Raw genomic sequence first — 61062 nt, 5'->3', positions numbered from 1 at the left:
GAGGGTGTGACATACATTCTGAATGTGCAGCAAGATAAGGATGTAGAATATTGGGGAAATAGACTTGAGGTCGATAACAAGGAGGTGTCACGAACTCGATGTTCGACATATGAGGAGGCCGGTAAGTAAGAAAGTTGCAAGCCTACATTTCAGTCAATTTTGCTGAGAAAATAGACTCCCACTCTAAATTTTAGGAAAGTATATACAACAATGCCAACTTATCTTGCTCAATGGCATTGTCATGAGATAGAAATTTTAATTTTTCCTATATGGTTAATACAATGTATGGCTAAGTCAAGGATCCATATACTTTTGGTGCAATTGACATTGCACTTTAAATGTGTTAGAAAACCTTTTTCTGAAAGAGTTGTGAGTTTGTTAAATGCTTTGCTTGCTTTTCTGAGACTGGATTATAATTCATAGCTTGATATATTTTATAAATCTATTTTATTAGGCAATAGACTTTGATCCAAACTCCTTGCGAAATGTCCTACCTAAAGCAGTCTCATCATTGGAATGGGCAATCTCAGAGGGAAAAGGAAGAGTTTATGTGCATTATACTGCTGGACTTGGGAGAGCACCAGGGGTGGCAATAGCTTATTTGTTCTTATTCTATGACATGAATGTGAGTTCTAAACTTCCACCTATCTTTGATTCAAGAAATGATTATCAAATTTGATATTGTTAAGTGTAATGTTATGGTTGCACTAATTTTCTTGCTAGATATGAAGTTTAACTCATGTTATGGAAAAACAGTATTTTTAATCTATATGATAGATTAATTTATAGTTTCTTAAGAAGTCTTAATTATCAAGAAAAGAATGTGTTATCTTTCTTGTGACAGCTAATTGCCTTGTGTTATCTTTCATGAATGCATTGCTAATTGCCTTGTATTTACTGCAAAATAAAAAATATAAAGCAAAATTAGCAATTCTTTATGAATGCATTACTAATTGCTAATTGCTCTTAACCTTGCTTGATTTTCTGTAGCCACCATTATTTATGAATGCATTGCCAATTGTTGATTGCTCTGAACCTTGCTTGATTTTTTATAGCCGCCATTCTCTATTTCCAAACTTTCTTTGCATTACTATTGCTTCTGCAATAACAGAAACTCTGTTCAGGTGCTTCTCTATGTTCTTATCTTGTGTTTTGATATAAACCTCATTATGAAACTTTATGAGTGTAAAAGCATAAAAAAAATTCAAGTATATTTGTTATGAAGATTTAGGTGAAAATTGTGTTTTGTAATGATTGTTTGACAATTGATACTTATGTAAATTTAATAAATTTGTTCACTAAGTTGTGATTGAATTGTGATTAGTTGGCCCAAGTTTATATATTGAATTGTTAATTCTTGATAATTTGCATTCTTGATTGGCTAGTTTTGAACTCTGAGAATGTATTCTTAAGGAATTAGTTAATTTTAACTTGTAAGTTCTAAATTTTTACTCGGATGAAGATAGTGTTATGTGTTATTTTTTAATTTTAGTTTTTATTGTTTATATTTGCACGGGTACAAAATTGATGCCAATATGCTAGACTTTATATTGACTGAAATCTGCTAGAAGAGTCAAGAATTATAAATTTGATATAATACAATTTTATGTTAGGAAAAAGTTGTGTTTAGTTGAATTTGTAGAACTTATTTTATTGTAAAAGAATCATAATGACATATAAGATATTTTAATTATCTATATGATTATATATCATATAAATGTTGAGTTAGTGGGATTAGAAAATTAATTGATATATCAATTATTTAATTAAATGTTTTAAAATCAACTTTCTATTTTTGTAACTAAAAGAATAAAAAATATTACAAAACTAAGTAGTATTTTATAACAAAATATTATGACACAAAAATCTAAATTGTTACGAAATTTTGGTTTTTGTATTAAAAAAATTTGTTACAAAATACTACTTTGAATTGTAACAGTTTCATTTTTTGTTACAAAAACTTTTTGTCATGGGACATACTGCAACGGCCCTTTTTTTGTTACAAAATTCTTTTGTTTCAAAATTTCAATTTTTTGTAATAATTTTTTTTGTTACAAATATTACTTTTTCTTAGTGAAACAAGCAAATCAAACATATGCATATGATGTATGCCTACCCTATGACTGATGAGTCTCATCTGTCGATTATAAAGCCAAACCCGACATGTCCGGTATCTAACCTTGAACAGAACACCAAACATGGAGCAAGTGGGACAACGCCGCAACCCTTGTATCTTACCCGCGTACCCGGAGCAGGGGACAACTTCACCCTACCTCTTACCCAAGTGGTGTTACAGTTCTCGACCCAGAGCAAGCGGCAACAGAATTCCACCCTTGCATCTTACCCGGAATTTTGAACTCTTAACCAGAGTAAGTGTATAACACCACTGCATCTTACCCGGCAATCTCGCCTCTTACCCGGAGCAAGTGGATAACACCACCGCGTCTTACCCAGAGGCATATTACAATCAAATTCAAGTTCATTTTCATTATTATTCCAATTCATTCATAGTCATTTAATCATTAATTCATCTTCCATACATTCCCAACATCTCTACACATTCTTAACATATACCTGGAGCGAGTGGTCATTGCCACCACCTCTTACGCGGCCACATCTATCTCATTGTCATTCAATTCATTATTTCTTCAATTACAATTCATCAGTTTCATCATATTCATTAATCACTCCTTATCTCACATCACCAACACTTCCTTAAATTAGTTAAAACTTTGCAAGACTCTTCCAAATGTTTCCTCCATTTATTTCATAGGTTTATGTTCATTCTAAGGCTTAAAGCTCACTAATGGACTCTAAACAGGTGTAAAAAGGAGTTTGGGAAGCTAAAGAATTTGATTAGACTTGAAAAATATAACTTTTTCAAAACAGAAGGTTTGTGCATACGCATACCCTTTGTGTGTATGCACGGATACAAAAATTCACAAGTCGCGTACACAGCCATGTCCTGTGTACGTGAGTATCCGAAATTGCAAGGAATACTCGCGTCGCGTGCATGCCTCGCGTACGCGAGCCCTATCCTTCAAAAGCTGCAGAAAATCATATTTTTATACCGAATTTCGAACCTGCGTAACTTTTTTGTTTTAAAATATTTTTCATTTGTTCTTCGAACGGCATAAACTTCACAAACCCAATTTTCGTTTGAAAGAAGTTTGACACAATTTGGGGATCCGGAAGCCGAGCTATGACTCGCCGAAGTTGGTCAAAAATCTACTTTTACCAAAAATACTAAAACCTTTAACCTTTCCAAATTCTCAATTTAAATCATGATTTTTACACCCAAACCTGTTCCAATATACTCAATACAATTCTCTACCATTAACACAACATGTCCAAACTCAATCTTACCATTTTCCACTTCAAATTCATCTACAAATCAAACTACAATTTCAATATCAATCAAACCAACACAATCCATTGCTACTCAAGATCACACACTCACTTACTTACATGATCATTATTTTAACCATATTAATACTTATACTCATTTAACATGATACATTATCATCATCAAACACCAACATTATCAACTATATCAACTCAAACACATATTGCACTAATTAAAACCACTAAATTTGCACCAATACACAATCCAAATTTGCTTTCGTAAATCATTCAACAAATTACATTCCTTATCCTCATCAATCATCATCAAAATCATTAATCATCAATCTTTTTATTAGGATTACTAACTTTTAACATACATACATGCTTCAACCTATCTCATGGTCATCTAGCCTATATTTTCACGAGATATTATATATTATTTACGAGAAACTGAAACCATACCTTGGCTGATTCCTCCCTTAAGCTCAAAACACCGTAATTAGCACCGTTTCGCAAAAACTCATTCTTTCAAAGTCCAAAGTCCAATATCAAGTCTCCAACACCATCAATGACCACCAACATGTCCCAAAATATCCCACAACTCAATCTAATACAAATAATCCTCACTAAGGGCTTGTTTGGAGCAAATCCAATAATTTTCACAAGTTAGTTCAAGCCTATAACATCAAAGAATTAAAAATCTCAACACCCACTCATTGAATTTTTGAAATTGGGGGGAGAGGAAAAGTGAAACTAAAAATATAACCTCCTTACCAAATTGACTACTGGACTTTGTAGAGCTAAACACGGTGGTCGCATGGCTGCAAACAGTGCGGCGATCGGAGCTTCGGGTCAAAAGTTATGTTGGATTGAATTAAGAGCAAGGGTTTGTATTTCTTGGAATTGTTCTACCCTTGCCCAGCGTGTTTCAATGTGTGGGTGAAGGAGAAATGAGCTTAAGCTCATGGGTATTAGTGATTTGGGTTTGGTCTTGGGCCAATACGGGCTCGGTTCGCCTGGTTCGGCCCATTCCACCCAATCTTAAACCAAATTCTTTAAAATTAGTGTCAAAATTCATATTTTAATTAATTCTACCTCATTAAACTATAAAATTTTATTTTCTAATATTTTTAATTAATAGTTAATTTATTGGCTAATTATTCGTTAATTACGCGGGGTTTACAGCAAGCTCGTTAGTGGCGGCTCCACGGAACAGCGGCAACGACTGGCCAGTGCGCGCTGACGGCAGCGAGCTGACACAGTCTCCCTCTCTTTTCTGCCCGTGCTCGCGTCTCCCTCCATCGTGCGACACGACGGCACGGCCTAGTGATGCCCGCCAGCACCATCTTCCCTCTTCCCCTCTCCTCCCCCCACCCCCAGCCCTGGTCGCAGATCTCTTTCCCTTCTTCTTTCCTCATTTTCTTTCTTTCTTTCTTTTTAAAGGAGGCGGCTAGGGTTTCTTTGGGTAAGAAAAAAATTTGTGTGTTTTAGGGTTAGGGTTTGTATATGAAATTGGAGATTTTGGGATTAATTTGGGTTTGGGTAATTTTAATAAAATTAGGAATATAGGGTATTAATTTGAAATCTAATTTAATCCTTTAAAATCACTCTGAAAATATTATTTAATTATCAATTTGCTGATTGACTTTTAGTTAAGTATTTTAATTTTAAATTAGGGATAATATAATTATTTTTTTTTCTTATAAAAATCAAAGTATTAAATTCTAAAATCTCAATTATTTAAACTAAATCATATAAAATTCTTATTTTTTTACAACTGCTAAGCTTTATAATTTAAATATAAAAAGTTATTCAATAATTATAAAATTAAGTAAAATTTATATTTTAATTATCAAAACTTGATTTAATTATTTTCTGAAAATAAAATTTCTAATAAATAAATAAATTTGAAATCGGCTCATAATAAGATTTTTCAAAAATTCTAGGTCTTACACTGGTGAATTCACCTCACAAGCTTTCGATGCTTATTGTATGGCCAATGGTATAAGTGTTGAATATCCAGTAGCTCATATTCATACACAAAATGGGCTAGCAGAGTCACTAATTATACGACTTCAGTTGATTGCTAGAACTTTACTTATGAGAACAAATCTCCCAACCTCGGCTTGGGAGCATGCTATTTTACATGCCGCAGCACTTATTCGCTTAAGGCCAATAAGTTACCACCAATTCTCTCCTCTACAGTTAGTTTTTGGCCAGTAGCCAAATGTTTTTGATTTAAGAATATTCAGGTGTGCGATATATGTTCCAATTGTCCTGCCTTATCGCATCAAAATGGGACCCCAAAAAATTGGGGATATATGTTGGATATAATTCTTCCTCTATAGTGAGGTATCATGAGACACAAACTGGAGAGTATTTAAAGCTCGGTTTACATATTATCATTTTGATGAATCAAAATTTTCAACATTACAGGGAAGAGAATAAGCTTCTTGAAAAAGAATTTAATTGGAATGCATCATCCTTAAAGCATTTAGATCCTTGATCTGGATAATGTGAACTAGAAGTTCAAAAGTCATACATTTGCAAAGAATAGTAAATGAATTACCTTATGCGTTTTCTGATATGAAAAGGATAACTAAATCCTATATACTAGCTAAAAATGCCCCAATTCAAATTGATATCCCAGTTGGACAAATGGCCACTAAAACAAATTCATGTTAGAAGCGTGGTAGACCTGTCAGTTCTAAAGACAAAAATTCTCAATAAGAAAAAGAGGTAAATTCTATTCCTTTTGAAAAAGTTAAAGACATAGTAAAGACACCTGCAGTTGTCCAAAATTCTGATATAATTTTGACGCTAGAAAACGTTTAGGTACCTGAAAATTCTAAAAATTGTGAAATGATGAGATCTCGATAAATTATGTCTTTATAGGAGAAAAATAGAACCGAAATAAAATAATCATCAATGAAATATTTGCATATAATGTGGCATTACATATCATACATGAAAGTAAGGATCTTGAACCAAAAACAATCGAAGAATGTCGACAAAGGAATGATTGGCTAAAATGAGAAAAAGCTATGAAGGTTGAGTTAGACTCACTTGTAAAACATAAAGTCTTTGGACCTGTAGTTCGTACACTAGAAGATGTAAAACCTGTTGGATACAGATGGGTATTTGTTAGAAAACAAAATGAGAAAATAAAGTTGTACGATACAAAGCTTGACTTGTGGCACAAATTTTTTCACAAAGGCTCGGTATAGATTATGAAGAAACATATTCTCCTATAGTAGATGCAATAACATTGTGTTATCTAGTCAGTTTATCCGCATACAATAAACTACATATGCATTTAATGGATGTGGTGACAACTTATTTATACGGATCATTAGATCGTGATATCTATATGAAAATCCCTGAAGGATTAAAGATATCTAAACCATCCAATGAATATTCGCAGAGGTTATACTCAGTCAAATTGCAGAGATATTTATATAGTCTAAAGCAATCTGAACAGATATGGTATAATCGTTTTACTGAGCATCTGACTAAAAAAATTCAAAAATGATGATATCTACCCATGTATTTTTATAAAGAAATTTGCATTTGAATTCATTATAATTTCTGTGTACATTGATGATTTAAATATTATTGGAACCCCTAAAGAGATTCCAACAATTATAAAAACTCTAAAAGAAGAGTTTGAGATGAAAGATCTCGGAAATATTACATTTTATCTCAGCCTGCAAATCGAGTATACAAATAATGGGATATTTATTCATCAAACAACATACACAGAAAAGATCTTGAAGAAATTTTACATGGATAAGTCACATTCACTAAGTACCCCAATGATCGTAAGGTCTTTGGATGTGGAAAATGATCAATTCCGTCCAAGAAGAAAATGAAGATTTCTTTGGTCCTGAAGTACCATATCTCAGTATCATTGGAGCACTAATGTATCTTGCTAATAATACACGACCTAACATATCATTTGCTGTGAATTTACTAGCAAGGTATAGTTCCTCTCTAACCAGAAGACATTGGAATGGAATCAAATAAACTTTTCGGTATCTTCATGGAATACTTGATATAGGACTATTTTATCCATATGAATCCAAGTCACAATTAGTTGGCTATGCAGATGTAGAATATTTTGTTTGATCCACACAAAAGAAGATCTTAAACAGGATACATATTCACATATGGTGATAGAGCAATATCATGGAAACCCATGAAATAGACGATAGCAGCAACATCCTCCAATCATGTTGAAATGTTTGCGATACATGAAACAAGTTGCGAGTGTTTTGGCTGAGGAGTTTAATCCGATATATTCTATCATCATGTGGACTGATTGATCAGAAAATAGCTCCACCTATTCTGTTTGAAGATAATACAATATGCATTGCTCAACTTAAGGATGGATACATTAAAGGTGATAGAACAAAGCATATTTTTTCCAAATTCTTCTTCATCAATGACCTTCAAAATTAAGGAACAATTGATGTCTAACAGATCCGTTCGAGTAATAATCTGGCTGACTTATTTACAAAGTCCCAAAATCTTCCTTCAAAAGATTGATATATCAAATTGGAATGCGCCGACTTCGAGATATTAAATAATGTCAACAAGAGGGGGAGACTGTATTCTTTTGTTTTTCAGATTTTTGTTCCTATTGGATTTTTCTTGACAAGATTTTTAACGAGGCAGTAATCATCACAAAAGATATTGTACTCTTTTTTTTCACTAAAATTTTTTTCTATTGATTTTTTTTAAGTAAGATTTTAACGAGACATAATCCTAAATGAATATCTAAGAAAGAGTGTTGTGATAAGGATGAATACCCATTTAAAAACTATGACTTTTCTTCTTATATGAACCGCTAAATTTTTCAATAAGTAGAAAGCTCAAGTTCTCAAGATGGATTAATTCAACGAAGTTTAAAAATGTGAATTTGATACGTGTATAAATAAAAGGGTAAGATGTAACACCCTAACTACCAAAGCTCACACTTCCGGCTGCGCGACTCTGATAGTTCGGACATTACGACGACTTTATATTATTTAATACTAAAATATGAGCCTGTTTAAAACTTTAAATCGCAATACCGATCCAAAAATACTTTCATCCGATATCATACATCCATAAATACTATACAACTTACAAAACTCATAAAGAGTACATCCATATATATACATACATATATATAAGTAATATTACAACCATAATCCAATACAATTCCTATCCCTCTTACAGATTATATCAAGATAAAGGCGAGGGTGCAGTAAATCATAACTAAAACAATACAGAGCATCACAACAACAATTAAATAAGCTCTTCGTAACTTCTGCGCCCATATCCTGAAAGGGGAAAAATATAGGGGGGTGAGAACATCATCCTCGAAAGGGTTCTCAGTAGAGGGTTTTTGGGAATTACTGTAATAGGATACGTGAAGATAACCGCACCAGTGATTCATAATCGTCTTATGCCTCTTTTCAAAAACAACGGTTTACAATAGAAGTAAAGTCGGAAATCTTTTCTAAAAGAGGAACCATTCAATTCTCAAAAACTCAAAAGCCTTTCAAAACGGTTTATCTATACTGAAACAAAATAGGCTTTCATATTTTATTCCAAATCAGAAACATAAAACCGAAATCAACCATCGGTTCATCTCATTCCAACCACGGCCCTAGGCCCAAACAATCCAACAATCAACCAATCACCACAGTCCAACAGAGTCCCAGTAGCAAACACAAATAGAAAGTTCAAGCACAAACAAACAGTTATTACAAGTAGAACAGTTAGCAATTAATCACATAGGCAAACCAAGTATAATATGCACACCCAAGCAATGTCACATAGATGCATATGATGCATGCCTGTTCCTAGTGGCTGATGATATCATCTGTCGGTTATAGAGCCAACCCGACAAGTCCTGGTAGCTAACCATTGGACTGTCCCTCTGTCGTGCATCCCCAACTCGAGTTATACTCATCATAAACTTGATCATAATCATGATCCATATCCATCACCCTCACTGGTGAATATTTATCCATCACCATCACTGGTGAATATTTATGGGGGCGAGCTCATCCGGGCCTTTCACAGTGCCCGGCCACACTTACGACATTGGGTTAACAGAGCTTCGAGTCTCAACCTGGAGCACATGGTGGCTAGCCATTGCTACTACCCAGGGAAACCCTCATCTCCGATAGTAGAAGTGCAATATTCACATTTATCAATGATTCAGCATAAACATGCAATCAATCTCATCCATGGATCAACATCCATCTCAGCCATCCGGCTCACGGTTCATTCCTGAACCAGCCAATATTCATATCATACACAGCCATTCTGGCTCACGGTTCAATCCAGAACCAATCAATATGTATAAACATACACAGCCATTCCGGCTCTCAACAAAACAGCACTTCCACATTCAAAATCATCAAATTCATGAAATCGGCATTTAAGCCATAAATCATTTTCTCAATTCATTTCACTTTGAAATCAAGTTTCAATTCTTTTCAGCCCTGACTTTAAAGATCTCTTTTCTCAAATTATCTAAGGCTCATAAGCCACTTTTACTCAAGGTAAATTCCCCCTTTAAAACAATGCCACTCTCGGCATACTCTTTCCAAAACTTCCATAATCATGGCAAGTTAAAAGCCTCTTTGAGATATTCAAAATCACCCATCCAACAATGGAATTTTATAACAAAGGTTTCTCGGCAGGGTCCCAAGTCTTTAGGTAAGGTCAACCTATATCAATTCCTTAAAATTCATTGAAACTCTTAAAATCATGGATTCTCGATTCAAGTAAATAAAACTGAATTTATTATGAAACCGACCATACAAAATCTCAAGTTCCAACCCGGTCCAAAAATCAACTCATTTGAAAAGGAACCGGTTCATTTGAATCAAACCACTTTCAGATTTCTTTTTGGAACCCATTTTTCTAACCCTTCCAAAATGCCTCAAACTTAATTACTCAATCAAAAGTCTAGATTCCTTTGAAACCACTAAAAGCTCCTTTTTATATTGAAATCAATATTAGAGCATCATTCTTTCCTTCAGTGATTCAAATGGTAAAAATAGTTCATTTCTAAATAAGTCAAACTCAAGGCATAAAGTTCATTAAATAAATTAAGCTTGAAAATATAATTATTCTCTTAATAAATCAAATAATACAACTTCTCAAATCCAATCCTTTCTAAATAACTTTTCAAACAAGACTAGGATTTTGTAGAAATTTCGGCAGCACCTCCCCTAAAACTTGGACTTTTGCCACCCGATTCGGGTCCCAACTAAACCGATTCTCATTCCTTTTTAACAGCCCAAAACCAGAAATCAATTCAAAAGCAAACTAAATCCAACAGTCGCCTCAGTGGCATATCTCAAGAAAACTATTTCAGAAATCAACTCAATATCAATCAATTTAACTCATTTCCAAAGCTTTAAAGAATCAGTTCAGCAACAAATCATTTATCAAAACCAAATTAGTGAAAGCAAACCAGGCTGAATTCCAAAGAGTATTCTATCTTTCACATCATCAAAACAATTGACTCAATTCAAACCAATCCTCAACGGATTAAACTCAGATTTCAAATATTTAAAGAATCAACTTTAAAACATTACATTTCATAAAGCCGCACAACAATTCAGCCAAACCAACATCCATAATCATTCGAGTCAATCAAATAATACATAAGGCAATTACAATTACCAAATACACAATATCTCACATCAGTATCCATATGTAATAATTCCAATACATAAAACATAGTTTTTGGAAAGCGCCCCTACCACAAAACGCAATTCCATAATCCAAATGTCTCGTAGAGTCCTTTCCGCCTCGACCCGAAATCAACAATCAAAATCCCGGCTACCAAAACCTCAGCTCCAAACCGTTTTCTCAGCAACCACGACTCTAATCGCAATATATAATAACCGAGATTAACTCTCATAACAACAAATGCTACAACTCTTCAACGTATAATAGAGCAGTAACTAGAGGGCTTTCAGATCGAAACGCTTACCGAACCAAAGGAACGGCTGAACCGAAATAGCGGCGGTCTCCGAACCGGTTCAGCGGCAGCCCCAGGAGCCATCCTAGGCGGCAACGGTGATCAGACTCCAGCGACTGAAATCAATATGCAGTGATTGTAACGCTTCCGAAAACTCAGGAGAAACGAAATCCAATACTTAAAACCTTACCGGCAGGATTCTCCGATGACGGCAGAAACAGCCAAAGGCTTCGGCGGTGGTCCCAGAAGTCACAGAACCACTCCTGGCGGCCAGAACCCTTTTCTGACGGCGGCAGTTCCGACAGAGGCGGCGCCGGCAACGCGAACGGCGGCCGGGCACAGTGGCTGGACTCCCAGCACACCTTCAGATCTCTCTCGTCTGCTCTGCTCCGGAACTCTCTCTCTGGCTCTGCCATAGAGGACGACGACTGACACAGCGGCAAGGTTGACGGTGGCGCAGCTTTCGACGGCAGTGCTCCTCATGTGAGGCAGTCCAGCGGCGCCAAGACCTTTCTCAGCGAACCGAAGCAGCAGACACGGAGGGGGTTTCATCTCACTTCTTCCTCGCTGCTGGTAAGGACGACTACCCAGCTCCGGCGACGGCGAACTCGCAGTAGCAACGGCGGTATTCAGGTGCGACGGCGGCGCGCAAGACAGCGCCCCTCTCTGCGCGACGCCTCCCTCTAGGTCTCCCGCTCCCCTCTGGTCGCGATACGAACGGCGGCGGCACGGAGGGTTCGACGGTCCCGAGCAGCGCGGCGGCAGCGAGCTAGGCAGCTCCTTCCTCCCCTGCGCGCGCGCTCTCCCTTCTTGGTCTGTCTCTTTCTTCTCCTCTGGCTTCGCGCTCGCCGGCAGCGCCGCTGGGGATCACAAAAACAGCGGCGGCGGTGAGTAAGTAAGCGCGGGGCGGCAGCGACGGCTAGGTAGTGGTCACGGCGCAGCCCTTCCCTCTCTGCCAGATCTCCCTTCTCAAGCTCCCTCCCCCATGATTTTCTGTTTCTGTTTTCCTTCGTTGGGTTGCAGGTTTGCTGAAGGGAAGAAGAAAGGGTGGCGGCTGCTATGCTTGGAAATTAGGGTTTCATCATTTTGAAGACTATGGTTTGTGTTAGGCTAGGGGTAGTTTAGTAATTTCAAATAAAAGTAGGGAATAATATAGTAATTGAAACTCAATTAAATTCAACACTAATTATATATAGAAAGTACTATTTGTTTATCACTTTCACAAATTATTTTCAATAAAATGTCCAAATCAAATAATTAGAAATAGTATAATTAATTTCTCTATTTTCCAAAATAGCTGTATTAATATTTAAAATATTACTTATCCAATCCAAATCATATAAAATCCTTATTATTTTATAACTATCAACTTTATAATTCAAATATAGAAAATAATCCAATAATTGTGAAATTGGATAATAATCATAACTTATCTCAAATCCAATAAATCAAAACTTGCCTTAATTATCATTAATAAAATAATCCCTGAAATTAAGGCTATAAATAACTGTAGGATTTGAGACTTGATCATAATAAGACTTTTCAAATATTCTGGGTCTTACATTCTACCCACCTTATAAAAATTTTCGCCCTCGAAAATTGATACAAAATGAAAGAAATTCCATAACAGTTCACCTTTGAACACATTTAAGAAAGAAGCAAAAATATCTCAAAATATAATCATATATACGATTTTCAAATACTTTGATTGTCATAAGCATAAGGATGTAAAGGTAGGAGTGTGATTGCAAAACAAACGTTACAAGATAGGCTCAATGCACAAGGTCATATGATCTCAAAGCTTTACAAAAACTTGAGGTACCAAATAGGATGCAAATCAAGATGGGCGTTCACAAAGCAATGATGACATGGTTCAAACATGTGATAGTAAGGCAAGGCATTGAAGGTTATAAAACATGATGGGGTTAAAACGACGTGCTTAACCTCCGCACACTAATCTCATCTCAACCTCCAAGCTTCAACTTTCGTATACACATATCACGTCTTAAAGAACTAACGCATCGCGTTACTACGTCTACAAGTCGCACGTGATATCAAAACAATTCTCGAGTCTACTCAGAAGGATACAAGATTTAAAGAGGAGAGTCAAATGTCAAGGATAATACTCAAAGAGTTGAGAGAATGTATCCAGTTCCAGAATAACAAGGATGTTCAAGCAATGAAGTTTGCTAGACACAATTCAATTGACAACTTCAAAGATAACCCTTAGATCAAAGAAATTCAATAGGTCCAATAAGAAGAATCAGCACATTAATTTGAACCAAATTCAAATTGGGTCGAAGAAGTATGAGGTTTACAGAAGATAATATTTCAGACCCAAGACAAAGCTTACAGAACTCAAGAGCACGATTAAAGGTACTTCCGAATACATTTTTCATAAAGGAACCAAAACTTGCGGAAAAACCACTTCGCAGACTAAAAGAAAGGTTAAGTAATAACATCCTCCAAGAGAGTAACAAAAGCATAATCGCGGCTTTACTCCAATACAATTTCATGTTGAAGTAAATCATGTAGAGTCTTAAAAACAAAATGCACACAAGTTTCGCTAAGAGCTAAAATATTTCCTCAAATATTTTAGAAAGATAATTAGGTGCACAACTTAACCAAAAGTAATTCATAAAACTCGGAAGAGAAATCAAATGCTTGTTCAAAAATTCCCAAAACCTATATTCAAACAAGCGTGTATAACATTTATAGCGGGGACAAAAGAGGAAGTTAAACTCTCTTTAGAAAAGAAATTCTGAGGTAAAATTTTTTTTTGCTTACAATCTGGTAAGGAGACAAGTGGTGCGTTACAAACGAACAGGTTTCCATTAAACAAGGAAACTTTTCAAAACCTCATTTAAAGTAGCGGTTGCCAACTTTGAATTAACTTCGTCAAATTGAACAATGGTTTCAATCTCAATCAAGCAACAGAAAATAAATTCCGTTAAAACTTCTTACAAGAGAATTCAATACTTCTTTAAAAGATTCAAAGCAAGACTCCAAAAATGTTCTTGAAATCACCATCTCAGAAAGATATTCAAAAAGTTTAAGATGTACTAAAAAGGAGTCAAGCCATACTAGAAAGAATCTTAAATTAAAGTAGTTCAAACAAGAGCCACTAGACGTAAAACATCAAACAAGTTTTAAATTGATCCAAAAAAATACAAAAGTCATAGAAAAAGACAACTCAATCATTTGTAATTTCCCAAGGATAAAATTTTTGACTAAAAACTCTTGTAGAGGTAATGAGAGAATAAACGATGCACTAATTTGAAACGAATCAAATTGACTCATATAAGAATGAGATTCACAAGAGAGGACAAACCAAGATCAATGGTAATGTTCACAAGATGTAAAAGATTAGTTAAAAACAGAATCACGCATGACATTCATAGAGGTGAAAAGCTTAAGAAGGAGCGAGTCTGATTATAAGAAGAAAGCTATGAGTCCAATATTTTTAAAGAACAACAATATCATAAACCATGTAGTATGCTAAATCAAACTCAAATCAAAATGAATTAAGTAAAGTTTATCAAATGAAACTCAACCGGGATAAAGCGAGAAATCCCCTTTCTTTCCAGAATTTTGAAAAATACCCCAAATACATAATCAAATGAAGATGTGCATTGGAACTATAGTAAAATTACTAGAAAGTCAAATTGTATTTGAAGTAAATGCGGTTCCGCAAACCAATAAAAGTACAGGTGAGGTATTAGAAATAAATAGTTGTTAAACTGTATAAGAAATCTTCAAAGTTTCACATATAGATAAGTGTATATCTAGTCAACAGCAATTTTTATAAAAAAAGTTCTCAAAATTAGCTGTAATCACTGTCAAATAAGTTACTGCAGTGCTAAGTTAGACTGTTGAATACTAACACATAACAATGTTAAATACATCATCATTTTGGAGGATTTAGGTAAGATTAGAGTAAAATAACGTCATCTACATTTTTCTCTTTCAAATCACGCATTTGTATGGTCCCCGACCATTAATAAACGATTTTCCGCCAAAAGAAAAAATCCTTTGTTTTTCCTTGTCGCTTTATCTCCATCACCATTTCACATTAAGTCATCTTAAAGGTGCTCCATTCTCGCAGCACTACACTTTATCAGGTACAAGATTTTTTCAACAAGGGTAAACTACTAAAAGGATACCTGAAAGATTATTTTAGCACTGATAAAAAAGATTCTAAAAGACGCAAAAGACAAAATAACCTCTGAAAGATTTTAAAATTTGACAAAAATACTCAAACATAAAAGCATGACGTCACAGTAAATGAAAAACGCTGATTTGGCAATCGAAAGAGCTTCAGTGATTGTGGCAGAGAGCTTTAATGGCGTTTCTGTCGCGTCCTTTTCCTTCTTCTCTCACTTCTACCAGCAAGGCCACGACTACTTCTTCTACCACCAATCTGCCTCACAGGACAAGTATCGAGCTCCTTGACTTGCATAATATAGGTCTAGAAAGCATCTACCATATTTTCCCTGTAAGAAAATAATCATGAATCAGTACACAAAGTAGTCTCATTTACAAACTGAACTCCTAAAAACACATATCAATAATCCATCACCACTTAATCATAAAAATATGAGTATTTCTAAGAGGTTAAAGAGAAAACCCTCACAATCACTAACCCTAACCAAATCACTAAGTTTAAAATCAGAAAATTCATTATTGTGTTGAAGACCTACACACACACACACACACACACACAGAGAGAGAGAGGGGGGGTTACCTGACATTGTCGCGGTAGAGGCGATTAATGAGAATGTCACCACAGAGGTTGAGAAAGTAGATGACAGAAGCAGCCACCAGCATCTGGAATTGACGGAGATCTCAATTGAAAACAGGTGATTCTGTCGCAAATCTGCGGTTACGAGAAGGTATGAAGGTGGATCTTAGAGATGAAGAAGTGATCGCGGCCTTGGTGGTAGAAGAAGTGAAAAAGGAAGGAAAATGATGCGACGAAAATGCCATTGAAGCTCTCTACTGCCATCACTGGAACTCTTTCGGTTACTAGATTAGCGTTTTTCGTTTAGCACGTATGACGTCATGCTTTCACTTTTGCGTGTTTTTGTTAAATTTTAAAATCTTTCAGGGGTTGTTTTGTCTTTTACGTCTTTCAGAGTTCTTTTCATTAACGTCAAAATATTTCGAGTACCATTTTAGTAGTTTATCTTTCCAGCAAAATACCATTCACGTGCAAGGGTGGATCTAAAAGGGGCATGTAGTGACCTTCTCCCCCTATCTCCTAAAAAATTTTTGAAAACTTCTATTCTATTATGATTAGGCGAATTCTACTGTGTAAATGGAGAATTCTATGTAGATGACACATGTATGTTTATAATGAATGTAACGTGTTTTGCATCATAATGGAGGGAGACAAGTTCTCTACAATAATGGGCTCCACTGAAAGGTGGGCTTGTCGGAATTTTTTTTAAATAAGTAATTTAATTATTTAATTATCGAAATATATAATTTGTAGCATGTTTATCAATTTACATCGTATTGATTTATTTCGTTTATATTGTAATATAAAAATATAATATTTTAAAAAAAAATAAAAAATATAATTGGACCAAACTCTTAAAAATTGAACGTTTTAAATAATCTAGAAGATGGATGGTTTCAAATAATAGAAAAGATGGACAGTTTCAAATAATAGAAAAGATGGATGGAGAGAAGATGGGCGATTTTAAAATAATAGGAGGAGAGAGGTGATTTTAACTCACTAATTAATGGGCGACTGGACATATCACATAATTTAAAACTGCGCATTTAAAATCAATACATTATTTTCTTAGAAACCAACTCATTTAAATTAATAATAAAAAATTTTAGTGTTAATTTACTTCCTTTTTAAGTATGTTTTATTAAAAAAAATATACGTTAAAATTTAACTCCTAAATTAATTACAGAATATTTGTATATATTTATACATATAATAATTAAATTATCATAATAAAATTTAAAAAATTGTAATAAATAAATAATCTAAATTGCTTACAATAATATAATAATTTTTTAAGCAATTTAGATTACTTATTTATTACAATAATATTTAATATTTCATAAAAAATTTATTATATTATCGCAAGCAATTTAGATTATTTATTTATTATATTTTTTATTATAAAAATTTAATTATTATATGTATAAATATATATAAATATTTTATTAATTTAGGAGTTAAATTTTAACGTATATTTTTTTTAATAAAACATACTTAAAAAGGAAGTAAATTAACACTAAAATTTTTTATTATTAGTTTAAATGGGTTGGTTTCTAAAAAAATAATGTATTGATTTTAAATGGGCAGTTTCAAATTACGTGATACGTCCAATCGCTCATTAATTAGTTAGTTAAAATAGCCTCTCCCTCCTATTATTTTGAAATCGCCCATCTTCTCTCCTCTCATCTTCTCTGTTATTTGAAACTGTCTATCTTTTTATTATTTAAAACCATCTATCTTCTATATTATTTAAAACGTTCAATTTTTAAGAGTTTAGTCCAATTTAAATTCTTAATATTTTTTATTATTTTTAAATATTATATTTTTATATCTACAAATACACATATCTTGTTTACAATATAAATAAAATAAATCAATGCGATGTAAATTGATAAATACACTACAAATTATATATTTCGATAATTTAATAATTAAATTATTTATTTTTAAAAAAATTCCCGCAAGTCTATCTTTCAGTGGAGCCCACTACTACAGAGAACTTATTTCCCTCCATTATTATACAAAACACGTTACATTTATTATAAACATATACGTATCATCTACATTTATGAAATTCTCCATCTATACAGTAAAATTTGCCCATTAATTAAAAACATTTCTTAAATAAAACTTGTCTTGTAGTGATAATAAAAGCGGTTGATTTGCTTATGTTATTAGGTTTTAAATCTCCATCCATGCATTTTCATTATTATATTTTTTTATTTGGTTTAGTTTTTTTTTCTTTTCTTATATTTCTTCTAATTAATTTTTACACCTATTATCATATAAAAATACTTTAATAATTTATAATAACATTAATATCTAATTAGATTTTAAAAAATATATATATATGATAGTACATGAAAGAAAATTATTTTAAAATTTATTTATTTATCTCATAATATTAAAATTATAACATATTAAGTAAACTCATTAAATAAGTATATTTTACATATTTTATTCATTAATATATTTTAAATACATATAACAAAATTATTAGAACAACTAATGTATATTATTTTATGCCATATTTTTTTATGATAAAAAGTATAAAAACATAATTTATTCTCACATCAATACTTAACAAAGTAAATTAATTAAAAAAAATAGAAAGTAGATAATTTATATTTTTATCGGATCTAAAACTATGGAAAAAAAATTTATAAAAATTAAGATAACTTCCTTATTTGACAAGCTTGTATTACATTTTTTAAATTAAAAAAAAAACACTAATTATGATTATATATATTACCAAACATAAAATATTTATTTAATTATATAAGTTTTTTTAATTTTTATCCTCTCTACCAAATTTTTAGATCCACCCTGCTCACGCTATATATAGAGAGAGCATGATCCCTCTAAACCACATTTTTTGATGTTGTGAAAGTATTGTCTGAAATAGAGGAGGTTGAGGGTGTTGTTGGAGTTGGTAAGAATGACATAGAAATAGAAGTTGAGCATGTTGAGAAAATCACCCTCTAATAATGGCAACAACTTAACAACATTTTTAAATATCAAACTTACCTCATAATTTGGACACCCGTAAAATTATCTTCCATGATTCACTACATACCTGAATACTTAATGATTGTGCGCAAGCTATAATTGCATAACACAACATTCTTAGCATCCTTGAGTTGAGTTTTGATGTAATTCATTGCAATTGATTTGTTTTTATTTGAGCTTCTTTAACTTCTTTTTCTATCCAGCAAGTACAAGGGGCAAAAGAGTAGCAGTGAACAGAAATAAAGGAGAAGATGAAGATGAAGGTGTTAATGTCATTTTGGGACTTCAGATTTTATAATGGAGGGAGTGACTAAAATAAGTTCAATCAACCAATTTGATTCACCAAGTTTGATTATACTCATGTAGTTACCATATTGAAACTTAACAGTCCAAGTTATTGCTACAATAACAGAATCTGGATTAAAGACCAACAAAGATTCTCAAAATTCAATTTGAAAAACTTATTTAGGCATTTCTAAAAATGAGGGACTATTCTAAAACTTTTTTTTTTTAATTCCAGGACTATTTTAGGTATTACCTCGATCTACATTACACTACATAATTGGGACCACTACAAAGAAATCATGATTAATTTTATAACTCTAAATTAAACAAACTAGGACTACAAATGATAGATATGAAAATTGCTTGAAAAATAGGGAACCAAACTCACCTTGTTAATAGAAATAGTTTCGTCAGACCGCCACCTTCATGGCCGTTGTTGCCATCTCATAAGCTGTGTTATGACTTCACTATCTTCCTTTTCACCTTTTTTCCCTTCTTCCTTTTAACACTACAGCTTCATTCCTCGTGTTGCCATAGTTGTCGGTAACTACCCCAAGCATTAAACTATAAACTCTAAATTATGAATCCTAAATATTAAAATTTAAATCCTAAATCTTAAAACGCTCCAAAAGTAAAGATTAAAATAATAAGTTTACAATAAAAGAATTGATTATATTCATTAGTTAAAAGTTAATTCTCTATACTTATCCATAAGACGAAACACATGTTTTACTACTCCTTAAATGATCATTATACTAATTGGAAAAGGTGCTAAACAATCCCAAATTAATTGGCCAGTCCCACTTTGATAGAAAATGTTCATGTCATAAGCAAGTTAATATTTATATTGCTCTTTAAAATTATACTTGTGTCTCAATCTGGCCTTTAAAATTTTGATTTGATCCCTCTTCATTTAACATTCATGACTCATGATAATTTTTAGCATTGTTTTTTGTCAAAGAACTGTTAATAACATATTGAGATAAACTAACACTATTTTATTAGATTTACTAACGACTATCTAAATTAGTAATTAAAACTTTTTTATTTCAATTTACTTTCTACGAAGCATTTAAAACCCTAATTCTAATTTCACTTAAAGGTTTTAAAAGTTTCTTAGGGAGTAAACTTAGATAAAAAAATTCAATTGTCATGTCAAATAATTGTTAGGGAGTTTGACATGACCGTCGTAAATCTATCTCAGTACATCATTAATAGTTTTGTGATAGAAATAAGATGGGGACTATTATAAGTTATAAATGACAAATCAGGAGACTAAATTGAATAAACTAAAACGTCATACACTATATTAAAATACAGATGTAACTTTAAAAATCAATTTGAGTATTAATTCGACCACTAACGGTACACCTCAACAATTTTTGTTAGGAGGTAGCTTGTCCATTAGGAAATCATCAGGGCTGAGCCTCATCTTAGTCTTTCTGGGTTATGACTACTGTCGTCCTCGGTTGGATTGTTGTTAGAGCAAGAGATATTGTTAATTAGTGCTTATTTTATAGAAGGTGCTAATGGGAAGGAGTTAGATAGCCATTTTTGCAAAAGTTGTTGGTATCCCCTGTCATGGTATTGGGCATTTTGTAGCTGATCTTATTATATAGCCTTTGGTGTTTTGCTTTCTTTTGATTGTTTGTTTTTTTTGTTGACGTAAGCTTGTTTGTGTTTTTGAGTTCTAATTCGTATGAGTTCTCGCATCTCTTGTTGAGAATAAGTGAGTAGATAACTATGGAAGAAAATACTAAAGATAAAGTATCACATTATAAATAGGTTTTATGTATAAAATTTTGACACAAATGTTTTCCTGATTTACTTGAAAAAATGAGATACTTTTGTTTTTTTTTTTTAATTTGGTGATTTTATTTGAAGTGGACCTTTTTATATGAATAACAAAATATATTAAAATAAAATTGAAAAAGTGATATAGATATGAAAGTTTGCCTTGGTCGTGTTATATATAGTTGTTCCAATATAGGCTTAATGCTCAAGGCCTAATATGGACCTAACCCAATAAAGCCTCAAACCGCAGAAATCTAACGTTGACCCAATAAGCATGTCTCCTGAGTCCTGACCGAGTAAAGTCAGTTACGATTATTCGGCTCTTAGCCCCCTTTTAATACCAAAAAAAAAAGTCAGATACGGTAAGTATAACTCACTCAACTACTAAACCCTGACTCACTCGACTTAGTGAGTAAGCATCATTACACATCAACAAAACGACGACCCGATTCACCTCACATGACCTTGCATTTATCGTTTGAACTCAATCTCCAAGTCAAATAACCACTCAACAACTATGTGTTTGGAAAATCTGTTAGAAGTGATGAATGACGTTTAAACTTTTTGAAAGTTTTAATTTTTGGTTTGATAATTTTTTTTTCATGAACTATTAAGTGATTTTGTTACCAAAATCACGTTTATAAGAAGTAACTATTTTTAATTTTTGCATTTTTTTACGGAACTTTTAACTATAGATACTAATCATTTATTTATCTTTTACCAATTTTATCTTTTATGTATGTTATTGTATTATTTATAGAATTCTTGTTATTTCTATTTATATGAGCTCTATTTTTTTATTATTTATTATTTTTATTTTTTTCAACTATTTGTGTGATATTATATACTTTTATAATTATAATTTTTGTGTATTATGTTTATTATTATCTTTTTATAATATGATTTATTGATTCTATTAGGTAAAGTAAATTAAATCAAAAATTAACTGTAAATAATAATAATAGTAAAAAAGTATAGCATACTAAAAAAAGAGAACTAAAAAAATACTATATGAAAATATCATTTTTTATAATTGTAATTCTCGTATACTATGTTTTAGTGTAGTTTTTTATAATATAGATTATGATTCCATTAAAAAAGATAAATTAAATAAAAAATTAATCATAGATAATAATAAAATTATAAACGTTTGGATTCCAAATTAATCTTAGGAATAAGATTATTGAGAGTACTAGAATAAGAGTACGATGTAAAAAAATATTAAAGTAACATTCTTACGTTAATACTTAAAAAATGTAATATATTTGATTAAATATATATATATATATATATCTAAAATTTATATTTTTTATTTTTATTTAAAAATATATTTTGTCTATTTTTATATGTTATTTTTATTTTAGTAAGTAAATATTAATTTTAGAGTAAATTACCAATTATGGCCCCGAATTTGTAAAACACTGACATAAATACCCCTAATATTTGTTAACGATAATCATATCCTTGAAAAATTTAAAAACGGAACAAATCTGCCCAACTGTGAGGAGAACCCTTCTTCGTTAAACGGAGCTTGGTGATGTGGCAAACGAAAGTCCAACGTGGCATCCGTATTAGGCTCTCAATCCCGTTTTGTTCATGTATCCCCAATTCAACAAGCCCTAATTGCCCAATTCAGATGAAATGACGAAATTAATCCTAAGTGAAACACCATATTTAACAAAGACTATGTTGGACGCGCGAAACTGAAGAGTTTGTAGGAGGTCGTCTCTGTTTCTCTTCGTCTGTTGTCGCTTTATATTCGTTTCTTGGATTTGGCAACGTCACATGCAGTATCACGTTTGGCGTTGATACGGAGTGAAGAAGTTGCTGTCGATCAACCAAGGTTTTGGTAAGCATCTTATGTTTGCATTGTTGTTATTATTAGTCGTTTGGGGTTTGCAATGGAGGTATGATGATGGTGTTTTCATGTGTTGTGTTAGCTGATTATGACTTTTTTGATGATTTTTGTCAGATGGCTACGCACATCACATTTGTTTATCACCATCGGGGTTGGTTAGAGAAGGATGCAGATGGTGTGCTGAAGTATAATGGTGGTTTAGTGAGTATCATCGAGAGGGTGCATGTTGATACTTGTAATCTATTCCTTGTTGAAGGCTTGTTTCTAGATTTAGGTTATACTAGGTTTAATGAAGTTTATTGGTTGGAGCCAGGGATGGATTTAGCTAACAGGTTACGGGGCTCAGAAGGGATGCTGATGTGGTTAAGATGTGTGATGCTGCACTGAGGAATGAAAACAGTGTCCACTTGTATTTTGAGCATCCAGTTGATGCAGATCCAGAGTATGTTGATGAGGCTGAGGTTTTGGCTAACGAAGATGTTGACATGCCTCCTTTAGAAGACCAGCAAAATCATGACCAGGAACCCCAAAAAAATGAAGAGGAGGAAGGATCTGAACATACAGAAGTAGAGGGAGTTCCTTTATTAAATGAAGCAAATGAACAAGACGATTCCCCACAGCACGAGGAACAACAACAAGAAGAGGATGAACCAACGTTGAACAACGGGGGGTATGATGAAGCATTGCCAGAGGAGGCTGGTACTGAAAACCTTTCTAATCAAACTGAGGTTGGAACAATTGAAAATGAGGCCCCCAATTTAGGAGACAATCAGCAGACACATGTTGAAGACCATGAGAGGCTATCTAATCCTGAAGAAGTTGATGGCAGGGGAAGAAAACGCAGGAAGAAACATGCGAGGCCCCCACCATCTGGTAGAGATCAACCTGCACCACAAAACAATAGTGATGCACATGCTGGTTAGTATATGAATTGTAGATCAACCTCATCTGTTGATGCTTTGAATGATGTTGTCTTCGTAGGTGAGACATAATTCCAGGACATGTCCTGATAAGAAGACTTATGTTGTAGCTGAGGAAGATGAAGATGCACAACAAGCACCTGAAGCAGGTCAGCCGGCAACAGGAGGAATTGTGCCACCCAGGGGCTTACAAGACATGTCAGACTCAGAGCAGGAGATGTTTTGGGAAGAAACCATGGATGCAGTTGAAGAGGAGCTCACCCAAGGCCACCCACAGTCTGAAGCTGATGAAAAGGTAGCTCATTTCTCAATAATTGCTGTTTACAGTAAATTCACATGTACTAATTAGACTTAATTTCTTGTAGGCCAACATGAACACATCCGGGGCAACAACTCATGGTGAAGGAGGGAGAGCTGCTAGATCCAACCCTGCAAGGAGAGCACCAAGATCTAAAACTCCCTCCAATGCTGCTGCGGCTGCTGCTGCATCTACTAGCAAGGAAAGATCCAGGGTAAAGATGCCTATTAGGAGACACCCCTTAGCCCAACCAAGTATGAGGCCCATATCTACAGCTCCAATAGCCCAACCCAATGTTAGGCCCATAGCTCCAGGCCCATCAACCACTCCAAGGCCCAACCCACCATTTAGGCCCCCACGGATAAGGCTCGTTGCACCTTCTACAAATGCTGCTGCTGGTTCAGGAGTTTCAGACTCCACAAGGACTCCACTTGTGTCAAATGAAACCATGAATGGTGCATCTAAAGCAACCACTTCTAGGTTCTCAAAGTTCATGCCAAATCAGTCAACTTGAGGAAAACTTTGGTGCATAATTAGTTGATCTTTTGGGTTATAAGTTGATATTTAGTTGCAGTGGTTTATGTAGTTTTTGGGTTGTATGTTGATATTTAGTATGGTTGGTTATTGCCTTTTGTTGGACAATTTGAGTATTTTGATATCTAGTATTAAGATTGATTATCCAGTATCTAGTATTTTGGATGGAACAATTAGTTCTAATGCTTAATGTTATGCAGACCAATTACTTAATCTTGTGCCTTTACCAATTTTTATTTCTTAGGTCTATTTGAAATTAGTTAACATATCTCAGTTACCTTTTTAGTTAGATTCACTTCACTCAATTCATGCTTCTATTAGTGATGCAATCGAATTCAAGACACATATCCAATTGCTCAACAAGTGACTAAATAGCCACAACAATGTCAACATAACTTCTAAGCAACAATAACAATTAACATTCATTAATAAACCCTGTCCTACAGTCATCCCTTGTCCTATCTAACCAAACAAATCAAACTCATACATAAACTCAGTACAACTCCACCCAGAATGAAACACACAAGCAATTCAACTCTCTTCATCTGCTCTATCAACATCTTTCCATCTATGTGTGTCGTCTCAGTCTCAATACTGGTAAACATCCCTTTCAAGACTCCACATGTATTGTATACTACTGTGCCATTATTGGAGGATTCTTCCACCCCAGCAGATTCCTCAATAGATTCATCCATCCACTGAAAATAACGGCACCCAGTGTTCTTCGTCTGCCCAACACAGATACAGTTCATCAAGGTCAATTCTCAACCGGGGGGAGGGGGGGGAGGGACAAATGAAGCAGAAAAATCATACATACCTTCCATAGAGGACACCTGAAAAACCATCTTCTTGGGTTTCTCCTCGTCTTCGACTTTAAGGCCACCACCTGAAGACGGCAGAAGCATGTCCCATCATATGGCTTGCTCACATGTTCTTCGAGCCCTTCAGAGCTACAATTTTCCATACACTGTGTCCTTCGATTACAATTTGACATGACTCTGCTTCCACCATGCATGGCTCTGGTTAGGGTTTTGCTTGCTGCCCAAATTGGGGAAAACGTTCTCACCTAACACTATATAAGGGAGAGAAGGGATTGAAAGCCTAATACGGATGCCACGTTGGACTTCCGTTTGCCACATCACAAAGTTCCGTTTAACGGAGAAGGGTTCTCCTCACAGTTGGGCAGATTTGTTCCGTTTTTAAAATTTTCAAGGGTATGATTGTCGTTAACAAATATTAGGGGTATTTATGTCAGCGTTTTACAAATTTGGGGGCATAATTGGTAATTTACTCTTAATTTTATTATAAAATTAACTAATAAGATCTATTTAAATATCTAAATTAAAATGATAGGATAATATAAAAAAATTATTCAAGTTGATGTTTTTTTTAGTAATTTTTTTATCTAAAAATAATTTTGAATGGTATAAACCAAACAACATTTATTTTACTATACTTCATTTTGATACAAAAATTACCAAACATAAATTATTTTAACACAAATTTATTTTTTATCAAAATCAAGTTTACAAAATCAATTTTATGCGAACTCTCGTTTATAAAGTGTAATCTAAACACACATTAATAAGTTAGGAAACACCTTACACAAGAACTCAACGACTTAATTTTCAAGAAATTTGGGTCACTAACCCTTTTATAACATTACTTAGTTTTGAGTTTATTTCAATCATCTAACAGTTACTTATTTAGATATTGGACTCTTTTACAGGTCCTCGCGGTCCTGTTTATCCAGGGCTTTCGCTAATTTTCAGCCAACACCAAAGTGAATCACCTATATATAGTAAATAGTCAAATTAGTCACTCGTTTTTTAAATTGATCATTAAAAGATTTTTTTAATTAAATTTATCTTTTAAAGATTTTAAATTAATCATATTGATCCTTTCGTCACTTCCATTGAGAATTTATTGATATGGTACTTAAATAATATCACAACACATACCTAATAGTCTGAATGTATTAACATGATTAGTTTATGAAATTAGATCAAATCAAACTCAAATTGAGAGATTCTAATGCCTTAAGATTTTCTCTCCATTAGATTTTGATTTGATTTAATTTCATAAATTTATTATATTAATAATCAATTAAGACTTCTAAGTGTCTGTTAGATGTCATTTATTTTTGGTGACTTATTGGATGTCATTTAAAGTGTCATATTAATAAATTTTGACACTATTAACAAAAAAATGACAAAAAATGATTAATTTAAATTTTTAAAAGACGAATTTGATTAAAAAAATCATTTTGTCCGAATAAAAGTATAAAACCATTGTTAAAAGCCCAAAATGACAACTTTTGAAGAGATCGTTGTCAAAAATTAAATTTAGAAAATAAAAATAGTAGTTCCTTTAATTTTTCATTTTTCCTTTTTTCCTTTTTGGTCAGAAATGGTCCATTGAGATGAATCTGACAATCAGGACCATACCTCCGTAAATTTTAATTTATTTATTTTTTAAAAAAAGACCATCACGACCATGTGATTCAAACTTTTATCGTACTTGTACCTAAGCCTTCAATTCTTCAACCATGTGTATATTACTATACGCGGTACAATAAATTATGTTGTATTTTTCCATCAATAATAAATTAATAATTGATTCTACTGTGAACTGTATTCTGAATACAGCTGCATATTCGAAATTAAACTCATTAATTAGTACGTATATTATAAGGAAACACAAATTATACTGCTTCCCAGAAAATCCATCAGGAGATTAATGAGAAATAATGGGCGCATTTGAAAAACTACATTTATTTGGTTCTTTGAGAATGCGTTCCAATTTGAAAAAGAATCTGCTTAACGTTTAGCTGCTGCCACACAGATCCTGGAACTGCACCTACCTTTTCATATTCTTTACTTGATCCTTTACACTTTACCCTGTTGCTCCTTCTTTGGTCCTCTTCTGATAAATTATCTTGTTCTGTGATAATAACCGATAACAAATTTGTTCATGGAAAATAATGATCATGAATCTTGGAGTTCTGCACATATCTACAAGTCTCAATGGCTTCAAACAACCATATCAGGTCTCTCTCTTTCTCTCTCCTATATATATATATATATATATATATATATATATGCCAAAGTTCAATAGCTTTGCTTCATTTTACATGTTAAATAAAAAATGCATGACCTTTTGTGTTGTCAGGTTATTGTTTTGACAAAGCAAAAGGTCATTTGATTTGCATGCAACATGAAGGAAAGTTAAATTTATTTAGGATAGTTCTTTATAATTAGTTGTCAGCTTTCTTTGATTTGGATTTTCCGTACAACAAAGTTGGGCAACAAGATTATTAGAGTGGTTGTGGAAGATGAGTCGGGGAGAAAATTGGTTATGTGACATATTTCCGATGTCTTAGGGAGCAAGACATGTCTTCTTCTAGGATCCAATTATTTGCCACTATAACTAAGTAAAAGGTAGGGATTAGAACACAACCAAAATGTTTGAAGTCTACTAGATTAGTATTGAAAAAACACTCTCCAGAAACAGTAATCAAACGTGGTCAGGTTCAGTAAATATGTGTATAGTAAAGAAGTTTATGTAAATACTAGATTAGTGTGGGGTCAAAGTATAAGATGATAAGGGAAAAATATATATATAGTATCTATATCCTACTAATAAAATACCTCAGTTTAGTTAAGAACTGCATCCATCTCTGGGTATATGGAGAAGGTCCCTCGTATGATTAAATCATAGGAATTCTGGTAAGCACACATCATTCAAAATGTTCGTGCTCTAGATTAGTTGTGCTGCACATTTTACTCAAAAGTCCCTGGGTATTTGATCAATTTACAGATTTGGATGAGAAACTGGAAGCCATGATGACCATTTTAGAGGGTGGCAGCAACTCTCCAAACCACGAACACAGAGATTATAAATGGAGAGAAGACTTCATGTGCATGCTTGAAGAATTTGGCCAGTCTTACCGCGCTTTAGCGATAGCACATAACCAACTCAAGTGCAAAATATCTGATGGTACCTATAAAACCTCTGAAAATGATGTCTTTCATTCAAGATCTTTATTATCTTCTGGTATATCAAAATCTCCCCTGAAGGGTTCTGATATCAATTTTGATTGTACCAATACAAATTCTTTATCAAATAAGCAAGAAGGTGAATACCATGAGTTTTTATCAGCTGACTCATGCAGCATGAAACTTAAACCAGAGCTTGAAGGTAGAGACACTGAAATAGAAGAAGGAATGACTAATCTCTCTATCAATAGAAATGATTCTATGAAGATTGCTGATTCAGAAATAAACCTCGAAGATCCATCAATGGTGGACTTTAAATGCGACAATAAGTGGTCGGCAATGGAGTTTCAAATTGCCAAGCTTACAAAAGATAATGTGAACCAATTTATAGAGTTGGCAAGAAGAAATGACGAAAAGAGAGAAACCATAAGAAGGCTTCACTTGGAGGTGGAAGATTTGAAGCGTAAGAACAGGGCCCTGCTGTTTTCTTCAAGGTACTCCAATGCTAATTTAGAACGCCATGAACCGTGGATATCAAACCCAGGAGGAAATAACATAGGCAAACTCTTCAGAGGTTGCTCTCCATGATGTTTGTGTAGAATTCATGAAACAAACTCTTGTGCATAAATCTTGAATAACTATAAAGATATACTTAGTCATATAATTCGCGAATAAGCACCTGTGGAACTGAGGATAAATTTAGGCGCATGATTTTTGTTTTTCACAATCTCAATGATTTATGATGTTCACAAGTCAAGACTTCATCCATATCATATGCAATTCAGTATCATTTATTTGACTAAATATTTTACAATATTAATATATTAAAATTAAACTCATTTTATTTATCATTAGTTATGTAGATAAATAATTATATTATAACTTCGAATCATGTGAAGAATATCAAATAGAGTTTTCTATAAAAAAAAATTAAATAAATCGTGTAAAATAATTATTTATCCAGCCATAAGTATAACCTCAATTTTAATTTAATGTAAAAATAATTTTATATTTTACATAACTTTTTTTTATAGACATCGGTACATAAAAGGCCAAAGAGAAAGAAAACTAAACAGACACTATCCTAGAGAAAGTAGTTTCAATTAGGTCTGCATGAAAACTTAAAGAAATAGACGAGAGAACAGAGAAGACAAAACATAACTAACAACTTAATTACTTTGAAAACGAAATTGATTAGGGATAATCACAAATTTGGTTACATTTGATTATTTGAATATAATTTTACCAACGAGTGTTTTTCATGTACTCTTTAAGTATATATTAGTGGAAAGTTTTACATTTTTTGTGAAATTAATATAATTATAAACTTCAAACATCTTTATTTTTTCAATAAATAAGCTTTTAACTTCTTAAAAAAGTGTTCTCAAGGCAAAGGTTAAAAAACCCACTTTAATCACTCAAGAAACACTAGAAAAATACAACGGGGTTTACAATATAACTACTCCCCAATCCCTTGTACACTGTATAATGTGCTACAATTTACATCTGATACTTTCCAAAATCGGCTATAGGCTATAAGCCTATAACAGAAGGGGAGCATCATAGGAAATAATAAGTGACGGAAAAAACAAATTAAATTATGAACAGATTTAATACACATGTACCACTAGGAAAACAATTCCTATGGCATGCATATAATAACACAACAACAATAAAATACAAAATCTTGAGGCATTGCAGTGATACAGGGTAATACCAAAAGGTGCATAGGAGAGTAAGATTTTTCAGACTTTCACCCTACCAGCTTACGTAGAGTTAAGAGAGTCGGTCACATAGGTTCAAACATTCAAAGTATATGCCAAAAGTTCTTCGGTGCAAACGGAATCTGTATCAGCAGTGGCAAGTATTCAACATTATTATAAAGGTTGAACATAATTTTGGATTAGATAATTGCAATCATAACAGCAATTGATTAATAATATTCCTTTTTAATAAAAAAAAAAAAAAAAAAAAAAAGAGTTCAACTGCCAACCAGATAAAAATTCTCATTGCAAACCTAATTTCCTATCTCCCCACTCCCTACCACCCCCCCCCCCCCTCTCTCTTTTCCCACACCACCACCACCACAACCACGCACATCCATATATATAGAGAGAAAGAAAAGGGAAAAAGAGGAAAGAATGCAATTTTCCGTGGCAAAATAGCTAGTATTTACTTGAAACAAATCATTTGGGTATTTGCAAAAATATATAAATACATCAACTAGCAGAGTTATATTGGTTGTACATACCATTCATCTGCTGATTTATAAGAGCTTAGAGCCTCAGCTTGCCTGAGCATATGAAACCAATGGCTTTCCCCATAAGCATCACTATTATGTGTTTTCCTGGCAAATATTGCAGCTACTAAATTCATGCCTCTCCACTAACCAAACTATTTTCATCTTTGCCAGAGACACTACCAAATGCTTCATTGTTACTCCTCTTTACATCATCTTTGTTCGTGGAAGGCTTATCCTCGGAAGGGCTAACCAATTTCCTGATAAACTTTTTTGAGGGAATTACAGAATCGTCCTCTGCACTCCTTTTAGATGAGACTCTGACTTTGCCAATCTTATCCCTAGGCTGCTTACTCTTCCCTTCGGCTAAACCATCTTTTGCCAAGCTATTAACTTTTTTTGACGAACCCTTGTCAGTTGATTTTTGTAATTCTGCAGTATCTATGGGGAGTTCACTAGTAGGCTGACTATTTGAATTTTCTGATTCTGTAGCAGGAAGCATTGCTCGGTGGCTAAGTCGCAGATGTCCCTTATCATTTATCTACAGCACATGCTTAAAATCATTAGGTATTATAAATACAATTGAAGATGAAATAAATCTCTATAGAAAAGACATTTCTATATTAAATCAGAAAAGAAGGGACAGAATTAATAAAGTTCTATTCAGCACAACCAAAATATGTCTTTCATTAAAATTATCTGTTATTGCATATGCATATGGTCGGTACATATCAACTTTAATTGCAGCAGCTTCTAAGTTTTGACATAACCTTACTCTATGAGATCTAATGCAAACTATTTTGCACTATGTTGGGATTTGTGTGTTTATTCAAAGCAAGATGAATCGAGAAAATAGAAAAAATATTAAGTAACTCAGGATGGTAATGAAAAATCCAATTAATAAATGGTTAATATTTGACAAAAATTTGATTACTTATAGGTAAAAATACACTTACCTTGCTTTAGGTGTGGTAAAATTCAACCAAACTCTGCTCAACCTCTAAGAATATATGTTTACTACCCTGATATAGGTAATAACTAATAATACTACATTCAGTACCCTTATAATTCTAAAAAAGGTCATGAACCACACTTGTAAAGAGGAATAGATAAACCATCAAGATAAAAAGGCAGAAGATTCAAATTGAATTATAGATAATTTTGATCATCAGAGCTACAAAATGTAAAATAACACACCTCTATAAGCTTTACATCAATGCGGTCTCCCACTTGGAAAGCCTGGAGAAGAATATGTCAATATCATCCCACTGCTATTTTTAGCATGTAATAATATTAAATAAATAATTTCATTTTACGAAAAAAAAAAAGTAAACATTTACATCTTCTGGCTTGGCTAGCCAACCTGAACTAAGTTCACTAACATGGCACAGTCCCTGCATAAAATGAGAAGACATAAAGATTGGAATTTCAACCATTCGATAGAAGAATTACCTTTTTCATTCAGAACTTAAATTAAATGAAAATATTGAAGAACAAAAAGCATACTACTACTAACTACTACTACTATTATTATTGCAACCTGACATTACTAATTATTTCATGGTTCTAAAAACCGATTGCAAAAACCAGGTAAAAAAAACCACTAAAACCGGTCAGAAACTGATGAACCAGTCCAGTTTCTTTTATTGAAAAAAAGTAAAATTAAAAAAAAAAATCATTTTTAGTATATATATATATATGACTCAACATCGATTGAATTTTGGTTAAATCTTTGAACATTTAAACATCTAACTTTGCTAGTTCAATGACCAGTCTAGTTTTTAGAATCTTGAATTATCTAGAAGATAGGCTTTTGGCAACCAGGTGGAAGTATGTACCTCTCGTCCAGGTGCTATCTCTACAAAAGCTCCATATGGAACTATGGACTTAATTTCACAGTTCCTGAAGAAGACAAGAAAAGATAACTTTTTTTTATCAATAGTTTTGCCAATATAAAATTTATTATAGATAGAATATACTTTCTGAGGGAAAAAAAGGAGCACAAAAAAGAATAATAACGAATCCATCTCCTTTATATTATTTGTAGATGACACATATATCATGCTAACTCCATGGGGTAAACACCAGAAAGCCATATGAACAATACTTTCCAAATCCGATTCTCTGCTTTATGAATGGCACAAAGGAGAAGGAACCACCCTTTTCTTACCCCAAAACAATAAAAATAGCTTGTTGGATTAAGTATCCAATAAGTAATGTAAGAAGTTGAACCATATTAGTTCTTTGCAGATGTTTGAATAGATTACTTCCCAGCTGCTGCATATTTTTCTTTTTTAACTTCTAAATTAAACATCTTTAGTAAGTCAATGCAAGCAGCAGGCCAACATAACCAGAAGAATGAAGAGATATCTAATTACCTATATATATCACCAATAGTTGGAACCATTGTCAAACTACTAATCATCGCTTTAGACCTCTCCAAACAAGACAAATCTTTTGCAGTTATTTTCACCTGCAGAAGCCAAACAAGCATTATGCATAGTATTCCAGCAAGAAAGTAACCATATAATACATATATGTGTGAAAATATGCTGATTATCCTCATACAGTGCCATCATCTTCTGTATCAATAGCCTCTACTCCAGATTCTTCAATAATGCTCCTCACTTTTTTTCCACCAGAACCAATTATTAGATTTATTCTCTCAGGTTGGACCTATAAAACAATATAGGATGTGAGAAAGGAACATTGTATGCTGCAGGTCTTAATTTGAGGATAAGGTCTGTAAAATGCGACAGAGTGATGGGCAACACAGGGAAAAATGAGCAAACAGACCTTCATTATGTGAATTAATGGTGCGTGCTTGGAAAGACTTTTTGCTGGAGGGGGTGAGCATTTCATCATTTCCCCTAGATTAGGAAACAGTCAAATGAAAGAAGAGAGATAAGTAATCTGAAAATCCAAAAGATAATCTATTTGCTTTTTGAAAAGAAGTAACGGAAATCACAATGAAGCTTATATATATATGCAATTATTTTCTAACTCCTATTTGCAAGCCATTCTCGTAAGTCATAACACCTACAAATTCCCATTGATAAATGCCTTTGAATGTCTTTTCATAAAAAGCAAAAAGAAAAAGAAAAGGTAAAAAAGAAATCTGCATTTCAATGCCCAAGGAACCTAAGCTGATATCATCCTCAACTGAGTTTACATATCGTGTTGCAGAGTAGCATACAACATAAATTTCCCCAGGGATATGTTAGTTTGGGGAGTACGAATGAGGTAGAAACTTTCGTTAATGGAGTTCGATGTCTAAATTTGCATATGTAGCTCATCCATGAAAATGTCCACTCTATTTTTATCCCCCAACCATACATACGCCTAATGGTTTCTTTTTCTTGGATTTTGAGAGTAGTACTCACTCAACATCATTTTAGCTGCATTTGGATTATGAATGCATTATTAAACCCAATGAACTATTTTACCTCTAACAACTAAATCCAAGTTCTAATTTCTCTCAACATACTCAGATCTAACTCTTACAAAATGCTAAACCACTCAATATGGACTATACAGTCAGTAAAAGACTGCCATAATTAAAATGACTTTATTAACAGTTGCACCAAACATTTTAACAAATCAATGTTACAAAAGAAAGTGGCACCCGAAGTTTAACAAATCATAATTAAAACGACTTTATTCACTGACAGCAAGTCTTAGTTTTTTTTAGGTTTTACCAAGTATATGCTTCCTGCCCTCTCTAGCCTGTAGGAGTGCCTCTCTCATGATGGGCAAAGTAATTCCTCCTACCTGTGACATTGACGGATTAACAACTAAATTAATGTATTTATGTACCTATCTAGAAATAGGAAGGGAAAACAAACATAAAACACGACTAGATGTACATTGAATAATAAATGCTTCAGGTTTATTTCCAAGAAAAAAAAAGATGTACATTGAATAATGGGTAAAGCACTAAATTGGTCCCCTACGTTTGGACGTAATCCTGTTTTGGTCCTTAAGGTTTAAAGTGTCCTATTTGAATCCAAAAAAGTTTCATTTAGCTTCAATGTAGTCCCACAATGAGGTCAAAGTTAAATAATTAACGAAATATCCTACATAACAGCAGTATAAGAACAAGATCGATAATATGGAGAACAAGTAGAAGCTCTAGAGGCACAAAATCAACCGTGGATGCATCAATATATTTATTTATCATTCTCTTTAGTTCTATAAAAAATATTTCATTTAAATGGTAAGAAAAATAATAAATAAATATATTGATGCATTCACGGTTGATTTTGTGCTTGTGGAGCTTGTACTTGTTCTCCAAATTATCGATCTTGTTCTTATACTGCTATTAAGACAACTTTGACCTCACGGTGGGACTACATTGAAACTAAATGAAACTTTTTTGGATTCAAAAAGGACACTTTAAACCTTAAGGATCAAAACAGGATTACGCCCAAACGTAGGGGACCAATTTAGTACTTTACCCTCGAATAATAAATGCTTCAGGTTTATTTTCTAGGGAAAAAAATACCTTAAACCCCAAAAATATGAATAAAAAAACTTTAAATCCCAAATGAGGGGGAAAATGAAATAACTATCAAGATGTTAGAATTAAAATTTTCATAGTATTCCACCTTAATGTCCATCTGAAATGCAGTTATACCATCTTCGTTTCCAGCAACCTGCATTATGTCATAGTCAATACATTTTTAGCTTATGTATCATGTCGATTAGATTCCTTTTTTTATAGAAAGACTTCATTGACTGAGATAGAAGTATAATTGTAACAAAAATGGAACCGGAAATAGATAAACCCCCAGAACTCTTAAGAAGCACCTATTCATCCAAGTAAAAAAGAGAAAATAAGCATAAAAAATTCAACTCTGTGACTTGAAACCTTGAAATCCATATCTCCGGAAGCATCTTCAGATCCAGTTATGTCGGACAGAATCAGTGGAGTTCCATCACCACCAAATTCCTTGGTGTCCAGTACCAAACCCATGGCAATGCCAGCAATAGAGCACTTAATAGGAACCCCAGCATCTTGCAATGCTAAGCAACCCCCACAGACAGAAGCCATGCTACAGAAATACAAATTGAAATTAAATGTAAAAACTATAAAGAATCCATGTTTTTAATAGGTTACTTTAAAACCCATGTGACCTTTTTCTTTAAATACGAAAGAAAAATGGTACAAGTTGGGAGGATATGAGATGCTACGTACAAAAGCCAAAACTAACAAGAGAAGAGTTTGCAACCAATGCAGCACAGGTTTTGAATCTATCAACACGTGTGGGAGGAAAAGTCATACAAAAAGATCATGAACTTTACACCAAAGATTTAGATTTTTGGTATTCTCTTTTTGTACATAAATATACAGCACTTGACCCAACAATATTGTGTTTTTAACCAGTGGCCATAGGTTACTGATTTTATATATTTTGTTTTTCACATAGTAAAAGAAAATTATTAGAACAGAAGAGACTATATAAAAGAAGATAAGCCATCCTTGTATAGGTGCAAAAGGCATAGTTAGGACATAAAATGCCTAGCTATGTAAGAATGCATGCCAATCCTTTTAAATATCAGCTAAAGGAATCCCATTAAACAGAACATGTACTGAGCAGTTAGCACCAAAAAGAAGCCATAAAAGAAAACCATATCCCAAATGAAATCAATACTCAAAAAGAATCATTGCAAGTACTAGAATTCTTTTCCAACCAGGTGCACTAGAGCACTGCAAAAACTGCAGACTTCTCATAGAATCTTTGTTCTTTTACATGAGATAAAAACTCTGAACTTGAGAAGAAACTGATACAAGTCATAGAGCAAACCAACAATTCCTCAAAGATACCAAAAAGATTATTCAACAGATATCTTGCCACGGGACAAGATGGGACCTAAAAGCATTAACATCTACACTCAAGCATCAATGCAAACCACAAAACCCACAAAAAAATAACATAACTCCTCCACAAAATAGAATGCAACCTAGGGTGATTTGGACCATATAACAATGCCCACCACTAACCTTTCCCTTCGATATTTAGCAAAGACAATTTAGAAAAAAAATACCATGAATAGAATCCTTCATGCAGACCTAGTATCCCAAATTACCGATAAAGTGCATACTCCATGAAAAACTGAATCTTATAAGCATAAAAATTATGCATTATAATTTATTATAATTTATATTTGAATACCATAACATGCAATTAATTAAACTTTTGGGTAGGAGATATATCTCTTTAGTGTTTCCTTGTATTTTCTTTGCATAATTACCGTATCCATGTTTTTTGTTGTACAAGATTCTTCCTTTTCTTGGGATTTCCACATTTTTGTAACCTAAAGAGTCCCCTGAATTAGGGGAAGTTTTGGCCTTTTGGGTCCCCTTGATATTGCTTCTTTCTCTTCAAACCCCAATAAAAGGTTATGGTCTCTCTATCTGGTTTTGTTCAACTGCTAATATTATTTCCAAATCCTAAATCATAAAAACCTATACAATATCTTTCCACGTTGATAAACCTATTTGGAAGTCTAAAGCTCCCTCTAAAGTCAAATTGTGCTCAACAGAATTAACACCAATGACAGAGAGATTCAAAGGCCACATAAGGTTATTTCCCCTCATGTGCGTGTTATGTTTGGGGAGAATTCAGAATCAATTTCACATCTGTTTTTGCACTGTACACTGGCTAATGAAATTCCTATTTTCAGTATCTTTGGTTATTCTTGGGCATGCCCTGAGACTTTGGATCAGTTTCCTTGACTAGTTTTGGGAGCAAGAAAGAGGCAAAATTGTTGTGGCGTTGTGTTGTATATGCCACTATCTAGAGGATTTGGCTGGAGCCCAATTCTCATACATTCAACGACAAACATTTAGGCAAGCAAGCTTGATGAGATAGAATTAGGCATTTAGCCTCTTTGGTAATAGCATAAGCAAGTATAATGAAGAAGAGTTTAGAAGAGTCAGTTAGTTAGAATCCTCTGCCAGCTAAGATAGACAGCTGCAGCTAGTTACAGGCTACAGCAGTCACAACTAACTCATGTGAAAAGGCTGTTATGACTTTGTACTAGCTTGCACAACAAGCTACAACCTCTCTATATAAACACAGTTCTGCTACTGTGATTTAGTAATGAAATCAAATTCTAAATTCAGAGTTATCACTCCAAATTCTCTGAACTCTCTGAACTTTCCTTTCTCTATTATGGTATCCAGAGCTTAAAAAGTTCAAAAGCATGAATCCAGTTTTTTTCTCATGAGCATTTTAAAGTCTTTTCCTCTCTAACATATTGAGAGATTGGAAGGCTAACTCTACAGATAGCTTTTGTTTTAGTTGTCTTTTGCTCTTGTATGGAGGTTATCTTATCCTTCATTTGCTTGTATTATTCTTCTCCATGTTAATTGAGTTCTTTTATCCCCCAAAAGAGTAAAATAAAATAGAAAGAAAATGAAAAGATAAAATCTCACCTTGATGAGCCATTGCTTTCTGTGATAGTACTCTCAACACGTATAGTGTAAGGGAAATCATCCTCTGGAGGCAAAATTGGTTCAAGTGATCTCTCTGCAAGCATCCCGTGTCCAATTTCTCTTCTACTTGGTGCACCAATTCGGCCAACTTCCCCAACACTTGAAGGAGGAAATGAATACTGCAAATTTTAATCGAGGTACTAAGACCAAATTGCACTCTGAACATTCTGAAAACTTTTAAAAGCAATATATATACTTAAGATTAAGATTCCAAACTTTCTTTAACACGCACACACACACATTCACATATTTATAAATAAGCAAGCAAAACATGTATTAAAAACAAATTATCCCAATGATCACCCAACTAAATATGGATTAGTTTAGACTGGATTTTGAGCAAAATTATAATCTTGTGAGTCATTTAGTACATAAATCAAATGAAAAATGTCAAACAATATTGAACTGACAGTAACAAAATTTCATTACATGTAAAACAACCATAAAAATAATGATTTTTCCTTAATCAAAGATATTTACCAAAGATTAAAATCTCATTAATAGAAGCAACGAATTCTGATAAAGTATGTGATAGGAATCTAGTATCAGATGAAGAAGAAAGTGGAATCATCTGTCTGTATTACTCAGAAGGAGAATAAAAGTTGCCAGGTATTAGAGACCCAGCTGCTCTACCAAGTTCCAATTCCAAAACTGAGATAAGATATTGCCCTTGATATCTCTCCCCTTCCTTCTATAGCCATCCACTTCCCTCCCAAACCTAGACATTCTCTCACCCTATTAGTTACAAAACCCATCCCAAACTACACTTAATTACAATTAAGCCCCTTTGACACCAGTCTACTTTCTAACCTTACTCAGGAAATGGGTGAAAGTAATACTAATATTTGGGGTCCTAACTGTTTGTTAGGGGCTTTAGTAGTAGTACTTGACCTAATTACTAAGGGCACAATAAGTTACTGTACTAGACGAACATCTTAATATAATACCATAGTATAGCATTAATTGTTCTATAATATTTTCCCTAAATTTTTCTCTTACTTTCTTCCTCTCCTTTCATTTAGTGTAAGATTAACAACCAAGCACTGAGCATTATTATTCTAGGCATTATTCTCTTATTTCCTTCCTCTCCTTTGGACTTGTGCCAGCCAGTCCATATACTCCATTTGAGTACTTCAAACTTTCTCACAGTAGATGAAAACCACAAAATTGCAAGAGAAGATAAAAATATTCATGTTACGAAGAGACCTGAAGATAGAACCTCTTGTATTCTTCAACATCTATAAGATTGTCTATTCTTTGCGCCATTTGCTTATCTCCAAGAGTAACAACAGCGACTGACTGTCCAACAGACAACGAATAAGTTAGAAAGTAGCAGCAAAGAATAAGAATATATATATTTTTGGCATAGGGGGGATACAAGATGCCATATCACTCAACTGATAAGATGCAAATATACAATTATACATATCAAGAAACTCAATAAAGTAACCTAACAAGAAACTGTTGTCAATTTGTCATAATAATGAGATATACATAGCACAACAATTTGCCGAAATAGGGCATCCAAAAGATTGTATATGTTGACATGATTGAGAATAAAATTAAATGGAAAAGGTGTATTTCTACTAAATATAAGCCTCTTATGGAAACAAAGTCATGATAAGTGTGCCTAACACCCATTGAAGAACAAACTGGATAACTAAATTTCTTCCTGATGTAGCTGTTTTTGTTTCAATAAAACCGTCTTTAGTAATCTCACGAGAAGAAAGCAAAGTGTGTCTATATATATATATATTTTGTGTGTGTGTGTGTCACCGAAAAATAATTTTTATTCGTGTAATGTTTTAAAAAACCAACTATTGGATTAGAAGCTTATATGTTATAGATCCTACAACAACAACAAAGTGTGTGTTTGGATTGTGGTTTGTCAAACTGGAGTTTGAATAAAAGTTATTTTATAGAATTGATTTTGCGTAGAAGTAAGTTTGTGTCAACATAATTTATGTTTGGCAACTCTTTACCAAAATTGATTTTGATAAAATAAATATTGTTTGGATAATATTAGTTAAAATCACTTTTAGATAGATAATTACTTAAAAGAACATGCCATTAAATTATAATGTTATTTTTTTATACATGTTTAATTTTCTTTTTTATACTTTTTTCTTATATATTTTTTATATAGTATATTTTTAATACTCTTAGTACTTTTTTTAGTACGTTATAATTTTTAACTATTATTATTATTATTTATGGTTAATTTTTTGTTTAATTTATTTTACCTAATGGGATCAATAAATTCTATTATAGAAAGATAATAATAAATATAATACACAAAATTATAACTATAAAAATATATAATGTCAAATAAAAAAATTAATAAAAAAATATAAATAATAAATAATAAAAAAAGAGTTCATATAGAGAGAGAAATAATAAAAATTTTATAAATAATGCAATAACATGTATAAAGGATAAAATTGGCAAAAAAAAAAAAAAAAATATTGAAGGTAGTGGCTAAAAGCACGTTAGTGCAACGGAGAAGCTAGAAATTATTGCTTCTTGTAAACATGGTTTTATGAACAAAATCACTTCTGCTTTTGTAGAAAAGAAAATTAGCCAAACAAAAAATTGAAGCTTTCAAGAAGTTCTAACTTGTTTTTTCCCTTCAAACATGGTTACCAAACACACCCAAAGCCTTATTCACTAGGTGGAGTCAGCTACATGGATCAAAAGACATCATTGTGCCTTCATACTCATCTTTTGCCACCCAACACTCCGCCACTCGACCAGTCCACTTGAATCTTATGGTTTACATCCTCCTCGATTTCTCCATTATCCTATTTAATACACCCAAAATACTTAAATCTCTTTTCTTGTTGTAGGGTGCTTTCTCCGATTTTCACTTCTATATTAGTGTTTTCCCTCTTCGTGCTGAACTTAGATTTCATATATTCCATCTTACTATGGTTAATGCGTAAACCATTCACCTCTAAAGCTTCTCTTTACAAATCTAGCTTCTGATTTATATCTTCCCTTGATTTTCCAACAAGGACATATTAACAAGAAGCATGCACCATTGTACGGTTTCTTGGATATGCTCAGTAAGCCCTTCCAAAACCAATCTGATAAGATATGGGTTTAGAGATGACACTTGGTGTAGTCCTACAGTGGAAAATTCCTCTATCATACCAACTTAAGTCTTCACACTAGTTGAAGTCTTATCATACATGTCTTTAATCGCATGAATATATGAAAAAACATTTTTCAAAACTTTCCACAAGACCACTATTGGTACCCTATCATATGTCTTTTTTTCCAAAACAATAACACCATATGTAGATCTTTCTTGTTACTTAGTACCTCTCCATCATTCTTCTTAACAAGTATATAGTCTCAATGATGGATCTGCCCATCATAAAACCAAGCTGATTCTTTGAAACCTATGTCTCCTGTTTCAACCTCCATACTATCACCCTCTCTCATAACCTAATGGTATTACTAATGAGCTTGATCCCTTTGTAGTTTCCATAATTTTGTCTGTCCCTCTTATTTTTGTAGATAGGAACCAAGATATTATTCCTCCACTCATTTGGCATCTTAGAATTTAAAATCTCATTGAAAAGTTTGGTTAACCAACCAGCACATTTTCCTCCTAAACCTTTCCAAAACTCCATCAGAATATTTATTGGGCCTGCTACCATGTCATTCTTCATCCGCTTTAGAACCTTGTTTACTTCAAAATCTCAAATTCTTCAATAATAATTGAAGTTTTGGTCTTCCTTTGTGTATAACCATCCAGAGCATGAAAGAATCTCCTGTCCCTCATTAAATAACTAGTGAAAGTAACTATTCCATCTTTCATCGATGCTCGTCTCTGCCCAAAACCTCACCAGTTTTGTCCTTAATGCCTTAACTCGATCCAAATATTTCGTCCTTCTTTCTTGACTCTTCACTAAATTATATGTTTCTTTCCCCTTGCTTTGCACCCAAAGACTAATAAAGACCATCATATACTATCATTCTCGCTTCGCTTATTGCCACATTTGTCTTCTTCTTAGTCATCTTATATTTTTCCTAAATTTTTCCATTACGGCATAAAAAACACTATTTAAAGCATTCCCTCGTTATATTTACTTTCTCTTATATGGTTGTATCCCACCGTCATGACTTGTCTCTTGCTTGATACCTTTAGTTTCACCAAAACTTTCTTGTCACCCTTTTGATAACTTGTCATATCACTGCACATCTCATCTGCACTTTTATTTTCGTCCCACCTTGCTTCTTCTACTCGGCTTGGAAAGTTTATTTGTTTGTCACCTTTCATCCACCATCACCTGACCCTCGAGTTCCAGTCCTGATGCCTTCTCCTCACCTTTCCCTCAATGCGAAAATCCATAACAATCATCCTATGTTATGTGGTCAAACTCTCTCCTCCAAAATGATTTTGCTGTTAGTGTGAAATTTCCATTCAACTCTCCTTAACAAAAAAAGAAATCGATTTGAAAGCTTGTTACACCACTCTTGCAAGTTATAGAGTGTTCGTCTCGCTTCTTAAAGCAAGTATTTGCGATAAGAAGTTAAAGATAAGTCCAAGATGGTTTTACTGTCGGTATTGACAACCCAAAAACCAAGATGCCCATGGATTCCTTTGTATCCACGACATATCCGTTGGAAGTCTCCACCCAAAAATACCTTATCTCCCAATGGTAGGTCCTGGATTAAACATTCTAGATCTTCCAAAAGCCTTATGGTGTTCTTCCGAACCCCACTTGTAGTGCATAGACGCTAATCACATAAAAAGCCACTCCTTCCACAAGTTTTAATGCGATGATCTGATCGTCCACCCTTTCAACATCTACCATATCCTTCTTCCACTGCTTATCCACCATAATACCTACCCCAATTCTATTCTTCACCTTTCATATATACCAAAGCTTAAACCCGGGTTTAGCCAACTTCTTTTCCTCACCCCGCCCAATTCGTTTCTTGCAGGCACATTATGTTAATCATTCTCCTTGTCATAGTATCCACTACTTCCATAGATTTTCCTGTAAATGTGCCTACATTCCATGTCTCAAACTGCAACTTTTGTTGCCTTTATCCTTACCTTATATCTTATAGATCCATCTCAAGCAAACTTCATATCAATCCAAATCGTTTATTATACCTTTACATACATGAAAATAGGCGTAATATACCTGTTCAAAATATACATGAGCAAAAGGTTCTTCAATTACATGCTTATTGATGTTCGATTTCAATAAAATTTGGTAAAGAGATATATATATATATATATATATATATATATATATATATATATATATATATATTCCAAAAAGACTGCTTGTGGACAACAAATGACAATTTCTACACCCTACAATACAATTATGCTCATATGTCCTGATCCTAAACACAACATTGTTAATAGATTTCGTTCTCTTTAAAATAACACCAGAACTTTAGGCACCGTTTGGTTAGTGGGTGTGTCTGACATGCCCACCGTTTGATTGTTGAGACATAAATTATTGAAGGACATGGTAGTACACAGTGACACACAATAAACATGTATTTTGTGTGTCTCTAAAATGCTGAGACATATTTCATGGTGGACACAGTTTTTTGGACATTTTTACCCATATTATCTTGTGATATCTCCAAATTTACCCTCTCTCTCTCTCTCTCAACATCACTCCTTCTTCACTTTCACAAATCCTCTTCTCTCTCAACACTACTCCCTTGTTCTTACAAATATGCTGCCTCTTCTTCACTTTTAATTACTCCCACTACTTGCTACTTGTTACTCTCTCTCTCTCTCTTTACACCTTCACCTTGGTGCTTCTCACTTCACTCTCACTTGCAGATCTGGACTTTCTCCATGTGGAAGATGTCACCGCCATCATTCCTCACAGAGGAGACACCACCTCTTCCATAACTTCCTCCTTTTTGTTTGTTTTCATTTTCATTATTTTTTAATAAAAATTTAGATTTGGGTTTTGTTGCTTCTATATTTAGATTGTTGAAGGTATTGGCATTGGTTTGTGCCAACTTTGAAGGGAGAGATCAATAAGGCAGAGATGGTGGTGGTGGTGGGTGTGGTGGTGTTGTTGCTGCAATATTGACATCTTAGTTTAATTGTGATTAGTGTGTTCTGTTGTGTATTAGTTACCGAACGCAATTGAAAATTTTGGGTATTGTTATGTCTATGTCTCTTTATGTATTTGTGTCTATGTCTCATGTGCTTCCACCCATTAACCAAACACAGCCTTATTGATCAATCCTGTTCTCATTCAGGTATCCCATTTTCCTTAATCAAGCATACCATAACCATTGACTTCTCTCATTCCCAATAAGAAGAGTGTTATTCTCTTCCTTCATTGCCCTTGTTGGTCATGTGAGGCAGCCCACTTTACCCTTGCCTCAAATGACAAGGGTTACTAATTTGCACCATCCAAGGAAGAAAATGTCAGAGACGATCTGACATAATGTAAACAAAGGAACGCAGTTATATGCTCCAATCATTTTCTTATATCCAAAATACATTTGGATATATATACAACCTCAAAATTTTAGTCCAAGATAAAATGATAACTAGTCAAAAATTGCACATAAGACAAACAAGAAAAACAATGAAGAAAAAAAAAAACAGGATAGAATGGGACACATGACTGACAAAGCAAAATTTTGTATATAAAACTGATGTCTCGACTCTCAAACCTGTGTTTCGCCTCTTGTAAAAAGAGCACTTCCATGTGCTCTAGGTAGTAGCCCACACCTTGCATTGATTGGACGTATTCCATTTGGTGTTCGCCCATCACTCCGTCTTCCCCCCTGTCACATGCACAGAAAATAAATCACCAAAGATGGATACCTTCTGTTTGCTAACCCACCATGCATTGCAAAATGCAAACTAATAAGTCTAGCAAATTTATCCAAAATTCTAGACAGTCAACATAAACTTAATTAACAAAAATAGTTATATCAATTTGTCACAGACTCACTCAACTCAAAAGATTAAGCTACCAAAAGGAGGCACATGAAGGGTGTTAGTGTGTATGCCCAAAATTAGTTGCTAAAAGCTTTTCTTTTTTTTTTCTTTTTTTTTTGTGTACTATCATAGGAACTACTTGTATGATTGTATCTCAATTGAATCAGATCAATGGTTGGTAGTGAGCTATGGAAGTCCAAAGCACATGTATACTTAAGTCAATCTGGCTTTTCGACTATGATGTAAAGGTGGTCAAATGAACAGTTAATCTTGGATTATGTTAACTCAGAGGCAAAGCTTCAACACATAATCCAGGAATAAAATTCGGATATGCTCCCAGATTCTCTCTTACTTTCTTTCACTTCCTCCAGGTTTCGGTCACTTTGTTTCCCAGTTGGATAGTAACAATGATGAACAAGTATTAAGACACTATCAGAGCCTATATAGGTCTTCTCCAACTAGAACTAAAAAAGGATAGCACATCTAAATAATTAACAGTGTGGAATGGAATAACCATGCAAGGAGTTCAATGTTCACCAGTTGTTGAGAACAGTAACTGCCTGAACACTCTCGGGATAATAGTTGTTCTATTTGAGCTTTCACAAACACTTAACTGAATGTGTTAAACACTTCTACTCAACTATCCCTACATTTTGTTTGGTTTAAAATTATCCACTTTCCAGTTAAAAGGTCTCCCGCTATTATTTGTTTCTTTTTTTTTTCCCTAAACATTGATGATTAGACAGTATTACCAAGACAGAAAATAAATGCACTTACCTAACAATGTTTAGATATTATATTATCTTTTATTTTTATCCTTTCTTGGGTATGTAGTCATCTTAACTATTTTATTACAATTGTTCATACCTCTACAATGCGCTTCCTCAAAAACTTGGATGAAACTTCTTTAAATACCAACTTTACATCTACCTCAGCAAACTGTAACAGAAACAATAGATATATGTTAAAAAGAAAAGAAATTAATTCATCAAAATATCAATACAAGATGGCAGGGCATTGTCTCTACATCAGTCAAGAAATCCAAAGACGAGTGAGAAAGCAAAAATGTAAACATTTAAAATACAAGAAAATGAATCCAAAAGATAAAAACTTCCGCTGCAAGGGAAGTAGAAAATATGAGCTACCAGTTTAAGAACATTCTTTGCTTAATTCGGTTGTTGGGTAATGGTAGGGGAATACGAGATGTTAGCAAGAGAAGAAAGAATAGATCAAAACAACCATTTGAAGAGAACCAGAAGAAGACATCTAAATATTGCTAGCAGAATACTGACAGACCAAGAATTAAGACTGGCTCATTTCTCTGAGAAAATTATGATTGCACAGAATCAAGTGCATCCGTATGAAGGGTATGCTTGTGCATCCTCCTAGAAGAGACTTTACCATAATGCATGACAAGTCAACTGGTTCTCAACAAAATAAAAGTAGATATCCTTTCTCATCACCCACAAACCAAACATCATGTTCTGGTCTTTCCATTCCTTAGAAAACAAAGTAAAAGATTTCACTGAGAAAGATTATGCAGAACAGTAATCCTCCAATAGCCAAGAGAGAGAGAGAGAGAGAGAGAGAGTACACAGAATATAAACATATGCAGAAAGAGCACTGAGCCTAAGATCCCAATAGTCCAAAAAACTGCTAACGTTAGAAGTATAACAGTAGTACTTACCAAACGAGTTGGTCTGGGTGAAGTTGGCTTTATATGAACATCACCTTCATCAACTTCACCATCAACAATCACTTCCTCATCTTCATCCTCCTCCTCAAGAATCTCCGCGATAGTTTCAGCATTACTCCTTAATGTTGGGTCATTACTGACAAACCCATTTTCTGTAAGTATCTTCAGAACCTTGTCTTCTAATGCTGAAATGGCTTTCCTTCTTGGTATTTTGTTTCTAATTTGAAGAACTTTTAGCAACTCATCACCAGCAATTTCCTACACATTACCAAAATCTTATGTTTCTATCCTGATTATCAATTAAAAACATTCAAATGTCAAATAATGAGTATCAAGAACTTTGTTCTATGTTTCAGATATTAGCATCTATTTTAATATGCCAAAAAAAAAACCTTCAAAATTTAAGGGTAAATGATCGAAATACCATCAAACCAGAAATGTTTTATGAAACGGATTATTGGACAGTAAAAGGTGAACAAGAATACAAGCTTAGTGTGTCCAGATGAGGATGCTTCGGGGGATAATTGGCCATACTTGAATATACAGAATAAAGAACGACAACATGAAAAAAAAGTCGGAGTGGCATCTATTGTTGAAAAGATGACATAATCTTGTCTTAGGCGGTTTTGACATGTTGGGAGAAGACCAGTGGAAAGAGACAAAAGGAGACCTAAGAAAACTCTCAGTGCAGTGGTCAAGAGAGCCTAAATTGGCTTACTTTAGACATCGTTAGATCCATGTGGCTGACTCCTCCTATTGGGAAAAAACTTTGTTGTTGTAGCATCTATCTTCAATAATGCATGCACCTTTTGGCACTTCTCACCTAAATGTATTAAAAGGCCCTTGGCACCTTAAGAGTGCCATATGCATATGCCATACTCCATTGGTCTTGAAATAGATACCAGTTTTGCTACGTATTAGTGCTTTATAATTCATATTATATTATTTAGATATAAAATTAATGTTAATCATATAGTTGTTGAAAGGGCCTCCTATCTAATCCTCCATCCCCACCTAAATCCTATAATTTCATTATGCTCCTTTTAGCCCTTGTAATTTCTAGGTTTAGCTGAGATCAATCTGTTTTCTCTCAGCATTCTTTGTAGCTCGGATTTATTTCCTTTGGCTTGCTACTCTTTGGTTGCTGTTTGTCTTTGTTTTAATTGTCTACTTGGATTATCTTAGTCAGACCATGTTCATCACATGACCAAAGAGTATCAAACTTTAAGTCCTATTACCACCTTGTTCGAACAATAGAAACATACTGCAAGTAACATGGGAAAAGATTAGGAGCAAATAGCACCTTGCACAAGTTTATGTATTTACCAATTGGAGCTAATTAAAATATTTGTTATTAAAGAAACAAAAGAAACTGACTCAGCATTGCAAAGGGCATACTTCAACATATTTATAAAGCTCAGGAGGAGGTAGCTTGATTGCGTCAAACATCTTTGGTTTCCCACACTTCTTAACCAAAGCTTCTACTTCCTTACAGATTGCTCGCACTGCATCCTGATATTAGACAAAAAGACAAATTAGGCAATAGGCACTGGTAACTACAAAATAGACATGTTTCGTTTGTTTTTTTTTTTTTATATTGTTTTAAAGAAAAAAATTAAAAGATATAGCTGAGGAAAGATGTACAAAAAAGATTGGAGTATATGAGAGCCTCAACAAAGGAAAACAGAAAGCAGGAGAGGGGAATAAAAAAGGTACAGAAACTTCAATAAAACTGGCCATCATTGAAATAGCTGTCCACTCCCTTTGCATGTATGAAACCTTTAGCTCATAAATAGGCCATGCAGTGATCACCGTAGAGATAATAAAAAATGGCTAGATCATATAACAAATTTTCCAGTCATGTGCCATCAATTAAGATGCAATCATCCATTCCAACCACACTCCTCAAAGAAGGCAAAGGACAATATAGATGACAACATCATCAAAATGAAAGCATATTAATCCTGCTATAACAAAAACTAAATGCCTTGGGGGAACTTCCTCCCTCTTGTAATGAATTTCCCTTTTCAGTGTCCATTTCAAATGCAAAACAGCATGATTACCCAAGAAAAAAATGGATTGAATGTCATCATGATATAAACAGGTCAATCCAGAAACGAAAGGTAGATTTAATTTGTATTCCTTCTCTAAGATAGAAATACAGAGACATAGAGACGGATATTTTCTATCCTTGGTTTTAGGGAGTACAAAAAATACATGAATTTTCTGCCTTTGAGACAGAAAAATTGTGTCTTTGTCCTTGTCTCCACAACCAACCAAGTATTTGTGTCTACTATCTCTGTATTTTTGTCTCAGATGTAGTATCCAAACACAGCCTAAGATAATAATGTTACTAATATTGGTACATTAATGAAACAGAATATTTTTACAGACCAAAACCTTATGTGAAGACAATTAATCTTCCATGATCTCTTAGGAAGCTAAATTGACATATGCTCTATGAAGCACAGGCAATATGTTATGCATCACACTCATATGACCACAGGGGAAGAAGAAAATTTATCAAATATTCTAATGATCAATGAGCATCTCTACATACTAATGGAAGTTAAACAACCTGACCAACTTCTACAGCTTTAAGTAACTTCTCTTCTGGAAGCAAATTGCTATAGCCCTGCAATAAAAATCCATACCAGTTCAGCAAACATAGAAGTACAACCAAAAGAGTTTCAAGATTCACAAATATTACATTCTCAATAGTTTGATTAATTGAGCATCATTCTTACTTAGACACTAATGCAGAATCTTCCATATTTTCCTTAACATGACTGAAATTATGACCATTAGTTATTTTTTGAAGAGAAAAAAAAAATGGAAAACTATGAGGTTATAGCGGATGGCGTTGCAACAAATGGCGGATATATTTAAAAAAAAAAGTATAAATTGTATACAAATAAAAATAATAAAATAATCTACAAAATATAATAAACTAATATGAAACTATCTATCCATATTATAACAACCAATATTAAAGATTAAAACTAATATCAAATTGACATAAATAATAATATTAATATAAACTAAGCAGCAGCAGAAGCAAATCGAAGGTTTAGAATGGAAACAAAAAATTGGGGGCGGGAATAGGAAAAAAAGAGGGGGATTAAATTTTTGGGGGGGGGGGGACTTAAAGGGTTCAAATATACAGAAGAAAAGGAAGCTGCTTAGAGAAGCAGATTCATGAACAACGTTCAATGTTGTCGTCTTCCTCTGCAAGTGATGGTGCCATTGTCATCAATGTTCGGTGCCTCCATTGCTTCGTCGTCATGGTCTTCCTCTGCAGAACAGCAGGGACGCTGTCAATGGTGATGCTGTCAGCAACGCAAGTCTTTTTGTCTCCCCAAGCAGCAGAGAGGGAGAGTAAACAACAGAGAGTAGAGAGGGTGTGAAGAGGCAGAATACAAGAGCCAGAGAAGGATTGTCTTATACATGTTAGGTTTAGGCTTATTAAAATGATCAAAAGACCCTCTAATTTTTTTTTATTAAAAAACAAAAAAGAAAACAAAAAGAGCCACCATTTCTGCCTTACATGTATCGGACCGCCATGGAGCAACTGCCAATGCAGCCACCATTTGCCCAAGGGCATTTCCGCAACACTACGCGCTTAAGTTGGTGGTTAGCCCAGAATCCAGAAACCACCACACCATGGCCACAATTTAAAAACACTGGTCCACAAGCCAATTTCTTATATTTATTTGGTAATTGTCTCTTTGAAGTTAACAGTGACACTGGTATTTATTTATTAAAGTAACTCCCTAAAAAGGGGAAAATGGAACATGGAAATCTTCTAGCTTCTTCCCGAAAAAAGTGGTCATTTATATTTCTTCTTACAAGAACGCATGCACTGTTGTCATGTCCCTAATATGTAACTTTTACAAGGAAAATGGTAATGATTTCATACCTCAATCATCAATATTGCACTATCTGTTCCAGCCAGCACAAGGTCCAACTCAGACGTTTCCATCTCCTCGGTTGTAGGATTTACTATATACTTATCACCAACAAGGCCAACTCGAACTCCAGCAACTACTTCTGATACTGGAACTTCTGAAAGTGCACTGCAGAAATTAAATTATTATGATTAATGATGAATGCTTAAAAGCATATTTCAGACAGTATCATGCATGTTGCTAAAATAACTCAAATCTAATAGATATGTGTCTGCACATGTGTTTCTATACAGAGCACCATGCAGGCATGCACATGTGCTTCATTTTGACATCCTTCATCAGATATTATCATCTTGTCCTCCTTCCACTTGGACTTGTTTCCACTTTTTAATGAATTATCGTTTCTATTTTGGGATAACAAATGTCAAGGGTGAGGGCATTCTTCTTTAATATTTTAGAATGACAAGCATAGCATCATGCATGTGGCTTAGATGCCTTAGGTTGGCAGCAAATAAAATACTAAACTTACACTGCTATACCAGCGGCAGTGACCGCCAAGGAATCAGGGGAATGCAATCCGTCATAGCTTAAAACCTAGAAGCATAAATTGCATTAGACAATAGCATGTGAAAATTTCCACAAGTAAGGAACATACAGACTGCCACTTTATCCACATTAACCAAAGTACAATACCTCAATCATTTAAATTAGTACAGCAGAGGAATAAAATAAACCATGTTAAAATGTAAACCAACAGGGTGCTGGCTAGGGTTTGTAGTATTCACAGCACCAGCCATTGCATTAGTAGTAACTAAACAGTTTTTATTATTTGCAACTTATAATATTCAGTAGCATAAACAAGGAAAGCCAAGGAAGGTGATAGACAAATACTGTATCGTTTTACAAATATAGAACATCAATGACAGCAAAGCATTTTTTCACAAGGTACAGCCAATTACAATGAACAAATGTCACAAAAATTGTATAATTATTGTAAAATATCATGTCTTGCGATTATAATATTATATCTACTTCTAAAAGAAATGAGGTATTAACGTTGTTCCTTTAAATTCTGCATCTCTTTAGATATTTTTGTTTGAAAACTAAAATATTTGTATTTAAATCATGATTAAATTAATTATCCGATTCAATGAAATTGAACTATCATGTCATGAACTAAAATTAGGAGAAGAACTGAAACGGAGACATAATTGCTGATGAAGGGAAAGGCCCATACCCAAGACAGTATTTGAGTTTCATGGTAGAAGCCCTTAGGCATTGTAGGACGAAGAGGCCTATCTATCAATCTACAAGTAAGAACCTGAAAGCAAAAAGTGATCATCTAAAAATAAGTAACATAATTTAAAAGAAAAGGGGAAAAAATTGCAGACAGAACATTTAAATAAGGTATCTTCTTTTGTACAGAAACTTAAGCTTTGGCCAAGTGACTGAAAGTCTGAAACTTGGCAGAGAGATTATCATAAGCAAGGGTGAATATCAAGATCAAAGGCCGAAACAAAATTGGCAAAACAAGTCACGTGTCACAATCATAAATAAGCACCCAAAACCGAGATTAATAATTGGCAACTACAAAGTTAACGATCAGTAAAGTAGCACCTCATGATCCTTTGCCTTTCCTTCTCGCTTGAAGAACCCTCCACTGAAACAATTAACCTCCAAAAAACCATTACATGCATGAAGCAGCAAGGAATCAAGCGAATAGTAATACAATGGAAATCTCTGACATACCTAGTGCGACCAGCTGCTGAAAAACGCTCTTGATAATTCACAGAAAGAGGAAAAAAATCAGATGGCTCACTAGCAGCATCATCCAAACATATAGAAGTATACACAATCTGCAGAACCCAGCCAAAAAAAAAATAAAAAAAACAAACAAACACAAAGCAAAAGAGTAAATTGCAATTTCTCACACATAATTTACCATGTGTTATCCTAAAGCACGGTAAAATTTAAGTTTTTTCATCCATAAATAGAATGCTAACAATAGACACCGAAGAAAGCAACAGCTGCAGTATATGAGTGGCATCAGGCATTCATCTATCATTTGAATTTCGGTACATATTGACGGCACAATCATGAGCAATTTTTCACAATTACCATACTCACCATCTCAAAATGAAGAACAAAATAAATATATTCAATGTTCCAATTGTGGCTAAATATTTCATACCAACAAATGCCAGTAAATTATTTATTTTTTCCATAAATAGTAGTTTTCTTTTCCTAACACAAGCACGAAATCAACTTACAGAATCTAACCTCTATTTTTTAAAAGAAAAATGGAAAAACTTACAATGTTGAGGAACCTCAAAAAACAACAAACCTTGCAGTGGAAAAGCTACTCTTTATTACAAAAGAAGAGCAGACACAATTTTGATCCATATGAAAATGTTCACAATCATGGACAAAGAAAGTAACTGCCAAAATATGGAACTTACTGTCTCGCCATCTGTAACTGTAACTGACGCACTGGCTTGTCTTCCTATATGACCAGTCTCAACCAAAATCTGTAGAACTTAACATGTCAATGAAAACTAGTACTGAGTATACCTCTTTAACTCAACAAAGATACTTTTGCCACAACCACAATACACAGATACAACAATATTGTAAAATAAAAAAGTTATGAAAAGTTATAATTTGGAGGATAGAATAAAAGGAATCTCTGAATCTCATACCACAGGCTTAAAGTGTCAAAGAATAAAAAATACTTTGCCACCAAAATATTTAAAATTAAAAAAAATAACAATTTAAGACCTTTGTTTCCCTTTCTTTTCTTTTTTTTCATTTGATAAAAGAAGAATTTCATTAAGATGAGAAGGATAATACAAGATAGAGGATAAGAGAGTTCCTCTATGCAAAAGCAAAACAAACAATTTAAAATTCAGTAGCTAAGATTAAAATATTTAAGAATGTATAAAGCATATTAACCAAATCAGTAGTTGCGCAGTGATTGAAGAATTCAAGATATGGTGAGAATTGGATTAGGGAGGGAAATCACATGAAGCAGAGAGCCAGCCAACAAAAACATTGAAAAATGTTCAACAAAGAATGAGACCAATGCATAAATCCTCCCAACCAAATTTAAGAGTCACTCTCCACTCAAATCAAAGGTTAGACATAGACCAAAAAGAGAATTCAAATGGCATGCACCGTGCATGAGTACATTAGCCTTTATAATTGCATCCCAATTAATCTGACGAAACAAACATTTACTTTGATCACTCTATGCCATAGTGAACAAACCTCCAAGTAAACCAGCGATAAAATTTCGCTAGAAGGATCATGTATTCACTAAAACAATTGCCAAACCTAAGGCGCCTCCTCCTTCTCGGTTCTCAGGATCACAAGAAGAGTGGAAAATGAGAAAAATCCTTAAGAGTGCTTAATTACAGCATGATTCTATTAGCATAGATTTATGTTTGTATGAACCAACTTCTCTTTGCTGTATTACTCCACATACCAACTTAGTAGGGACACTATAGCAGAACTCAACTACACTCTAACACGATCCTTCTTAAATTTTGCCACTTTCAATCATAATAAATAGTTCATGAAATTCTTAACCAGGCTATAATAACACCAAACTTCACACACTATCAAAAAAAATTGAAACAAAAAAAAAATAAGAATAAGAATAAGGATAACAGTAAATTAATAATAATATCCAAACTCACATGTCTATCGCCAACAGGAATCTTCACGGAGTACGGTTGCGGCGCAATGTGGGTGGCGCCATCGCTGTTCTTATCGTCCGACGGTTCCGTGGAAGCTCTGACAGCAAAGCCGTTACGGTTGTTGTTGCCGGAGAACAGGAGGGAGAGAGAGCGGGAGCGGCATTTTCCTTCCTTAGCAAAGCCAAAGTGAGGTCGGAAAGGGAGGAACAAGCAAGGAGGCTGAGAACGGCGGTGTTGGTGGTGGTGGTGGAGCGTGGCTCCACCATGGAAGGTGTTAGTGCTAGGGCATGCTAACATCCTCCTGCCTCTTCTTTTTCTTCCTCGCAGGATTTACACTTTTCGAATTTGCTAGCAAGTTGGAGCTTCTTCTTCTGGTTTCAGAAGAGCGGGTGAGTGGTGAGTGTGGGCGAGAAGAGAATAGAGGGAAGACGAGCAACCATTATCCGTTTTTTCTTCTTTTTTTTTGTTTTTGGTACTGAGGACGCACGCTACGATGTGGGTTTTTACGTATATTCCGAGTCCATACTCACCGTTCTTCTGGGAATGGGCCTTATTTGGGCCGGTACAGTGTTAAGAAAATGCGTGTGTAAATGTTAGAGTGATTATCCAACTCAATTCCGGATCATTACCCCAAAACATAACCACGACCTTGACCAAAAAAAAAAAAACCCGTCAAATCAGCCTTATACCGTGACTATGTGAGATAAAAAATGTTATTTGGACACTAATTTTAACTACCAATTCCATCTACCGTATAGAAATATAATAAAATAGTGCATACGGATACGAATACGGTAAATAACATGACTCGTCTGGAAAATAGAACTCACCCAGTTTCTTCGTCGCGCCACTTCTCTCCTCTTCTTCGATCGCATGATTTCTTTTCTTCTCGGTGCAGCGGTTCACTCTCCCCCTTTTCGATCGCACCACTGCACCTTATTTCTTATTTTCTTCTCTTTTCCACAAAGCGCTTCACTTTATTCTTCGATTGCCACATTGCTCCTCATTCTTCACTTTCTTCTCTTTTTCACGCAGCGCTTTACTCTACTCTTCTTAGCGCTGTTAACTTTTCTCTTCTCAGCGAGTTTGAATGCATTACGTGGATTTATTTTGGTTTTTTTTATCTTAGAATTTTAATTCTATTTTTATTGGCCAGATTAGAAAAGTTGCTGTTTATTGAAGTAAAGTCAGAATTCAATGGATTCCACAAACTCGAATGAGATTTGTGCTGTGTTTAATTCATATATTGTTAATTTTTTTATTCTTGATTTGATTTTAAGTGTTTTTTATTTGTTAATTATGAGGATTTTGATTTTTCATCCTAAACTGTTGTCAGTAATCAAACACCTTTCAACTTGTTTTTAAGTGTTTGATTATCTATGTTTTAGGTTGTTTCAAGGATAGGAACGTTATTCTCCTATATAGAAGATTATGAAACTTTTTATACCAATTATACAAAGAGAGTTGGCTTTTCATAGAATCTAAGAACTACTAAGTGGGATCAAAATAGACAGATTACATACTAAATTTTGGTATGTTCTAAAGCTGGTTATCGAAGATCAGAAATTGATCCACTAAAAAAGGCAAATTCAACTTTCGAGCAAAATTATAAAGTTAGGATAATTGAGAAAAGGGATAAGAAGTTAAAATATGTGTTAACCTCTGTGAATATGCAGCATAACCATGTTGTTAGTCCTGTCATGGCAAAGACTTTGAAAAAGAATACGAAACTAAGCTTGCATTCCAAATGGATAGCTGAGATCAATGATGAAGCTGGTGTTACAATGAAAAATACCTATCAGAGTTTAGCAACTACTGCTGGTGGCCATGACAAATTGACTTTTACTAAAAAAGTCTTCAGAATCATATAGCAAAAAGTGTCAGAGTCATACAAGAGGACGGAAAATGTACAATTATTAATGCAGTATTTTTATAAGATGCAGCAATAAAATTGTAACTTCTTTTATGAAGTTAAATTGGATGAGCAACATAGCATAGAGCATGTTTTTTGGGTCGATACTAGAAGTCCTGTTGCTTATGGGCACTTTAGTGACGTTGTAAGATTTGATACGACGTACCAAACAAATAGGTACAACATTACAATTATATATTTCAAGTTAATTATATGCACTCTTATTTTTGTAGGTGTTTGATGTATAGGGATAGGTAAAATAAAATGCATTTGCTGCTACTATAATTGGATTCTCAATTTTGATTATAGATATAATATGCCTTTTGCCTCATTTGTTGGGATTAACCACCATGGTCAATCAGTACTACTTGATTGTGCTCTTCTTTTATGCAAAGAAGAGAGCTTTTTTATTTAGTTATTTGATTGTTGGATGTAATGTATGGGTGGCAAGCCGCTTATTGGTATATTGACATATCAATGCAAAGCTATGCGAAATGCGATTGAAAAATCCTTGTCGATGTATCGATGGTGCATTTGGCATATCTTGAAGAAAATTCCAAAAAAATTAGGAGCATACAAACAATCTAAAGATATTAGTGTTGAGATAAGACATATTGTGTGGGAGTCTAGGTCTATTGAGATATTTGAGAGCTTTTGGATTGATTTTTTCAATAGATTCAATTTGTATGATAATAATTGATTAGCAGGTATTTTATAAGTTTGATTATCTTATATCTGCTGTTTGATTATTTATCTTTTATTAGTCAATATGCCTTACAAGTTTGATTATGCATAATTTATATTTTCAGGTTTGTATGAAGAACGTGACAAGTGGGTCCGACAATAATTTTTGGGCAAGCATGAGTAGCACTCAAAAGAGTAAAAGCATGCATGCATTTATGAGGAACTATCTAACCTCAAAGTGCAATTTGTAACAATTTGTAATGCAATATGACGCTTGTTTTGCAAATAAAACCCAAAAAAATATGAATTGGATGTTGTTACTTTCGATACCATTATTTCTTGTGCTACTATCTCTCCTGTTGAGAAATAATTTTAAAAGGAATATATTCATTGAATGTTTAGTGGATTTCAAAAGGAATTTAGGACAAAGGCTAATTGCATTACAACAAAAAAGTACGAAGAAGAATATATTGTCACTTACAAGGTTATAGAAAAGATTGAGTACGATGATAAGATGTTTGATTCTATGTATGAGATATTGTTTAATTCATCAACTTCAGATATTTGTTGTCAATGTCATCTTTTTTAGTAAAAGGGAATGTTATGCTGCCATAGCCTTTTTGTCCTTGGTATTGAAAAAGTGAAAAAATTATTAGACAAGTACATCCTTAATAGGTGGAAGAAAACTTTAAAGCGTAAACATAGTAGCATAAAGTCTAGCCATGATCCAAGTGGTTTAGAGCCCGTAAAGAAATGATATAATGAGATGTGCAAGCAATTTTATAACATTGCTGAAGTAGTTGCTACATCTGAGGAGCTCATTGAAACCGTGTGTCGTGTACTTGACTCGGTTTGGATTTTGTTGTTTGGAACCAAAGGCCTCTAAAATAGATAATGTAGATAATCAACATTCAAATGAGGTAAATAAAAATACAAATTGTTTGGAGATCCACAACCCCTAACAAGTATCACAAAAAAGCCAAAGGCGTAAGAAAATGTTTCAATCTATTGTAGAAAAAAATGTTGAATAAGATAGGAAGAAGCATACTAAGAATGTAAAAAAGAAAACATAGGCAAGTTCAGTGTTCGATTAATTTTAGGGTTAAGTACGATTTTGGTCTTTAAGGTATAGACCAAAAATTTTTTTCGTCCTTAACCTTTTTTGTATATAAAATCGTCCCTAAGGTTTAAAATCAAGTTTTAAAATCGTTCTTTTTACTTAAATCTTAAAATTTTAGATCAAATTACTCTTAACAAAAAAATAATTATAAAATAAGAAAAAAAAGAAAAATAAGAGAAGGAGAGTGTTTCTGCTTCTGCGAGGGGGGAAGGGAAGAAGAAGAAGGGAGAAGGAAAGAAGAAGAAGAAGCTGTCCATAATCCACCTCTGCCTCCGCTTCCACTGTCAAAAATTTAAAACCAAGTTAAATCTTAGAGACGATTTTAAAACCAAGTTAAACCTTAGTGACCATTTTATATGCAAAAAAAAAGGTTAGGGACGAAAAAAATTTTCAGCCTATACCTTAGGACCAAAATCGTACTTAGCCCTTAATTTTATTTTATTCTTAAAATGTTTTATTATCACTTTATTGATTATTATATTTTTTATTTCTTTTAGCCACCTGTATAGTTTTCTTTGGAGTTGAGCATTAGTTATAACCAACCAACTGGTTTTGTATTCTTCTTGAACTCAATATAACAAAGCCATCTTTAATAATATTTTATTTATTTGATTTTTATTTAGTATCCATCTATTCAATTTGTTTTTTTTTTTTAAGTTTGTTTTTTCATTATTTATGCAGGACATAGCAACTGGTTCGTATAGTACCATAATTTTGAAAGAACAGTAGTTTTTTTTGTGATAAATTTGTTACATGTTGTAATACAGCTCTTATATTTTTATCCATTTTAATTTTGATTTTATATGTGGCTAGTGCTTCTGCACTCAATATTCCTTACTTATGAAATCATTGTTTCTATTAACTAAGATTTTGAATTATTATTGATTCATTTATGGAAATAGCAAGTTCTTCGTTCATAGTATAATCAGATTATAATCAAACATACTGTAATATTATGTTTTAAAGTCTAAGTATAATCAAATTCATTTAACATGATAATCAAACTCAGTATAGTATAATAATTTTTAAGGCCAATAATTTCAATATGTAAAAAGTTAAACAACTAAGTCATCATTAATATATGAATCAGATTCAATATATAGTTATACTCTCATCATAATCAAGTGATATTATAATATAAAAGTTTTACAAAATATAATTATATCTAAATTCTCTTTTTTAGTTTGATGCTATAATTACATAATAATCAAATAGACTTCAACTTATATCACAAAAATTCAGTTATAATCAACCATGCCAAAGAAAATAATCAAACTCATGTACTCTGTCTCTTGTAAACAAAATTATAAGTTAATTAACGAGAGAATATAGTACGTTAATTATATGATTGGTTGATCATCACCATGTAACATAATGATTAATCAAACAAATTTAGATAAATAAACGAAAACAGGTGATATTTAAAAAGTTTAACAACAAAGTCATTACTAAGGTAAGAAACAGATTTAATATATAATTATGCTCTTATACCAATCAAGTGATATTACAAATTAAATTTTTACAATCAATTCTTTCCCCCTCAAGATGTCCCAAAATTTTCTCAGACTTTCCTTCCTTCATCTCTAATTTTTTTTTCCTAAGGTTGTCGTCCCGACATTTACATACAGACTAACTTGGGAGGCTCCTAATTTTCTTTGTCTTGGGGCTTTTGTCTCTTTCGAGATATTCAAACCTTTATTTTCTTTTTTCTTTCTTTTCTTTTTATCGCCAATATTTGGGACTTCCTTATGCTGTTTCTTTTGTTCCCCTCTTTTCTTTTTTTATGTCTTTTATAATCCTTTGCTAGCTCCAAAATCTCACTTCGACAATCATTTTATGGGCATAGGAATATTCACGTGATGATATTATTTTTTAATCTGTAGCAATTTTTCTGTTATTCAAATCAAACCATACACACCAAACTAACTTCAGCAACTAAAATTTAGTCAAATTCTCAAGTTACAAACTAATTCAGCAACTAAAATCAAACTTCAACAACTAAACTTCTATCGAACGTGTAAAAATTCATTATCATTAGAACTAAACAAGGACTTAGCCAAGCCTAAATAGAAAATAAAAATAAAACCTTAACTATAATCAAACACAATACCTAAAATTAAGCTAAAACTCATGCTATAATCAAACCATTTTCGACAACTAAGATTCACTCAAATCTTCAAGCTACAAACAAATTCAGCAACTAAAATCTAATAAAATTCACCAAACAATGCACATGTTTTAGAAAAAAACTTACATTAGTTCATTGTGGTGTAATTTTAGATGGTTCTCATAATTCCATCAATTTTATTACAAACAAACCACAATCATGCAGGTTTGATTGTTTGGACAAGTCCACATATTCAATTGTTGGACCTGAGAGAATTTGAGCATATCCAAAATCTATATTTGCTAACATGTTGTCAAGATAACTTGTCTATTAAAAAAGTCATAAAATTATCAAACTTAAATGATAATCAAATATCAAGATCTAAATAAAAGTTGTTATAACAAAATAAACTTACGACATATTCATCTATTTCTTGTCGATTAGCAGTCGCAAATGCGAACAAAGGGTCTAGA

The 61062-nt window shown here is 33.4% G+C and overlaps 2 protein-coding genes and 1 pseudogene across 4 annotated transcripts; 2 read left to right on the top strand and 1 right to left on the bottom strand.

Moving 5' to 3' along the window:
• Positions 1–679, top strand: part of LOC107647197 (phosphoglucan phosphatase LSF2, chloroplastic pseudogene) — a 1195-nt pseudogene extending 516 nt beyond the window's left edge.
• A 26812-nt stretch (positions 680–27491) lies between these two features.
• On the top strand, positions 27492–29483 carry LOC107647196 (protein NETWORKED 3C-like). Of its 3 annotated transcripts, XM_088491693.1 has the most exons (3): positions 27492–27826; positions 28597–28776; positions 28969–29483. In XM_088491693.1, the coding sequence occupies exons 1-3, from the start codon at positions 27751–27753 to the stop codon at positions 29361–29363; spliced, it is 651 nt and encodes a 216-aa protein (XP_088347819.1). In that variant the 5' UTR covers positions 27492–27750; the 3' UTR covers positions 29364–29483. The 3 variants fall into 3 exon arrangements, with proteins under 3 accessions (XP_088347819.1, XP_088347818.1, XP_020960401.1); XM_088491692.1 differs by having other exon boundaries at positions 27506–27826; positions 28597–29483; XM_021104742.2 differs by lacking the exon at positions 27492–27826 and adding an exon at positions 27888–28505 and having other exon boundaries at positions 28597–29483.
• Positions 29484–30171: 688 nt separating this feature from the next.
• RIF10 (polyribonucleotide nucleotidyltransferase) lies at positions 30172–55277 on the bottom strand. Its single transcript, XM_016306477.3, has 25 exons — positions 54767–55277; positions 53528–53596; positions 52818–52924; positions 52686–52728; positions 52306–52389; positions 51598–51662; positions 51080–51236; positions 49739–49795; positions 48559–48672; positions 47152–47418; positions 46332–46403; positions 45194–45307; positions 39722–39814; positions 38456–38634; positions 35885–36068; positions 35622–35669; positions 34713–34785; positions 33811–33884; positions 33583–33690; positions 33393–33487; positions 32853–32916; positions 32355–32408; positions 32212–32253; positions 31027–31555; positions 30172–30621 (listed from the first exon to the last, which is right to left on the bottom strand). Exons 1-24 carry the CDS (start codon positions 55061–55063, stop codon positions 31148–31150), a joined length of 2868 nt encoding a protein of 955 aa, XP_016161963.1. The 5' UTR covers positions 55064–55277; the 3' UTR covers positions 30172–30621; positions 31027–31147.
• Between the last annotated feature and the right edge of the window lie 5785 nt (positions 55278–61062).

Source organism: Arachis ipaensis, chromosome B6, assembly GCF_059453495.1.
Source record: "Arachis ipaensis isolate K30076 ecotype BB chromosome B6, ASM5945349v1, whole genome shotgun sequence".
NCBI lineage: Eukaryota > Viridiplantae > Streptophyta > Magnoliopsida > Fabales > Fabaceae > Arachis > Arachis ipaensis.
This window is presented reverse-complemented; position numbering and strand designations above follow the sequence as displayed.

Excerpts from the sequence above, each read along its gene's own strand:
- LOC107647196 (XM_088491692.1), top strand. The coding sequence starts at position 27,751 with ATGGAAAATAATGATCATGAATCTTGGAGTTCTGCACATATCTACAAG. Across the intron at positions 27,827-28,596 it reads GCTTCAAACAACCATATCAG|ATTTGGATGAGAAACTGGAA; the intron begins GTCTCTCTCTTT and ends ATCAATTTACAG.
- RIF10 (XM_016306477.3), bottom strand. The coding sequence starts at position 55,063 with ATGTTAGCATGCCCTAGCACTAACACCTTCCATGGTGGAGCCACGCTC. Across the intron at positions 53,597-54,766 it reads TTCCTGTTGGCGATAGACAT|ATTTTGGTTGAGACTGGTCA; the intron begins GTGAGTTTGGAT and ends TAAGTTCTACAG. Across the intron at positions 32,409-32,852 it reads AGATAGCACCTGGACGAGAG|GGACTGTGCCATGTTAGTGA; the intron begins GTACATACTTCC and ends CATTTTATGCAG.